Source organism: Aulostomus chinensis, chromosome 5, assembly GCF_037954235.1.
Source record: "Aulostomus chinensis isolate RoL2024-O1b breed Wild chromosome 5, RoL_Achi_v1.0, whole genome shotgun sequence".
Classification (NCBI taxonomy): Eukaryota; Metazoa; Chordata; class Actinopteri; order Syngnathiformes; family Aulostomidae; genus Aulostomus; species Aulostomus chinensis.
The window spans coordinates 19,281,827-19,353,915 of NC_141324.1; the positions used below are offsets into that span (position 1 = coordinate 19,281,827).

A 72,089-nucleotide genomic window follows, 5' to 3' on the forward strand; every position below is an offset into this window, starting at 1 on the left:
GTGTCAGAATCCTGAATGTAGCTGTTCAGACGGTGATATGAAAAGATGTCTCAATGTGGTACCCATATACTCAAACTTTTCTTTTGTTGGATTATTTCACTGTTTCTCAGAAGCTCCAGTATGCTATCGCTGTTTGTTTTCATTCCCTCCATTTGTTTGTTTTATTATGGTTTTGCTCTCCATCATAATGAATCACTTTTTTTTTTTTTTTTTTATCTTGTTCTTATTTATTCTCATGGCTTGAAGGTAGAATGTGGTGGTTGATGAGGGGCTGAAATGAACTGAGCCTTAGCCTTAGCCCGGGGGCTGGCGCATATCTTAGCATAAGTGATGGCCGACCGGAGGGCTAGAGCCTGGCTGAGAGAGCCCCCAGGACAGCAACTCTGACAGATCATGTATTTATAGGTCTGTTGAAAGACCTCTATTGTGTCCCACATAGCCTCAGAGCACGTCTGTCCTCTGTATTATAATAAAGCCAGTGGCCTTACTGCTATGATGGATGGGTGGCCCTCGAATGGCAAACTCCAGAATCATTAGAGCAGTCCGAACATGCAGGTCTACCCATGTGAAAGGCTAACGGTGGGAGGGGTGCTAACGGTGAGCAACACACTACAGTTGAGACCTTTTAATCAAGGCTAGGTATTCCTTATTAATTCTCCGGCAAGCGAGGGAAGGAGGGAGGGAGGGGGGGAGAGAGAGAAAAGAGAAAAGGAGTAAGGGAGGGTTTGCTGATGTTTTTGCCAAAGGATACATTTGCAATTATCTCAGTGGCTTAAAACGCCCTCTAGGCTTTTTCAATACAGGTTAGAGTGAGGCACCTATAGCATTCACAGGCAGCTCCACTGGTCAGATTTCATTGCTGCTGAAAATTTCACCAAAGCCAGCATTCCATCACAGCTCCACTGAGCCATATAGGCTAAAATGTGTGGCCGTGAAGGTACTGTAGCATGGCTGAGAAACTATTAGAAAAAATATATATAAAAAATAAGAATCAGGAACCTGCTCGAATATGCACAAATTCAAGCCAAAAAAAGACAGCTTGACTTCTCTGCGCCTTAAGCCTCACAAGCAGAGTGGTGTTTGAGCTGTTTCCCAACCTCATGTTCTTCTGTTACCTCTGGAGTAGAATATAAATGATACCCTCTCAGTGTACAGTGTATGCCAAGGGGCCTGCAGCGACCATAGTCCGGTCTAAAATTCCTCACTGCGAGCACACCATAACTCAAGGCCTGACTTCTAAATAAACAATGGGAAGCGGGGCGTCTTGAGGAGCATTACCGCAAATCCTGTCATACATTACAGAGCAATCTCCATTAGGTGATGAGTGGATCTGATGAAGCACTTAATCATCAGGCTTTGACTAAGATGCCAAGTCCCGCAGTATGGTGAAGGATATGGATGGAAATGTGTAGACTCAGGATCATTCTTGATTTTTCATATTTGAGAGACATCATGATATATACAGATACTGTAACCAAACATGATCCTGTTTAATGGTAAATGGGCTTCCTTTGTGTAGGGCTTTCTCTACCTTAGTGGTTCTCAAGGCGCTTTACAGGGTTGCCTCATACACCCATTCACTCTCGTGTCCTGATGGCTAAGGCTGCCATGCAAGGTGCCAACCAGCTCATCATGAGCAATTAGGGGTTTCATATTTGTGCTGAAAGTGATGTTTCACCCAAAAAGTGTATTGTGCCTTTCTAGTACTCATAATAGGTGTCTTGACTCACATAGACATTTTCATCTGTATTAGCTCATTGTGACTCCCGAATGCAGACAGAGTCAGCCATGTATTATATATTCAGCGCGACGCCAATATTGCTCCATTGCCACCAACTTTTAACAACAGATAAATGCTCCAGTTGTCCTGTTTGCGAATGCTCAAGTGCATCTTCCAGTACAATCAACATCTCCTTAACACGAGGTAATGATTAAATAGTAAGTAATAAAATTTGCTGTAGTTTTTGGTTATTGGGTGCCATTAGCTTCAAGCTAAACATACATGGCGGGCTCTTTGTGCATTCTGGATTCACAAAGATGTAATGCAGGAGGGGAAAAAAAAAAAAAAAAAAAAAATATATATATATATATATATATATATATATATATATATATATATATATATATATATTCATGTTCCCATTACAATAATACACTTTTTGGGTGAAGCATTAAGACCACTGCAATACATTCTCGCAGAGTCAAGGATTCAGCTGGTAACCCCCCGATTACGAGACGCTCACTTCTGAGATGAGCTGCATGTTTTGTGATTCTCGTTGCCTTGGTGTTTTATTGTAACAGAAATAAATTATACTGTGGTCACTTAATTTGCCCCCAAGTGTGAAATGCAGCCAAAACAGTCGTGTAACATCTGGCAGGTTTTTGTTTGGTTTAAACATATTCATGTGAATAGCATCACTTCACCATCTACAACTCAGGAACGTTGGCAAGTATCCTGCAGTTTTTAAAGCTTGAACATGAACGTGGGACCAAAAGTCAGGCTATCTGGGGTCCTAAAGCATTAGCTTTGTCTATTCTTAAACCAATAATTAATCCCTGGAGCCTTCTTTGAAGATAAATTAGTGTAAATCCATTTTTGTTAGAAAAGGTGAGTGCTCTCATGAGTAGAAAAAACAGAAGATTGTTAGCTTTTCCTCAGTAGCCATCCACCTCTAGTGCTGCTCCACAATCCAAGAAGCAACGGCTGCCAAAGTATCTTGTGAGCTGACAAAACCATGGATGTTACCAAAAGCTTACTGGCTTACAAAAATCTGTTATACATTTAATGTGGTTTATTACAAGTCGCCGTGGGCTCGTACAAAATAGAAAACTTCAAGTACGTTAAGGATTATGCATTAATGTGATACCAGAGAAACAGAAGTGTAGAGTCTCAGTGCGCTCTTGTTTGCGTGTAGACATCTTTTCAAATCACCCATTAAATCATTACAGGTGCAGAACTGCACTTTTTCCTATTTAGACTTCCATTTTACTCTTAAATTCTCTAACTCAAGCAAAGCCACTGTGACATATTATCTGACAAGCGAGTGTCCATTTGAGATATTATTGTCCATCTAAGAACATTTACAGCCCCAAAGACCGTGCAGACATTCATCACACAGATGAACTAATTTTTCCACTAGAAATAATGGCTGGAAATATGTAGCCATTATATCATAATAAAGGTATTTATGAGCCTTCAATCTCACAGCCTCACTATGAGATATCTTTGAAAATTTGAAATCAGCTCCTCAGGCTGTGGCAGGGGGAGGACAGGAGGGAGGGTGAGGAAAAGAGAGAGAGAAAGAGAAGTGGCATGGGAGAGATGTGGGAGTTGTGTTTTGCTTTTTTTTTTTTTTTTTGCCATGGGTTACATTTATAATTATCTTGCTGGCATAAAATTGCCAAGAGGCTTTTTCAATAAAGGTAGGAGGCATCTACTGTGGAGAATATTACCTACAGATCAACACGGAACAAGAGGCAAAGCTGTGGATAGAACAAGGTAAAAAAAAAAAAAAAAAACAACTAAATACTGATCTAAGAAGTGTATTTCGTTGGGACATTCATTAGAGCTGTCATTGCTTGCACTAAGCAGTAGAGCTGAGCCTTATGAGGGCTGATGATTTGAGGACGAGGTGAATGAGTCCATCCACCGACCTTCACTTGTGGTGAGTAAGCAGAGCCTGGGGAGTGAGGGGAAGATGGCCACAGCCACTTTCTCCAGGCCCTACTCTGCCTTTTGATGAGTGGAAATAATCACTAGAGAGAACGCGGGAGAGAGAGACATGATCACAGACGCACCAGAGAAGAGAGGAGGATCTCAAATTACTTTATTCTCCTCAAAACCCCTGTCCTCTAAAGGACTGGAAGTCAGTTTCTTAATACCATTCATCTTTTCTCCAGCAGGCTGTGTCCTGAGAGGAGGATATCTCTAATTCCTTTTCAAGTTAGTGTGAATACAGGAAGTAAGAGGAGATAGGACTGGACGGCGTCTCATTATACTCAGGCTGCCCCACAGGTAATAAACTTAAAAATCACATAGGGTGGACAAAAAGTACCTTTGAATTTTAAGCTAAATGTATTTTCATTCTCTACCTTTCGCCATCCTCATCTATGTGTTTTATTTTAAAAATGTGTCGGTCATTTTTTTTTTTTTTTGTCCATCCATTTAGATTCAAATAGTAAAACCAAAGTTTCTTATGAATTATTATTCATAGAATAAAAAATTGCCAGTGTAGCAAAGAGTAACATTTCAAGTAAAAAAGTCTGCTTTGTTGCCAAGGCTGTTGTGAGTAAATGGATATCTCTCTCTTTTCTGTTTGATAAATATCAAGCTAAAGCTAGCCGCTGGGAAGTTTAGCTTAGCTTGAAGATTAGCTAAGCAGTTGACTCAGAAACAGTATACTCAAAGGTAAAAAAAAAAAAGAAAAAGAAAAAAAAAGGCCTTCTTGCAACTTTAAAACTCAATAACTAACATTTGTTTGGTTCTTTCTAACATCACAATAACCTTTGATTTCATATGGTCTAGATTCCAGGTCCAAAAGTGGTGTAGTTTTTTGATTGGAAGATCATCGACACGCCCATTTGCTTGCTGTGAATTCTCCTTCCAGTTTTTCTATGCATCATCTGATGACATGCTCAGGCTGGGAAGCTAGAATCTGTTCAACTCTGAGACTTGTCCAGAGAATTTGGCAAAATATTTTCATTTTATTGCCTCTCAGTGGAAAATTGTTGACAATTACAATCGGCTCCCAATATTTTTATAAGTAGCTGCCCTGATCATAGCAGCACAGCACAATCCAGAGGTCAAGACACCCTGAACGGAACAAATACGGTCTACGACCTTCTTCACACTGCATCCCCTGTGCATTCACACATGGGTTTGGGAGAAGGTAGGAACTCCAGTCTTGGTCTTGAATACGGGTCCACAAATATTAAAAATAGCCCCAGAGGAATCCTGCTTGTTGATATAGTCATCAGAGTGCGTGTTCTACAGTGGAACTCCAGAACAGGGTTCTGTCGGAGGTTCTGTCATGGTTTTAGGAAGCTGGCAGGCTCAAGATTGTTGAAGATCCCAACTAGCTGTTTTGGAAATTTCTGTTCTCCCCCAGGGAGGCATATCTAGACTCAGTTCAGAGTTCCAGTGTGCACATGTGGAAGAAGAAGCTTTTGTTCAGTCAACAAATTGCTGGACGCGTAACCTCAAGGTGGACCACAAGCTCTAATTTTTGAAGCACTTTATCATTCACAGTTTTGTACTTTTGATTGTGAGCTATGAATTGGTGACGAGCAGATTCTCTTATCCTTGAGAAGACACAAGGCTGGTTTTGTTCTAGATTAATTTTCCAGACGTGAGCAAGATAACAATCTTACATGCCTCCTCCTGAATAGGCCCTCTGTTCACGACTGGAAAATATTCCTGCCAAACCTCTTCATGAAAACGATATGATAAAGAACCTTCTTGGAGCATTTTGTTTTTTTGGAATTCTCCATACTCAAAATTTGTGTTTAATTTGAACCAAAAGAAAAACGCATGAAATGATATTTCTTTTATTTCACAATGTGCTTCCTCGCTGATATATCACCTTAAAAACTCGGCTCTCAATTAATTGAATTCTCGAAACTCGACACGGGCACTGGATTTTTAATTGCACGACTGAAGCAAAGCAATGCTGTGCACCACTCACAGTTGCACCTCTAGCCTATGAGAATAACAGTCAGTCAAAAGGGAATCTAGGGCAAAGAGGCCTGAAAGGGAGACATATAGCATAGACTGTAGATAGCCAAAGAAAGTGGAGATTCTGCCAAAAGCAATGAAGACAACACGACAGGGCTCCATGTGAGATTTCACTTTGGATTTTGGCCCTGCAGGGATATGTGGAAGCACAGCTGACAGGACTTGCGTGGTGAAGTCGACTCTATTCAATATAACTAAGTAAATAATGCCCCATGTAGTCACTGATGCACCAGCATAAATCCTCCAAGGTACTGTATCGCCTTGGTGGAGTTAGCTTCACCTTTCTGGATGTAGAGAACCAAGAACGCGCATAATATTCAAGATTTTGGTCGTAAGACGTAGGAACGCCACGCTGTGAAGACAAAGCAGGCAACACAATGACTCAACGACAACTTCAGCTGAAATTTATTTCACTTTTTTCTGTGCTACATTCCTCTTTTCTCAAATCTAAGGAGCGTAGGTGGGTCAGTCTGCTAAGAAATACTCGATATCCAACTTCTTATCAATATGTGCTACAAATAAAAGTGACTTTTTTTTTTTCAGATTGGTTGGTTGTACAAGTAGCTGTTCAGTCATGTCTCAGGCAACAAATTCATTTTTAAAAAATTCGATGTAAAAAAAACACAAACACAGACAATGCAAAAGATTTACAGGTCATGACTCAAGAGGAATATTATGATCCAATTTTATATTTCTAGCACATTGGGGAGGGGGGGGGGGGCGGGGTCGGTACTTCATCCTCCCCAATGAGGCAAATGGTGCGACATAATAATTTATTAAATTATTTTCTTTACAGCGTATAGGATGGTGCTTAAATTTGATGATTCCAACTATATTTTATGGCATAATCATAAAAAATTCCATTAAAGTACAAAACACTTCATTGGTATCACAATATTCAACATCATGTTAATTGTGAAAAAAGATCGTTGAAACTAAATGTTTATGACAACCGAGACATTCTGTACTGTGAGCGACACATTAATGACCTTTATACAGCGAGGCATCCGAAACAGCCAATTTACCAGTGAGACAACAAAATATTAAGTCACTGGTGACAAGTTACTGTATGCAACGCACTACATCAGCAAATAAAAGCCTTTTTAATTTATGGGGAAAATCATATTCAACCTAATGTAGGCTCCAAGTTTTAAAACAAACTTCATTTGGGGATCCAGCGTATATAAATCTTTTTTTTTTTTCCTCAATCTTTGTTTTAAGGGAGCTAGACAATCACAAATGTCCTTGCAATCTCAAACTTATCAAATGTCTTCTCCTGGCAGAAATCTCCTGTTGCACCTAATTTTTATTCTCTAGATGGTTCTCAAGTTTATGAAAACAAAAACATCAACAAGGAAAACGAAGAAAAACAGAGTCCACAGAGCTCTGCGGTGTCAAGGCTGCCGCAGAAAAGTCCTGCTGCTCAGGAGGTGTCTAGTCCAGCTGCTCTTGCTTTATCCTATTTGAATTGGGTCCTCGCTGACTTGTCCTCCTCAGTTCCCTTCTCAGAACGTACTCGCTGAACTGGGATGAGTCCACGCCTCCCCCGCAGGAGCCAGCGATCTCGAAGCCTCGTTGTTGCAGACGCTCTAGAACCTGGAAAGAGATGACAGTTAGGATTCTGGACGTAATCAGCGACAGAATGACGTTCAATAGTCCTGTACGACTTTGTTTAAACAAAACCTCCATATTGCCATATTCAGAGCACAGAAAGTGCACCAGCTCTAAAAGTTACAGGCCTTAAATCCAAAACAAATAACTGAGATGCTAAAACTCTCAGTAGAGCAGCGTTTGAGGAGGTACGGATCACTGAGGTTTTAGCAGAATTAGATTAAAACTATGTAGCAGACTTTCACCAAAACTGGAGCAGGGATGCAACACAGGCAGAGGAAGACGACATTAAATTTCAGGGTAGATTCATGAAACATACATTTCACGTTTGGGTTTTTGTTTTGGTTGTTGTTTTTTTTTAGATTTGAAAATTTGCCCTCTACTGTAGCAACGAAGCACAATGATCGGAAAAGTTCCCGCTGAGCAAGTTATAAAGAAAACTACAGTGAAACAATTAAGAAAATAGAGAGTAGATGCTTATCTGAGCATTCTGGTGACAGGAAGTGTGTGTGTGTGTGGGCGGGGGGGCTCGTTCATAGAGGTCTTAAAGTCATCAAAAGTTATGATGGTCCTGAAACATTAATGCAGCCTCTCACCTTTTGTTTACTACCGATATGTGGAGAATTCTGTGAAAGTCTGGTGGTTACGAGCTGCCGAGTTAGCGCTGTCTAGCATTGGAAGCAGCTTTGGGAGTAGTAAGAAGTAACATAGAGGCTGTGACGCGAATTTCGATGAGAAAACCAAGAGCCTCTCCTTTTGCCTCATTTTCATTGTTTTCTGTTGAATATTTGTGTTTGTCTGCGCGCATGTGTCTGTGTGTGTGTGTGTTTGTGTGTGCGCAGCTCCTCCTGATCTACCAGCCTTGCAGACATCTACAGACGTGCCCAGGAGGCCTGTAGGATCACATTCCATCGAAGAGGCCCCAGGGAGCCGTGTGGCTTTCTCTCTGCCACTTGGCTCAGTGTGGGCTGCTCAGAAAACCCCACCCCCCCCCCAACAACCCCCAGGCCCAACCCTCCGCCAAAACTACAAAGGTCCCCCTTCTGCTGGCAGCTCTTTCTGCCCCCCTTCCCTTTCTCAAAACCCCCGCCCTGCCTCCATTAGCCGCAGATACAGCATCCACCGCCGGCGTGCTTTAATAACCAAACAGGATTATGGGCCCTGCCTGGGGACAACCTGCCAGGGAGCATGCTCACTCTCTTTGCTCGCTCTCTTCCACTCACACACTTCAGAGACGGGTTTGTTTGTGTGTGTGCGTGTTTTGGTTTTTTTTTTGGAGGGAGATTGGATGTCCTCAGATGAGGACACAGTCCAAATCATTGTGAAATCTCTTCAAATATGCCTCTCGTCTTCCATTTATTGATGAGAATCTAAGAGTTCTACCAAAACCTCAGTGGGGTATCAAAGAGATACAACAATGACTAATTCATGCTGAATATCAACTGAATTGTAACAATTAGATTTTCTCCAGGTTGGCTTGTTCAGGTGTTGCAAGGCTGGTTATAGCTGGAAGGGATTTTGATTAAATCTGTTACATACAATAAAAGGTAGCTGTGCTATATTTATCATGGTTTTGCCACTCCAGAAACCTAAATTTCAACAAAACTCTAAAACGTCCTGGATAGACAAATACAATCACATATACAGTAGTAGATCTGCACCCCCTTAACAATCAATTTTCATAAAACTTCTGATGTAAAATACTGTGGAAACAAGCTGCTCCCCTCAGACGTCTGACTTAAGAGATCTCACGTTCCCAAAGTTCACAGTGAACACCCTCTGTGTTCCGTGTTCAGCAGGTTAACTCCCACACTCACTCCAGAACAAAAAGTGACTCACGGATCATGTGATTCACTCGCAGAAAAGAGGACAAGCAGGTGAGATGTGAAAACCAAGCTCTGAGTTAAGCGAGTGATGCAAATGAGGAATCTGACCGCTCGCGCTACAGAACTAAAATCAATATTCAAGTCAGATCCCAGAAAAGCAAAGAAGGTGGTGTGTAATGATTACTTGTTAAATTGATGCTTTGATGAACACTCAAAAAACACTTTCTCCTGCAAGGCTGTTTTATTATTTGATAAGATTAAATAAGATAAAATTCTGCACTCAAACATCAACAAACCTCTACAGGACTTTATCACGTTCATGTAACATCTGAATGCTGCTCTTCAGGAGGGTGACTGAACGCATCAGAGAAGCCAAATGTTGCTGTTACCTGGACAGAGTTGAGGTGGCAGTACCCATTCAGAGGGAAGCGGATGACATGCGTGGAGTCATGGTTCCACCCGGCATTGACGGAGTTGCACATGACGTCACCGATCTCAGGGAACACGTCTTCTATCAGGGCCTTGTCACCGCTCAGCGTGATCCTCTCACCCAGGTCGGGCGCCACGCGCACCACCAAGCACTCGCAGGGGCGCGACACTCGGCCCAGTTCCTGGTCCTGGCGCCAACGCTCCAGCTCATTAAGCATGGGCTGCAGCTGGAAGTACCGCGCCTCCTCGTACAACAGACTGTAGTCCTACCAGACAAGAGGAAGAGAGTCTAGATTTTAGGATGATGATTCTCATCTAGGAAGAGTCAGGTGTAAGTCATGCTGCCGGGCTTTCCCAGCGGTCCGGACATGTTTACGTCACTCATAACAGAGCTTGAAGATTGATTGTGGTGAAATAAACCAGAGGAAGGGTGCAGAGATGCTGCTAATTTTGTCAACTAAAAGAGAAATGAAACTAATGCTTTTAGCCATGCACCCTGCAAAAAGTGAAAAAAGTGCTTCAAAATTCAAACATGTTCATGTTTAACTTGTTCACGAAGTGATCACGACATCAAATGTAACCACATTTCTAACCCCCACTCTGCTCTTTATTGTCTCTATAGTTCTGAAACACTAGAAATAGCAGAACCAGAGCATCACACTGATGCTGGGTCATCTGTGTGTAAACCAAAGTCATCTTGGTTTGAAGGCAGATCAAACTTCTGTCTTCAGACATCGAACAGCTGGCTCACAAACGTCACTCAAACATTTTCACACCAATAACAAGTTTGTTGAACTGAGTCCTTTCAGAACTGAGTCCTTCCAGAACTGAAATAGTCCTGGTGAGGGATCCCAGCTTAAAAACTGACCCAACTACATGGCCCGAATCAATTTTCCCCTGGCTGGATCTTAATATCCACACTAACTGTCCGCCAGAAGATATTTCTCAACCTTTGTCAATGTTAGTCAAACATTGGGGAGAACGGCAAATATACAAATTTGTATTAAAACAGCAAAACTGATTCCTCAAAGTTGTTAACTGTACGTGTTTGTGTGGAGCGCTAAGCTAACACTCTTGTAAATACTTCACCTTTGTTGTCGAATTGTGTTAAAACCCGCAGTGCAAGACCACGACTGATTACACAACTGCGGCTTTCCCACATTTTTGAGGGATGTTTTATCCTCTCCAAGAACACAGACGTCATAGAAGATTCGCCTTGAGATTTAAAGATCGTCGCAGCATCAGTGTGTGTGGTGATATTGCGACTCTCTCATTTCCACTCTCAACTATAATCTACGTACAGTATGCTGTAATATACAGCTAAGGATCTTACTGAAATCTGTAAAACTATTCCTTGTGTATCGAGTTTCAAAGCCGCTGCCAAAGTGCAGAGGAGATCGAAATAACCAAAACAACACAAATATTTGAGATGCCCTTATTTTTCCAACAACGAAAGAAACTGCAAAAACCAAAACACAATAAAACACTTGACTACATGAACCAACACTAAACCTCAGCAGCTGAAGTAAATAACAAAAACAAAAAAAAACATTAAAAAAAAGACAAAAAAAAGGTCGTGAGTGGAGGAGATGTTGTGTGACATGTAACACAGGGTTACACGGGGTAGAGCAGCAGATCTCTTCCCTGCAGGACTGTGGGGGCCTAATTTGAACTACACTCAACTTTTCTCATGCTCCCCTCGAAATGCGGCCCAAGCCTGAACTTGAGCCTGTCTTTTGTCTTAGCTTATTTTAGCTGACATACTTTCCACTGATTGAGTCACACTTAGGATAGTCTGTCAGATAACATAGTTATTTGTTTTCTTCCAGGGCAAGTTAAGTAATTACTGACTAAATGGCACATAAGAGTAAAATGAAGGGGATTCTAATGGGTCACATTTACTGAAACTCACCCTGGGTGGACATTTGCCACAAGAACACGGGGCGCTGCAGAAATATAGAAGCTGGTATGTGATCGTGGGTGCCAAGTATTCGTTTAGCTGTCTCTGTGCATTATTTTCTTCACATATCTCTAAAAGAATCTTTGTCCTCAGCTAGCTGAAGGGACCAGACATTTGGAAGATCCCTGACATTTAAGGCTCCAGCGTGGGGACCAGCGTGGGGACCAGCGAGGGGACCAGCGAGGGGACCAGCGAGGCAGCCTTCATTGTGTTGAAGGACTGCTGACTGGCTGGTGAGACTTAACAGGTTTTTTTTTTTTTTTTTTTTGTTATTATTATTTTGGGTGGGGTGGGGAGTCACTTACTTTGAAGTCGTCTGGGATGAGCAGTTTGGACGTCCTGAGGAAGTTGAGGATGTAGCGGAACATGTGTCCATCCCTGTCAATGAAGTAGTGCTGCTTCAGGCTGTCCAGGACTATAGGCTCTGTGCCATCAAAGAGGCGACCGATTCTACACACAGAGGAGGAGAGAGGAGGAAGGTTAGAAAAAGAGACAAGGATGGAGAGGACATGAGCAGTCTTATATTTCTTGATCTTTCCATAACTTGCCAGTCACTCATGTACAGAGGGAGAGATGATAAAGCTCTTATGCACGCAAACCAAATACAGAGATTAAAAGCAGAGTTGGTGTGGAGAGGTCAGGCCCAGCTGGTTGTTGAGAGCCTGAGGCAGGGTGCCAGTCACCCTCAGGCTCAGAGCTCGGGGCGACAGCGCAGCCTCCCAGCCTCCAGATGGCCCCGTGCCCTTTGGCCCTTTACTGCTCCTGTGACATCTGTCAAAATAACCAAGTTGCTTTTGTCTCTGCTGCTCTGCATTCTGCACTCAAAGAGCCTCTTTGCCAAAATACCTCTCACACCTGATCCATAACGAATACCACAGATTGTTTAAAAATATTCCGTTTTAAGGGGAATGTTATATACTCACTGTCCCCACCAAGTGTACCCATGAGATATTTGTGTGACATTTGACTGTTTAATGTCACCAGGATGACATTAAACAGTCAAAGAAGATGACATTAAACACTGTGGAAATCTGCATGATGATGATGATGATGATGATGTTAAGCTCAAACCGAATAAACTCCTTCCTTCCTGTTTGTTCAAAAACTTAAAACTTAACAACACTGGCGTGAAGCAGTAAGGTAGACTCACCGGGATTCTGGGAATTTTGTTAAGGTGGCCAGGCTGCTGGTGTACATGTGTCCGCCCACATCGATGTGCACAGGGGCGTTGGACTTGGTGAGCTGTGCTGGTGTGGGGATGCCCTGGTTACTCAGGGGAGACACTGGTGACCGCGTGATCATGGGCCTGGACATGCTGGAGCGATTATCCTGTTAGAGGGGAACATAATATTACCACACAGGTGAGTAAAAACAGATCATATCTATAGTTGCGTAATGTGCAGCTCAAGATTGAAAGTAACACAACAAAAGAAAATATTGAGTTTAAATATTTAAATGAGTAGATGCACTGATTTAAATATTTTTGTACGCCGCACTGAGGCGGTAAGACTTTTCTCTGCAAGTTAGAGCTGCCTGACCTTGACCTGAATGTTGCCACAATCCACAAACATCCATTCCTGTAGGCCATAATCTCCACAAGCAAATTAATTTGGAGGACGAGTCTCACAGTCTTGGAAACGAGGCGTAATGAATCTTCATTTGAATAATGTAATAAGTCTGTGTTAACCTATAAACACCATTAGCAGGCAAATTCTCTTAACAAGAGACACCACTGCCGCCACCACCGAAGAAAAAAGTTTCAGTAAGACATCAGAGTTTCACAAGCAATTCAACAAAGACAGCAACAAACAGGGGATCGTCCGTGCGTAATATTCAAATATCATGCCAGTATGAGCGCACTCTACATTTAAGGACAGCAGGAAGACCGCCTATTCGATAGCCCCTCTGTCTGCTCTCTATTCTCTGTGACACAAGTGACAGCACGACTACACTTCTGCAGTTATTTCTTCGGTTTTCCCCGCAGACACGGATCGGACTTTTTATTTCTTACGCGTTTACCTGCGCCGGCATCACTGTGGTTGGAGAGGAAGTCACCGAGTGATCATTTTGCTTGAGAGATGCTGCGGGGACCGGTTCTCCTCGAACTGCGAACATCAGCGAGCTGTCCCTGCACTCCGCCGCACGGATCGGGAGTCGTTTCAGGGAAGCGTGCACGGACTCATCCACAGAACTGATTGGACGCGGTCGCTTCCTCGCTTTCTGGTGCGTTAAGTCCATGATATCCGTTTCGTCCATTACAGCGCAGACTTTAATGTGACGGGATTGAATTCGTTTGGCTTTTCCCAACAACACACCTGCCAAATGTGAAGAGGCGTTACAAGGGGTTGAGCGCACACCGGGGGTAGAGCGGCGCCGTGGCTGTCGCACGGAGCAGCAGCTTCTTTGCAATGGCTGGGAGAAGTCAAAGCCCCCGACAACATTAGCATTGTAGCGCCCGGGGCTCTTTTGGGCTGTCGCTGTTTCAGTGGCAGGTATGTGTGTCGCATTTTCAGAATAAAACAAGTCCTGCTTTACAGGGAGGTGCCTGCTTTTATTCTAACTCGGGTCAACACGCACATGTGGGCTCCCCACAGCTGGCCTTTGCCCTTTTTGGAGCAGTGTTTCCTCCCCCTCTCGTCCTCCTCTTCCTCATGTTGCTGCAGCATCAGCACCACCTCCTTCAACATGTCAGTCCACTTTACTTGGACTAAAAAAAGAAAAACCAAAAACCAAAACAACCCTGCACAATATTCACCAAAAACACGCCCACAAATCACTCATAAGGGATTTCCAATCACACAAAAGTAGACCTGTTAGCCAAGAACTGTTTCCATTAAGTGTAAATAATGTTAACAGGAAAACAGGAGCCCCTTAAGAGCACAAGCTCAAGTAGATCACACCCCTCTAAATCAGCGGGTATCAAATATTCATCAGTTTTTTTTTTCTTGTCTTCATCATGCCTGACAGACGTGTGTGGCTGCAGTCACCAGTGGCGGTTCTAGGGGGGGTTGGTTGGGGCCAGTTGTTTTGTTCTGTCAGGCAGGCACATCAGAAGCGATACAGATTTTTTTTTCCGTATATAGTCATAAATAACCCTAATAAAATATTCATATTTCAGTATCAGTATTAGTTTATTAGCTGTATTACGGTAATTTGATATTCAGTGATTCTGATTGGAGTACACTTCCTGAGTTGGAGATGTTGTACTTGGTCTTGTCTTTAAGACAAGGAGGGGAGGTGGTTACATAAGGGTCCAAGTTCAGTGTTACACCCCCCCACATCTCACACACACACACACACACACACACACACACACACACACACACACACACACACACACACACACACACACACACACTCTCACACTGCCTCTGACTGTCACAATCCAATGACCACAAATCCACCACAATAAAGAGATGAGAATAAAACCAGACCACAACATTGCTGTTAAAAAGTATAAAAAGTACTGCCATAGCAACTCCTGACTGTTTCATAGAAAATGCAGGGAATCCACAAATTTTAATAACATTCAGATTAAAATTAATTAGTTCAACCACTGGCCTTAAAACATCCACACTCCTGCGTCTTATTGGCAGTGTGAGTTTCACACCTAGATACCCAATTAGCAATTAAGCTTGCCTTTGAGTGTAGGCCTCCAATGCGGTGTGTGATCCTGGTCTGATTTGCATGCCGTTTGTGCACGCGCTGATAAGCACAGGCAGCAGCCATACACAGTTTTAAAATTCAACTCCAGAATCCCTCGCAGAAGGCAAAGGGACCTGCAGGGCAAAAGAGAGAGAAATCACATGGCTGCTCTTCAAAAGGGGACCTGTGTAAGGCAGCCGGCAAAGTGCGTGGGATCACACTCAGAATGCAGGTAATTTGTTCCCTGACTAATTTGTGGAGATGGTGATGTGTGTGTGTGTGTGTGTGTGAGAGAGAGAGAGAGAGAGAGAGAGAGAGAGAGGAAGTGTGTGCCTGTGGAGAGTAAGTTCTGAAAACAGCTTGGTGGAATTGGATTTCCTCAAAGCCTTGTCATCGCAAAGGTGGATTGAGTGTAAAATCTGAAAGGCATTATGGAAAATAGCAGTGAAGAGTGCAGAGTGAAAGAGAACGGGAGGTTGGGTGGGTAGGTGGCTGCTGGAAGGTGGTAGCGAGTAGTGGGGAAAGTGCTCTAAGATCACAATATTATTTTGAGTTGGTGGAAGTCAAGAAACGTGTTCTGGACCAGTGGCGGCTGGTGGAAAATATTCCAAGTATGGCTGCGCCGCATCCAATCAATTTCAGCAAACATCCCAAGACGATTCAATGCCAAAAAATGAAGTTATCAAAAACACATTACTACTTTGAACTTAACAATATTCCAACATGAAACAACCCCTTACTGACACACAGCAGGACATCTTGGATTGTCACTCACACATGCAAATTCTGTATAATCAAATCTAATCTAATCTAATCTACGCAACCCCTTGCTTTGTCGGGTAAAAGCGGTAACAATTATTATACTCTAAAAAACAAAACACAAAACAAGTGCGATAAGGAATAAGGATGTGAAAGGAATACTTGACCTGAAATGTGTTTTTTGCCACAGAGGGGTCTTAAGGTCACAAAAACATTTTTCCATCCATGCATGACTTCTTGTTGACTTGAGAAAACACCAGCCACATATTTTTAGCTTGAAGCTAATGGAGATCGACCACTAACAGCTGCAAAACTGCCCCAAAAAATGTCTGTTTACAAACTCTCAAGTGCATTATGTGGAACAGAGTTTGTGAACAGACTTTTTTTGTTGTTGTTTTGCTTTTGTTTTTTTTGCTGTCGCTCTTGTTAGCACAAGTCGGTATTAGCTTCAAGCTAAATATACGTGGCTGGATCTTTCTACATTCTGGAGTCAAAAAGAAGTGATGAAGGAGAGGAAAAACAACTTTTGGAGCTTTATTTGTGAGTACCTCAAAGGCAAAATACACTTTTTGGGTGAAGTATTGAATGAAGCAGAGGTTGGAGTGAGTCTCAAGTCTTTATCTTCACGTCTCAAGCAAGTTTTAGAGAATCAGAGTTTCCGAATTCCCGAGTCCCTGCTGTAAGTCAAGCAAGACAAAGAGTCATTAGTCAGGTCAAGGAAGTCTCAAGTCTGAAGAAATTCTGAAAATCAACTTTAGTTTCCTAATTAAATTAGATGAAATACATGAAAATGTCAGTTTAATTTTCAATTGAACTGTTTTTGAACTCAATAAATATTGCACCAGAGCCACATACTGGACAGCTGTTTAGAGTATAAGATATTAAAAAAAGAACAAGTGTGCAAAATTAAAAATCCTGCTTGAACCAATCGCTGCATAACTTCCTCTTTACATCTATAAGCAATGCCAATAAAGTCCAAGTCAAAATGTCAAATCTATGTCATGTTGTGTCTTTCGCCATGTTGGCCGAACAAGTTTGGAGCCGAGTCATGTGTGGGCAGAAGCATGCGAGTCAGGTGCTCTGATGTGCAGAGATATTAGAACTGCAGTGAAACAAACAATAGTGTTCTCCTGAAGAGTATGCAAAGTTAAATCTTTGTTTCACAGTATTTCCACAGCCAGTTGTTGACAAACTGAAGTTCTTGTCGAATGATGTATTTGAAGTTAACTCCCAGCTCCGCTTAAATTCGCCCCTGGACAGTTTTAGGCATGAGCACGTGTTGCAGCCAGAAACTAAAGCTGACATTGGGTTGTCGAAGAGACTTGAAGTTTCTTTATTTTACAAACTTCACAAACGCTGAAGCCATTTATGTAGTTGAGTCCATCAGGACATTTGCTCCTCTGCTAAAACTTTGTATGGAGGAAGTTACTCTTCTACAACTTCTGCTTCAAAACTCTACATTCTGCTCGAGGTGATCAAACAATTGACCTTTTCAGATTAGATTTAAGGGCTGATTGGCCACAGTTGATGTCATATGTTCACGTCTTGAATCAGCAATTGGCCAAACTGCTACTCAAACCAGCCTCTGCTGGACGACTTTTGCCCGAGAGCTTTTCAGACGTGCAGACATGGAGACCACATGCAAGACGAGCATATTGTCCAGATTATTTCGGATAATTTGCAGATTTCACTTGGACTCCATATTTCACACACAGATAGTGATAATTTGTGTAATTTAACCTTATTATTTGTTGCTCAAGGGTTTGCAGCACCCTCTACTGGTCAGCAGCCTCACATCCACCCACCCATCCATCCATCCATCCATCCATCCATCCATTTTCTACTGCTTATCCTGTTAAGGGTTGCGTGGGGGCTGGAGCCTATCCCAGCAGCCTTTGGGGGAGAGGCAGGGTTCACCCTGGACAGGTCACCAGTAGCCTCACATTTCTGCACTTTTACACTAACATGTCAAAGTTAATTTAGAGGTATGCAAGATGTGCACAGTTAGGCTTCCATATCGACACTTTCCTACTCGTTGTGGTATATTATCAGCCCGGTAAGTCTCCCGTGAGAGAATGTGTGTACATTCCAAAAGTTTCCACACTTTTTGTTAACATTAAAAGCTGAAACATACACGTATGAGGAATTTACTTGTTTATCCAGTTTGCGTAATTTTGTGCACAAACAAATCTAAAACAGGCGCAGAGCATCAAAGCCTGGCGTAGTTTTTGGCTGCTCCGGTTGTTTTCCACCACTGGTCTGAAGTTGCTCAGTGACAGGCCTTTAACGTATTCCTTTACATCTCAGGGAACAAACACTATTCCTCCGGTTAAATCTTTAGTAAGCTATTGCGAGCTTTTACCCCTATTAATGCTAAAAAAAAAAAAAAAAAACTTTGCAGGCGAGTATACCTGTCTGCTGCTGCAAGAATCAAAGGGCGTGTGGGATCAACATCAGCAGCTTTCAGTTTTCCATCCCACAATGCAGTTCTTCTGTGTTTCAACATATCGCACAAGACATAATTAGCATTTCAGATCACAGCATTAACATTCAGTTGGAGCCAGGCAGACTGGTATTTACATAATCTGGATGGGTTGTCTCTGCTTGGTTGCCCACGGCCATTTGTTTCAAATGTCCACACACACACACACACACACACACACACAGCTACAGACATAACTTCAGACATAACCTGGGCCAGTACTGTAGGCTGATGTGTGTGTTACTTTGGAGTTTACAGAGACATATTTTAGGCAGTTGTAGGCTGCTAATATTAAACCGCTACCCATAAAACTTGGGTTTGTCCTCTCTCCCTCTCCCCCTCTCTCTCGCCCTCTCTTTATCAATCATTATTTCCCATTTGTGTTCAAATTTTCATCAGTATATTAAAGGCAACTTCAAGCAGATTGCATCTCTTAAACACAGTTTAGGGTAAAGTCATGGTGGCAATTCATGCAGAAACGTGTCAAGAGTATGAAAAAGTTTCCAGGACAGAGGAGAATCAGCTTGATGAGCTAAATCTTAGTGGAGGGACAAACTACTTATTAAACTCTGGAAAGCAAATCAGGCGAACAAAGTCAGTAATAAGTTACAGTGCTGCATCAGCGCGAGTTTGAACTGTGTATAAAAATCCACGTAATGAACAACAACAACAACAACAAAACTACAGAAACTTGTACAGAGTTTCTTCATGACAGAGCAGACTGACAGGTCAGTGGTACTGTATTTATCCAACTTATGACATCACAGTTAAGGAAGTTCGATCAGTTAAAAAGTACACCATCGGTGTTCACTCAACTACGACTCCACTACCTTGAAACTGATGATACATTCTGACTAATGTGAAGTTGCCTTTTTGAAAATTCTCCCCTTTTCACATTATCAGAGGGAGCTTGTTTGTTTTACTGAAAAGCAAATGCGCCGAAGCCATGTGGCTTTGTTACAGCGCCATCAAGTGATGGATGCTGACATCCCAACATCCTGCTGTTAATTCATCTGCCTTCCTAAACTGATGACACCGACATCAGGCTTTTAAACAGGTGACCCTTTGCTCGTAATGTTTTGTTTGATATTATTTTTTAAATTAGTTTAATTTGCTGTCAAACTTCCCATGTAATGGGTGACTAAACGCGCAATTTAATCCGCACGTCAGGTTGTACTGCACACGTTTAACCTGTCAAATTTATGAGCAGAAAATGTTAATTCACATTACAAATGATGAGAGGCGGAACAGGTCCAGACTAGGACTTGGTAAACTATATTTGCAGCGATCGGAGTCTTTACGCGCAGCACAGTTGGCTAGCAGCTGTGAGAGAAGAGAAGAGGACAAGATTTATCCTATATATATATATGTATGTATGTATATATTTATATACATTCATATATATATATATATATATACACACACCCCCCCCCACCTCCATTTGCATTCTCTGAACACAGGCACGATGATACACAGATTCTGCATTGACGTGTATAGAAGGTACAGAGCGAGCAAAACGCCTCCGGCTAAATTACTCCACAATGGCGTCTTTTATGGGAAGATCTGGGGCAGCCAGGAAATAGAATTGGTTTTCCGACAAAACTGACTTCAACGAACCTTTTTTAACGAAAAAGGACCAAAACCGCGCTCCGGGTAAGTTACGAGCAAGTTAAAAACAGCAACAGCGACGCTGAGACGCCGATGTGTGTTGGGAAGTGGTACGCGCCAGGAGCGAATTCACACGAAGGTTAACTGGAGTGTTTGCTCGACAGGATCTCGGTCTAATCCGGTGCTCGTTTGAACCAGATCTACCAAAGACTCGCATATTACTGTCATACATTCGCATAGTTAAGGAACAATAGCCAGGAAGTGGTTAAATATTTTTTTAAGAACTGTACCGCTCGAATCGCTTTGGCACATGCGTAAAAGCTGCTGCGCCTCAATGTCCCAGTCCACCCAGCCACGGAAATAATAGCAAACCAAATAAATCCCCGCTTACCTGAAACATAGAGAGGCATAAAGTATCTTTTTATGCACCTTTTCCCTCCGATTTGGCCCACGACCTGCTTCTCTTCCTACGCCAGTGAGAAATGCAATAGCTTGGCTAAGGTAGACAGAACAGAATACAGAGAATACTTGCTCCGGGGCTCCGAAACCCCTCAAGGCAAAGATCAGGATACAATTAGCTCATGCCTCTGCCCCAGTCTTAACCAATCCGCAGAATAAAACTCCGAGCAAAGAAAGAGATCAGAGCAGCGGCTTCTTCAGTCTTTGTAGAGTTTATGTTTTTATAAAATCAAATAAAGAAACCCCTCTTTTTTTTTTTGCACGAATTTTAAAACACCCTCACTCCTCCTGCCTCCAACATGCCCATCGCCTCCCTCTCCCAGAGAAGCTGATTTTAATCGTTCTGATTAGTTTTGATGTAACGTTCCCTCGGGCCATTGCTACAAATGGATGGAGTGTTTCTTTGCCAGGGAGGAAAAGCAGCAGATGATGATAATTATATAGATTGTTGGTCCTTTGATTTTCACCAACCCCCCCCCAAAACACACACACACACACACACACACACCTCCAAAATCTACCTCTGTCACTCTCTATCTCTCTTATGTGCAACTTGTTGAACAACGTAGAATAAACTTATTAAATCATAGGAATGCGGTTAATGAAATTCTTACTCTGAAGTTTCTCATCTGTAATCTTTTTCCCGTCTCTTTCCTCCCTTTGGACAACCTCCAAATGACGTCGTTGTATAAATAAGCACTTGCAGCTTGCCTTGCCCCAATCAAGTCTGAATCAGTGCCCGAGGGGGATGTGCGAGCTCATTTCAAATGTTCAACCATGCATGGTTTCAGGAAGATTGAGGCACTTGTGAGGCTTTCACATTTACAAGGGGAATGCAGACAGTAAATGGATTACATGTTACAAGTCTTTTCCTTTTGTGGCGGGTGGGGGAGAGGGGGGTCCAATCCCTTCATGTGAACAGTCATAATTATTGTGTCTGAGTGCTGTTTAGTGATCATCTGGACATAGCATTGACACAGTTGTATTCTTGACACAGTTATCCTCGTTGGAATGAGAAATATACCTCTTTCGCCCCCTACTGGTGAGAGTATCAACTTTTAGGGACAGCAACAGTAGGTTACTGAAGTAGCACAAGGGGAGCACAAACGTGTTCCCACGGAGGAGGCATTAAGAGCAAACTTTTACATATATATTTACATGAATGAATTTCAAATGTATTTTTTTAATATGCTGCATTCGAGGAACCTTTTCAAGAGTGTGTACATCTGTCTGAAATAATCAGAATGTATAGTTATAGGTGGTAAAGATAACAATTAGGGGTGTAACACATGTAAAGAGCATTTGTGCCTTAACAAAGAGAAAGAAAATAGCATTAACAAGAATTTTTGGTATAATTTTAAGTTACTTTTTATTGTTTTTTTTTTTCTTATAAGCAGGACTGCTCCTTTTTAAAAAAAAATCTTTATGAATTACCACCAGCAGGCAAGAGCGAACCCTGAGTCCTCCCCCCCAGTACTACTTCCTGTCCAACTACTTGTGTAGTTTTGTTTATCTCAACCATACTTCTTTGTCCAAATTTTTTTTCTAAAATAAAATTTTACAGTTCAAGTGTCCCCATAGTCCTGCTTCGGGGGGGGGGGGGGGGGGGGCTTAAATCTTGTAATAAGGTGTTTTTTGTGTGTTTGTATTCAAGGTGGAAACTTCATAACTGGAACACGACAGGAAACTGTTAATGGGAGTGAGCAGGATGTGGTGTATATTATGCATATGATTTGTCACTACTGTATATTACATAATGCAGAATTATGAGTCCGCCCCTGTAATGTCACGCTTATTTCTTGTGCTTCTCTAACCAGCAGATCACCTGATTTAGATTTAGTGATCGTAGCATTCGTTTTAGCTGATAGTGAGCTTATGCTGAATACTGTACATACATTCAGTATCTGGGTAAATTAAATCTTTGGAATTATAAACGGACTTATTTGTGTTGTAGTTAAATACTGCCTTTTTCATTCTTTTCTTTTGGAACACTTTTGCAGTCCTCCAGTTTTTCGGGTATGAGGTATACACAGTGGAAGCAATGTAACTGACCTTGCCTGGCGTTAGAGGCAGGAAACATTAGAAAAGTATGTGTGGAACATTTACAATCAAGTTTGTTCAAAAGTAGAACCAACAGTGGAAAGAATGCCGCGTCAAGGAACCAGTGACTGATGGATGTTTTTGGAACTACAAAATAAAAAAAGGCATTTTCCAATTCGCTTCATCAAATGAGTTCCTTTGCAGAACCTCTCGATTGTTCTTGAGGAGACGCCAGCTCTCCCCTCCCATCCAGTCCAACCTCACACATTTTGACCGGCATGTCCCTCAGGAAAAGAGACACATGGAATAAAGTGTTACAATGAAGTTATTTGCCCCAGAGCTTCCCGGCTGGCATGATTCACCAGGCCTTAAGTATTGAAGCTACACACGCACATATACACACATTTTTTATGCCATTAGGCTGACAAACTATAGTGAACAGAAAGCACCCCAGGCCTTAAAAACTCATACGTTATCCATTTTCCACACAAATGGAGCCCATTCATAATGGAATCCTTGCACTTCAGTATTCAAGCTATGCATCAGATGTTGAAATGCTTGAGATTTTTGCAGATGTGTGGTTCTTCCCACACAAAAAACAACAACAACAAAAAAACCAAACCAAAATACAAAACCATTGTTCTAACGCAGCTGTGGAGGGGAAAATCTTTTCTTTGGACCTTGAACAAACTGCTATGGCAGCAACAGCAAGCCAGTGAGCGCCATATTTTGGTGAACAAATTATCCAGATTGGTTGCAGATGTGTGTTCGCTCCAAACAGAGAGTGCCCAGCCTGAATGACATCATTCAGTTATAAATATATTCACAGGAGAAAAGAGAGAGAGGGAGAGAGAGGAACCCTGGAAACCGTACTCCACTCTCAATTTAGAGGAACTGATTGCAGGCATTTTACTCAAAAATGTTTTTCTCCTTAAATCAATCTGCAAGTTTAGAAGAAAAAAATAACAAATTTTTGTCCTCTTACAAAGGAAAACTCTCAAAACACCACTTTGATTTGAGTGTCTGATTCAGATTTTCTGATTCTTCTTTCCTTCTGTTGCAGGTTATGTTTGCATTTAAAGCTACAGTGCGTGACATTACCACAGAGCCTCTGCTGTATGCTACTTTGTTGTTACTGTTGGTTGTTAAAAACAGTAATACCAAGAAAAGAACTCATGTCACTGTCAGAATTTGAACCATTTTAACTCATACAAAGTTTCTAAGCGTTACGCAATTAAATTATTCACATTTAAGTTAGCGGAGGGCTAACTGGAGGAGCTAGCTGTGTCACCTCTTGGCCAGAGATCGATGATGATGAGAACCATGATCAAGGGCTTGAATCTTCATTTTTGGGAAATATGATACATTATAACATCATCTGGAAATGCTGGTTAGCAACAGAGCATTCAGACACTGAAAGAAAGAAAGCTGTTCCTGCCAGGAGAATTAGTAATCCACATATTTACACATTCATAATTTCCTCCTTTAATTACATGCGGAATCTGCCTCGCTGTAGTTACATGTGTTCACCTCGGTGCAGCAGTTTCTGTATACTGATTGGTTATAACTCAATCACATGACAGTGAGAACAGGGAAGTGTTGTTGTTGTTGTTATTGTTGGTTAGAATTAGATCAGGGGACACACCTCTGAGTAAGATATCCATCTAGTTCTTGAACCTTGTGTTTCATTGATTTTGTCAGAGTGGAGAGGTTTTAGACAATTGCATTTTTTTATTTTTATTTTTTTTTTACCATAAACGACTCCTGTGCACGGCAGCGCGGTGGTGCAGTGGTCAGCACTGTCGCCTCACAGCAAGAAGGTTCCGACTTCGAGTCCTGGCTCGGGCACGGAATCTTTCTGTGTGGAGTCTCCATGTTCTCCCTGTTCCTGTGTGGGTTCTCTCTGGTACTCCAGCTTCCTCCCACAGTCCAAAGACATCAAGAGGGGACGAGGCTGATTGATACTCTAAATTGACTGTAGGTGTGACTGTGAGTGTGAATGGTTGTCTGTCTTTGTATGTTGGCCCTGTGATGGACTGGTGACCTGTCCAGGGTGAACCCCGCCTCTCGCCCGTAGCCGCTGGGATAGGCTCCAGCCCCCCCGCGACCCTTAATAGGAACAAGCGGAAGAAAATGGATGGACGGATGGACTCCTGTGCACCGTGATAGATCTAAAACAAACAAACAAACAAACAAACAAAACCTCACCCAAAACGAATACAAGTTTACACGATTGAGGAACTGATTGGGCCGCTTCAGTCAAAAGAAGACGCCTGAAGATTTAATAACTGTTGAAGCTCAATATTTCAGCATGATTTGAAATGTTTGGTTTCGAAAAAGCAGATACAGATGTTTTATAATCTTTTTAAGCAGGTTAATTCTATTTCTGACAATTAGGAGCGAAGTTACCACACCAAACATCTTTTACTCTTATTTTTTTCTATTTTTTTTACAATATTTAAGTGGCTCAATAAGCTGGTGATTAGTGATGACTAACCACGCATTCTATTGAACCTCCAACCACACCACCTACTCAGCCAATATGAGCTGCTGAAACACTCACCACACCCCTCTAATGGCCTGTGGTTATGTAAGGGAGTGGGCTGCATGAGGGAGAGTGGTGAAGCTGCTTCAGAGTCTGACTCAGTCTTCCCTGCAGGGTTGCACAGTTTTTAGCCGGAATTGTTCATCAAATATTAGTTTTGGCACATTGAAATATAGCTTTGGAGAATTTTCCCGTTGCTAAAATGTGGTCACACCATTAGGTGCTTCGACTAAAAAGTGAAACATTTATGGTAGAAGTTTTTTTTGTGTGTGTGTTTTTTAAAATTTGGTCACAGTGTAGACAAAGCCAACAAGCCTGCACACTTGTGTCTTTGTTCTGCCCATGCGTGTCTCGGTCTAAACATAAGGGATTATTTTAAGAGAAACTATGGCACACATTAGAGTCTAGTTTGCTTCCAAAGGCATGTGCAACTGAGCGGCTAGATTACAGTCAATGCTTTTTTTTTTGGACGTTTCCCGTGATGTGACCGACTTTTCTTACATGCACTTCATATTCCCATTATTCCAGTTTTTAACCATATTCCACAAATGGCGATATTCCAACTCAGCTGTTTACATTGGTAAGGAAAATGAACATTCTGGTAATAATCCGGACACGTAGCTGTGCCAAGTCTGACTAGTGAGGCTTGTCAGACAAAGAGTGGAACGAGAGTGCATCAGAGTGTAATTAGTTCTTCTACGTTTGCGTACTTTGTGGTGACTTGAAGTTTGACAAGAGTTATATCGCTTGTTAGCTGTATACATGCTAACATGAAGCTAGCACATTTCGGAAATGTTTCCCCAATCTAGAATCTGTGATAAAGGGTTAAAAATGGCAGTTAAAAAAAAAAAAACCTGACTTAACACACATATTCCAAACATGCTACACGTCGAAGAAATGCTGCTAAAAACCTGACTAACATCTGCATGTCCCTCATCTAATTAAATCCTGCAAAAGGACCAAATTCCAATAATCCAATCAGAAAATGACATTTACACAGCCCTCATAAGATTCTGTACATTTTCATTTTTGGAAAAGTACTGGAATATGAGTGTGCATGTTAATGTACGAAGTGATTCACTCGATAACACGTTCACTGTGCGAGTTGAAGATTTTAAACTTTTGGGGCGAAGCCACTTGATGCTATCAGGAAAGCCGATCAGTGATCAATATTCCCCTACGTTTCTGATGTTCTGCTGACATTAAAATTATGTTCTTGAACAAATGTTTGATTGTAGAGGACAAGCTGATTGTTACCGATCTGAGCAGCCAGAGTTGACTTTGGCAAGAACTGATTATCAACTATGTTCAAAAACGATTCCGGTGTATCTTGTGTTTGCAGGGACATGTGAGCTGGTGCAGTGGGTGTGAGAATAGCCTTTATGAGAAATAAACCACAAAAAAAACCCAACTTTAGCCTCACCTTATTTATACCTTATTAGTTAAAACGGTTACTTTATACATAATTGTTCCCCCGGATTATACACTTGGTATTAATCTTGCTATTCTGTTTTGCGCCAGTAGGCGTCGCTGCAATAGCAGGTTTTGTAACAGACGCTTGAAGCGATGCCCCTGTTGGTCACTGCAGCGGCACGTCACCTTTTAAATCCTGCCTGTCGCTACTTCTCCACAGGTATGTCAAATGTCCTCTGTCAATAGTTTGTCACACAAGGTACCAGATTAACTTTTGACGTATTTTTTGTTGTTGTTGTTGTTTTTTTTAGATTTTTTAGCGTCCACAGTCCGGATTTGCACGTTTTTTGTGTCGGTTTTTGTTACGCTAGCGCAAGTTGTTTTGTTGCCTAGCTACGCTGAGGAAGGAGGAAAGACTCTTGACTGTTAAGGCCTGCAATCTGAAATGAAAAACTACTTTTGCTTACATGAGGGGAAGAATTTACTTTTGACTTTTACAAGACACACAGGAAACTGACGAATCTCTGTAATTATTATTATGACTGTTAGCAGTTGTTGGCTTATGTCAGCAAAAAGGGGCGTTTCCATGGTCATTTGTAAAATTGTTGATTTAAGTTCATGTTTTTGATATTGCAGTTATTAATTCATCTAATCAGTTTGTTTAAAATGTTTTCATGCCTTTTTAAATGCTAAAATGGTTTTGTACATACATTTTAATGCATTGATAGCATTTCTTACAATGGAGTACTAGGGGTCAGTCAGTAATTACAGTAAAAAACATTCTTTAGGGGTAAAAGTATTGAGATGTACATTATTGACTGAAAATATCATTTAAACTGCAGAAGTAACAGAAAAACAAAGTTAAAGTTGGGGGAATGTATGTCGGAGTTTTAGAAATACATTCAAATATACGTTGTGAATATGTGAGGATTTATATGGAATATACTTGACATGGACTGTGATTTTTGTCAAGGCAGAATCATGTGATGCTTGGGTTGATATCACCGCTTGTGTCTGATCCAGGACTGTGCAAGCCCACCGGTAACACCGGCTGCAAATTTGGGAATTCTTTGATGACTCGGGGCTGTTGTAACCAAGGCACTATGCCCGCTACCATCGCCATCTCGCCACGCTAACGCTGACAGGGACAGCCCCGTGATTGGTGACTGTGATCGGGCTGTTAGTTATGATCTTCCCTGCTGAGAACAGCCTTCAGTCTGTGAATCATGTTGAGGTTTGCTGCTAGCTCGTTTGTCTCTGCACTTCTTCAACACGACATGTTCCTGGAGATGTTGAGGTCCTGGCTGCTAGCCATGACAGCTAGGACGCAAGCAGAGCTGACATGTGTAATGTCGACCGCTATAGACATCCAAGCTAGCGTCTACCTGCTGTAGTTGAAGATGGGATGCTGTCCATCGCCCAAAGTCAGCATCCTGTTATCCTCATGTTTGCTGCTCAGCATGATAGCCATTCCTGCTCGTGATGAAATCTAGCTGGCCCTCTCATCTCTTGACATTCTCCTGGCTAATGTTTACAGAGAATTTTTTTCGTTGAAACAAACTCTGATTTTAGATATAAAAACCTACATTCCTGCCAAATATCTAAATGAATGTTAAACGCTGTAGTTCAACAAAAACAACAGCAGTGTGAGAATACTTGAGGGGCTGATAAACACAAACGACCCTGTGCTGTTTGGTGTGAACATGCCTTACAGGTTGACTGTTTGATGAAAGGGAAGGGCGACTTCAGGACTTTATGGTATGAAGGTACAAGGAGAACATTTGTATACGGGTAGATTTTTTTTTTTTTTTTAATGTGCCCTCAAAGGCCCATTGTTGCCTCAAAAGCACAATATTGGTCTTTTAGAGGTCAGAAGCTCACCTTTTGATAACAGAAAGGCAGCAAAGAAAACTGAAGAATACACAATTGTCAAAAGAGTCCCCCCCTCCACCCCCAAAAAAATACCCCCCCAAAACAAAACAAGATTTTGTACCCTTTTAGGTACACACTGCTACCTCTCCTTGTGAGTGTGCACTTGTTGGCTTCCTTTCCATTCCAAACCCACTCACAGTGGACAGCAGAGTTGGTGACACCACAATGAAAGGAAGAGAGACAAGGGGAGGGGGCTGCTTGGGTAATGCTAGGAGGCTCTAATAAAATGTAATCCTATTATATGGTTCCCACTAGAGGGCAACAATAATAAAGGTTTCCCTAATAACACGAGAAGACCAAACCCAAATGGAAAACAGCTCCTCCGGTCAAGTCCCACACTTGTACATATATCCTCTCATTAACCCAATTGCTGTTGGGCCACATTACACCGAAAGGCCTTCGAGATTTAGCCGCGATGGCGAGGCAAGTGTTAAGTCAAACAAATGTGTTTCATCAAACTGCAGTTTGGGCTGCTCTGCATAAAGGAATTGGAAAGGGGGAAGAGGAGGAGGAGGAGTGAGGGAATGTGTGCGGGTGGGAAGTTGGGAGCAGAGCCCCGAGGAAACCAATCAGAACTTCTCCACCCTCCCTTCCTGCGTCAAAGCCACCGGGGTCTCAGGTGTGTCTTCCATGAGCTAATGCCTCCTAAACTTGATTGTTTGTGTTCAGCTAATCAGAATTTTGTAAACTTTGGAAATGATAGTCCAATCAATGGAATCTGTAGAGGAACACCCTAACCTAGAAATCCAATAAGAAGACTTGATAGTCGTGCCAACATCCAAAGGAACATGAAGCATAATTCCCGTTAAGCTGAATGAAATACAGTATATTCTTCATGCAAGTGATGCTATTTGACTCAAAGATGAGAAAGTGTTCGGGGGGCCCCTCATATTTATATGTTTTGATAACATAATGAATGAGTTATTACACTTGCAAGCTCAAATATTCATCATAAGTGACAAGGTGAGTTAGAGTATCAGTCATATTCTTAAGACAGCTTGAGTTATTAAGTGAACCAATGTAACACTATTACAACACCCAAGCATTATTTATCTCCTCGTGCGTGTGTGCGCGCGCGTGTATGTTTATGTGTCTGACAGCATCAGACAGACAGAGCGAGAGTGTCGCATGCCTTCCTGTTCCTGTACCACCCTCCAACCCCTGAGCTGCACACTCAAGGCGGTTTCCAGAATCAAACAATTTCACGCAGCTACTGGAGGAGGAAATGAACTGAGCCCAGAGCAATAATAAAATTATACAAATGTTATTACAGACTCGCCTGCTACTGTCCTACTTTAATTCAAATTTGGGCACTCCAGGCAGCGCTGGTGGCAGAGACCTTCCTGAATAAATCAACATTAGCTTACGTCTAAATTATTAAGGAAGTGGGAGACTTTCTTGTTTATAGTATGAATTATTAAACAAGTGTTTAATGCTGTTTTTCTTCATGAATCCCCAAATATTAATTGCTAATGATCTTTAAGGTGTGGGTTTTATCTTATCCCCCTTCTGTTGCAAATCTAAGTTGAAAGAAGTCTGTCTTTCCTCATCTAGATAAGCACTTTGAGATGTAGTTTCTATATCTGCAGAACAGTTTCCCAGCAAATAGCCATTGTTGGTGTTTGGAATGAATATAAATGAATGAATTATGGAAGCAGTCATTGTGAAGGCTGTCTGTGCTTTATCAGGTTTCTGCTCAACATGCTGATAAGCCATCTAAGATGTGATAACAGACAAGTGTTGATCTAGAATTTGTCTTCTTTTTTTTCTTAATTGATGCGCTTGTAGCATTGAAAACACACAGCAAAGACATTTTTTAAAATGAAATCTCAGTATTTGATGCCGCTTTATGTTAGAATTAAAATGTATATGTATGTGTCCACGTGACTTCTTAACATTTATGCGCAACAAGCGTATTGTAATGCAGCTCTCCTGTCCTCTGTTAAATCTTCAGATGAGCGAGGATTGATAAATCAAATCAATGCGAGCTCACTCCCGCTCGCTTGTCCCAAGAGGAAACAGTCACTGCATGAAATGTCAGATTTATGTACTCATTTATTTGGGCAGTAAAGATGATTAAGGGGAGCTGAGAGGGTGTTGGCCTCCAGCCACAAGAGTGTATGTGTGTGTGTGTGTGTGTGTGTGTGGGGGGGGGGGGGGCAGGGGGGAGGCATGCCTGCAGGTAAACGATAGTGCAACAGAGATTCACTGCTGCTCATTTTCCCCCTCCAGGCCTTGAAGAGCCATTGATTAACATCAACAGTAGAAGTTGGTAGAAGTGAAATCAAAGTCGTCATTCACACCCACAATGACATTTGAGCAGCACCTCTTCAATGTTTTAATTAAAATAAAGTAAGTTTTTGTGTGTGTGTGTGTGTGTGTGTGTGTGTGTGTGTGTGTGTGTGTGTGTGTGTGTGTATATATATATATATAATGGAGACTGATGGCTAATGGCTTACAACAGTAAGGTAGTTCTTTTTTGGCAATGTTGAGTCACAAAGAAGTGAATTTGACTCTGGTTTTTCCATTACTCTTAAAATATTTACACAGAATAGACACCTTGACAGCTAAAACAAGGACTACAGGCTAGACAAAGGTAAACAAACAAGGACAAAGTGCAGTGAGCACCAAAATGAGAATAATCATGTTCTTAATAATTATTCACTGGTGGACCATCGCCTTGTGATATGGAACATTAAATGTAGCATGATTGTCAGTTTGGAGGTTTAGTGTTTGTTTATCTGTGAAACTAATAGAAAAGAAGTATTTAGAAATGAAGTTTGAGTGAAATCATGAAAATGATTTCTTTTAATATGATTGATTAGGCTTCAGTTGAAATACTGCATTCAAGGTTGAGAAGTTGCTCCCTGTTAGGGATGCAACCCTTAATCCTCCTACGTCGCGTGAATTAATGGTCTGGACTAAATTCAACTGAAACATGGCTCAGACTGTTGAATAGATGTGTGTCTTCCAATTCTGCAGTGTAACCTGTATATCCTCGGCTCGTGGCTGCCCTCCCCTGGAGAGATCCACGTAGAGGTGTTGGAGCTCAGCACGCAATGACCACTGTGACCACTAGGTGATGCTGTGGTCACATATGAAAGTCACACTGTGAGAAAAGGTGAAATAGAAGCATAATGGGGTAAAACAATAGTAATTTAGTTTCAGAATTAAAGTGAAATTCCTGCCTTGTTAATCCAGTAGAACCTCGTCTTGTCGGGATGATCATCATCTCCACTACAAGAAACGCTGGAATCCTATCTGTACTTTCAGCAGAGGAAATCAAACCATTTCCTGTGCTGTGTGATGATGGAATGAGATTACATGAAGCTATTCTCAGAGACATAACTCACAAGGAACACACGTGGTGGACATTTATCTGGCCATAGTGAGACATAATATAAACGCAGACGAACGCTCCTGACTCCTGCTAACAGAAACTAGTCACTCAGGAGAACAGCCTGCAGTTACACTCACTACATGTCAATAAATGTGAAACTATCCTGTTTGGATGTCCAATCTATCATGAATGCCTCATTAAACTCAAAAGCTAAGATAAATTATGGAGTTAAGGAGAGGCCATTTAGTGAAATAATATATTTTGTGGCCATAGAGAGAATACGTTCATTGAATTGCCAAAAGATTACCTGTTTGCCCTAATTTGATTCATTCATGGCAGCATGATTTCACTTCCTAGTCTAACTTGTTCCCTCAATGGATATAATTTATGGTGAAACATAACTTGTCCCCTCAATTTTATTACTTTTCTGGTAAGATATAACTTGATGCACCAAGTTCCCTAGATTTAATTTGTGGCTTTGATTAATTTGTGAAAACAAGTTATATCTCGAGATCACAAAATGATGTTTTCCCCCCTCCATGGCTGCTGCAAGCCTCTGTAATTAAAAAAAAAAACGTCACCAAGTATTTGAAAAAAATCTTTATTATCACAGCTTTATACAGGAATACAGATTGTTCCATCTACAGTTTGTTTACAGAAGAAAGAAAATGAGAATATTTGAGTACAAAAGTTAATCAACACAGATCGGCCCTCTTTTAAGCAATAAATTACAAACTGTAGTATGAATCTATAACTCAGTGAAACAAGAAATAACAAGAACCAAATCAACTTATTGTAAAGGATCGTTTCTCATCATGTCAAATACCCCCCCCCCCAAAAAAAAATCTTTAAAGACGTACGAATACAGAAAAGTAGTTTGACAGTCATTCCATTGAAAATAACGTCTTCCTGACCGATGCACTGAAAATGGAGTGTAACACGGCACTGACGAATCCTGTCAGCGCGGTTTTATATGCTGCAGTGGTGCTTAATGATCACACCAGAAATATCATCGCATACACTGTACATGGACCAAATGTGACACTAATCCAAAAATAACAAGGCTGCATTTTCTTCCCCACTTCTCCAATTCAGCGTGATGATCCTACATAATTGGATGACCCTACACATATTTCCTCCACTCGACGTATCTGCAGCTTCTTATTCTGCAGAGCACTTTTTTCTGAATCCTTCAGAGCTTTCGGAATAGTCATGATACACTCTAGATGTTAGATTAGCTTTATGACAATCAGTTAAATTAAAAAAAAAGTTGCGGTGGGAAATTACATTCTTCTTTGTGGAGATTTTAGGGGGTTCAAGGTGGATTTACAAACATTTGATTGTCATTCTGCTCTACAGATTGGTCTCCATTTCCAGTGCACGTGATAGTCATACAGATGGCAGCGATGCCACGATCGAGTCGCGGAAGGGATCTACTTTCTCCACATTAGTGGTGTGGCTGGACCCCGGCTTGATAGTACGACCCTCAGTCTCTACCTCTATGTATTTCCCTGATGGATCCCTCTGGAAAACCTGCTTCATCCTCTTCTTTATCTCTGGGTCGGGGCAGTAGAGGTACTCATATAGACCTGCAGCCAGAATGGCCCCCAAAATAGGTCCCACCCAGTAGACCTGTTGTAAACAAACACCTTCATTAGTCAGCTGGATAATCAAGGCCGGTGGGAGATGTTTTTATTGCCATCAGCACAATGTAGCATGGGCACACCACTCTGGAGTACTGCTGAATTAGACTACAGCTCATCTCAGAGTGTGAGGCATCAGGTATTTCTCACAAAGACCCCCCCAGCACCCAAATATGACACCAGACACCAGTATTATCACACACTCTCACTCTCCTTCTTTCCTTCCTTTTTTTGGCTATAATTTCAAGGATCATGCCCAGTAAACCACCTGAGTGCTTCATATTTATTGATATCAGTAAAAAAAAAGAAGAAGAAACTGTTGTCTTGTTCTTTTTGACATGAGGTCACACCTGTCTTGACTGTTCTGGCACCAGTGTTGAAACTCTGACCTTACTGGGTTTCAACATGCCATACTGGCCTAGTGTTAGAGCTACAGAGTCTGCAGGGCTCTTAAATCAAGATCATTTGTATGTTTTGCATGGCCACACGCGTTATGTTTGAGCTAGTGCACTGATTTATTATACAGTGTAACAGAAGTGCAATGCAAACTGCAGAACTAAAACTTATTCTTCTTATAATTTCTTACCCAGTGGCTCTCAAAGTTAAGCGTGATCATTGCAGGCCCAAAGGTACGAGCAGGGTTCATGCTTGCTCCCGTGTAAGGAATCTGAAAGACACATAAAAATAAAAATAAATAACTTATACTTTTATTCTGCATCATAATACTAGTAATGGTAAAATACTGCTGCAATTAAATTTGCAGGGTATGTCTGCAGAGTCTAATAATTGCAAGTGGTAATGTACACTGGAAGGAATCGGTTGAGCAGTGTGAGAGATAACATCTATTTCTCTGTGTGTTCATTTGCTCTGCTGGGTTCAGAAAGCCCCCGGAGATTGGTTGCCATGCGATGACAGCCTCCAATAAAGATGTGCATGTGGGTGTGAATCAGTGAGAAGCCTGCAATATCACACGTCGAAGAATAGATGCCCTGCTCTACCTGCTGGTTCTCAGGAAACCTCGGTGTTCAAGTTTTTTTCAGTGCATGTTGAAGAGTCTGGTGCTTCTGCAATCAGGTTCATTTTACAATCTTGAAAAGCAGCGATGAATTTGATGTGATTCTGAGCTGAATCTTTAGAACTGTTGAGCTGATGTGAACATTCGTGAGGCTGTGTATGGGTTTAATTGAAACAACTATGTTCCTCCATGAAAAAAAAAGTTTGAGGGGTCTGAGATGACAGTCAGATGAATGGACCTTTTTTTTTTTTCTTTACATCATCCACTTTGAACTTCATGATTGTGCTAACACAATCTAAAAGTCAGGATTTGCTAAACATGCTCACCGCAAACAAGTGCCCAATAACAACAGATATTCCAATGGCCAGTCCAGCAGAGCCGCCCAGGTCCGTGCGTTTGGTATCACAGGTGGCAAACACAGTGAAGACAAGTTGAAATGTTATGAGCAGCTCCACAAGGAGGCCATGTCCCGCTGATATGTCGGAGTTCACCTTGGAAGATTTTAAAAGATTTTCATTTACTATATAATGTAGATACAGCCACTTGGGTGTGTAGATATGAAGATCCTCACCGTGGTGACACCAAGGGAGCCTCTGACAGCAGCAGGCGTCACCAGGTAGAGGATCCCAGCTCCTGTAACAGCTCCCAGGCACTGAGCCACCACATAGAACACAGCTTTTGCAAGGCTCAGTTTTTTAGTTACAACCATAGCTGCTGTGACAGCTGGGTTAATATGTCCACCGCTAATGTGCCCAAAACATTGCACCATGGTAGCAATGCTGAGGCCAAAGCACAGGGAGATAAGGACTAGGTCAGCTGGAGGAGGCTTCTCCGCGCCTGCAGCCCAGTTGATGGTGGAGCCCAGACTGACAAGGACAAAGATGAGAGTAGCCAGGTATTCTGCAGACACAGCCCTCCAGAAGTCCTTGGTCCAGATCCCTTTAAAGGCCACCATTATGCTCTGACAGTTACACCAGGACAGGAACCTCCTGGCAAAAAAGAGTAATGAGTAAAATGATTAGCCTACTTATACATTCTGGATGTGTGCATGTGGCTGGTAATGCACTGAACACAGGATAGCTGCCTATAGGCACGACATTTATAACTCCACCAAGGATTTAAGCCAGTGACTTTCCATCACAAAACACCATACAACATTCTTTAAATAATCACACAGTCCAAGCATTAATACGCTGTCACTGGGACAGATTAAAAAAAACAAAACAAAACAAGTGAAAGAGAAGACAATGTACTAAAATCTTTACATTTTTTGTTAAACAAACTTCCAGAGCTACAGTGAACACCCATGTCATTCCTCTCCCTGCATCACAAGACTTACCAGAAACTCTGTCTGCGCTGTGTGTTTTCATTCATTTGTCCCGGTGAGACATCACAGCTAAAAGTTGAAACGGCTCCGAACTGCAGTACTTACAGGAAAGCAGCAGGTTGTGTGAGCGCAGCAGTGGAGCAGATAGCAGGTCTGTCAAACGAACATGATCCACACATTGTGCCCTGGGATTGCACCCAGCAGCTTTATTAAGTTACTAACTGGGCATCACCTCACAGGAATTATACAGCCAGCACAGTGGGAGGAGCCAGGAGGTTTGCTCACTCTGCAAATGGGAGCAGTGTTGTACAAAGAGTGACACTCAGTCTCAGCATCTCAGTCACAGCAGAGCTCTGAAAACATGCTGCAGTAAGCTGTTTAAATGTTTGGACTGAAGAGAAAGCTTCAATAGATTATGAATTATTGATCATTTTTACTATACTCAGAAGTAAAAGTTCTTAAATATGTCGGGTTGTGTTAGATTGCTATGTGTAGAATAGAGTAATAGAGTCGCATAGAAAATGCATGGATATACATGACCTGAAAAAATATGCATTGAATTCCAAATAAGTGAACCAGTTCCAATAATCTGTCAAGCTAGTTTTCTATACATTTCTGCAATTTTATTGTAAATGTCTCAAATGATGAATGTTGACTTTGATAAATGAGGTTAAAAACTTGGTGGCAATGATGTTTTTTCCAAAGAACCTTTCAGAAATGGGATTCAGGACACTTGGATGCATTTAGAAAAGCAGTAACAAGGCATTTTATGCTTTTATTAAATTTGAAAATTGGCCTCCATTCACTTCAGTTGTTTGAGAGATTACTGAGACGCGAGGAGGGTGGAAAAAACTGTTCAGTGGTGTTCTAAAAAGATCCAGCATGAAAATATATACCGAAGCTATTTAGAATGAAAGGAAATATCATCATGGATTTGTCTGTTTGTTTTGGAGTAAAGCTAGACGCACCGATCAACACACACGAGCGCCAGCAAACATTACAATCTGAGGATTAACAGCAACAAGTTATTGGCAAACATCAGCTAGAAAACTATAAACTCTACTGTAACCTCAAAGAAAGAAGAAAATACAATTCCACTACTGTATTTTTATCTACATCAGGGAACTTAAGTGTTTGCACATTTGCAAGCACACTCCACACACACACTCTCTGTCCCTCTCTCTCACACACACACACACACAAACACACACATGCTCGCATTTCCTCATCAAGGAAGCCTTTCCCAGGCTGCACGGTGGTGCAGTGGTCAGCACTGTGGCCTCACAGCAAGAAGGTTCTGGGTTTGAGTCCCGGCTCCATCACAGGATCTTTCTGTGGAGTCTGCATGTTCTCCCTGTTCCTGTGTGGGTTCTCTCTGGTACTCCAGCTTCCTCCCACAGTCCAAAGACATCAAGAGGGGATGAGGCTGATTGATACTCTAAATTGACCGTAGGTGTGAATGTGAGTATGAATGGTTGTCTGTCTCTATGTTGGCCCTGCGATGGACTGGCGACCTGTCCAGGGTGAACCCCGCCTCTCGCCTGTTGATGCTGGGATAGACTCCAGCCCCCCCGCGACCCTTACTAGTAAGGAATAAGCGGAAGACGACGATGGATGGATGGAAGCCTATCCCAGCAGCCTTCAGGCAAGACGTGGGGTTTGGACGGATGGACGGGTCACCAGTCCATCGCAGGACCAACACATACAGACAGACAACCATTCACACTCACAGCCACACCTACTGTCAATTTAGAGTATCAGCTAACCTAGGTGTGGGGTTGTTAAGGGCAATTAGTGGTGACATCAAGAGCCTGGCAGATGCATTTTGGTGGAAAACAAAAAGCAACTTGAAAAAAGATGAATTCAAAATGCTTGATGAGTTGTAATGTGTACTGATTATGAGGATGCAGACTCAACACCACCTGGAATAACAAACAACGTGCTGGACATACTAGAAGTGTACTTGTTCTGGTTTTGTTCCTCCGTCGTGGTAAAAGTCAGGACACAAGTGTTATCAGCAGAATTTTTGCTGAGTTGAATGGGACGTTAGAGCAGACAGAGGAAACATGACTCATGTAAGTTCTCTGGCTTTTAGTATTGAAGAATCTTTTAAAACCACCCAAGGTTCAAATTGTTTTTTTAAACTCTACTTGCAGATCATATTTTTGGGATATACTCCTTGAGAGCCAAACAACCAGATAGCTAGTTACTCCTCTGTGTGTATATTAGGTAACTGAGACCAACAGAGACAAGCTACCTGCTGGTTAGCTTAGCGTAATGAATGGGTGAGCAGGTTAGCATAGCTCCATCTAAAGTGGTCAAATTACTCTTACAGTAAATGGTCATTCCTGGCATAAGTAGAACTAGGGCTGGGCATGGACTAATTTTTTGTTTTGAAATAAAAAGCAAAAATCATGGGATATTGTTATTTAAATTCAGTCACATAGCCGGAACAAATTTGCTGACTTGATAGTGTGACCACTTTTCTGCTTTGATTTCACACTGCAGAAGCACTGCCGACCAGACCAAGTGTTTGTTAGCATCTGCAGGAGCGACTGCCACTACTGCTCATGATTCTGTCAAGAGGGGATGAGGAGGATTCATTTTGGACAAACCAAGGTCAGTGTTTGGAAGCTAAGCAGGCAAGATGGAGGTGTGCTAACCTGTTCATCCACTTTATTAAGCTATTTATCAAGAAATTAACGAGCAATCAGCCAGGGTCTGATTCATTAAGCTCCTTAATGCACATGATGGCACTTACATGTATTTTCAAATATTCTTAATCTTCATCCCAGAACATCTTGAACAATACAGTTACAGATTTATCAAAGCAAAACTTGAGTGAAGGTCCTCAATCCAGTTAAAAAAACAAACAAACTATAAAAGTTAAGGAATAAATACCACTCCACTTTAAACTTTCAAGAGAGATTAAAAACCGAACCAGTCGTACTCTGGTCTCATTTGTACTGTATTATGGATGCAAGATTGGGCTGTGAAAATACATCGAAAGTCAATAGTCAATGAACCAGACTGAACATGTGCAATGATCCGCAGAACTTAATGATGCATTCACTGACTGTGTAAACGACCTTACTCCGATAGGACATTCCCTTGGGTTTTCCATGTTGTTTCCATGTGTCTGGGCCACATTTAACAATTACTACTACTACTACTACTTCTACTACAACACCTACTTCTGCTTTTGACATGGAAAATGAACCTCAGGTAAGTATAAAACCACAGTTGTTGGTTCCCTTTAAAAGTACGAGAAAAACCGGTGAAAAAACTCCAAACTGGCTCTCATCGCTTTGTATTTATCCGACGAAAAACCCAAGGCTCAGAGTGAGGGAAAGGCTAAATTCAGAAGACAAAATGGCATCAGTAATGTGTACTCACAACCAAATTCTGAGGGTAAAGTCTTTGAAATGCCACAGCAAGACCAAAGACTCCTGACTGGCCATTTTGGCTCGGACACATGTTAATGTTTGTTTAAAGGCGTCACGCTCTTATCCTCACCAGAAAGCAACGGGAAGGTCAAAAAGGAACGTGAAGGTGAGTTAAGATGCGGAGATAAAATAAAGATAACTTGGACTGAAAACATGTTTTAACAACACTTCTAATCTTCAAAATTATTGTCTTCCTTTCCCTATTTGCCTTTCACTCTTTCTTTCCATGTCTTATCATAATTTGACATTGAGGTAGCAGCTCTGATGACGTGAATAAATTACGGTGACCTACATATCCTCTCCGTGGGAGTACAAAAATATTACAGCCACAATTTTCTTTTTTAGAAAATAAATATAACTGCATTGCTGTGATGTCAGTAACCTTTGCTCTCCATATTTCACCTGTGTTCTTCTTGGGTGGCCCATGATGGTGGTGGATGCTAACTTCTAGAATTTCAACAGGATACCATGAATGCATACCGCAAACAACTGAAGAACATGACCCACTCTTGATTCCATAAATTACATGACTGAAATACTTTTGCCACAGTCTCAAATTGGGTGTTAAGACACTGTGGAAGAGGAAGAAGATATATGATTGTCAGTCTTCACATTTGCCAACTCCGATCCTCGCCACAGCTCTTTCCTCATCTAGACGGATAACATCAGTTTGTCACAATAAAAAAAGAAGCACTTAAAGCAGCATTTCATCCAAAATGTGTAATTTGCTTTTAAATTCTAACAAATGGGTTTCTTTGAGCTCTCAGAGCAGTACTCTCACATTACTCCTTTGTGAAAAGCATTGCATATTTAGCTTGACACTAATGGTGACTGACAGCAAACAACAGCGAAACTGTTGAAAAAGATCTGCTTCCAAACCCTCAGTCTCATCACGCAGTATAATCCATGTCTTTTCTCTTCAGCCGCCCGCTCAGTAATCCACAAACACTTCAATTTAAATGGAAACAAACAACTTCTTGTCCTAAGCTTGTTCACGGTAGCGCCATGCATGACCAACTGCTGTATTCATTTTAACGAAAATGCTCACCCTCATCTGCATTTGTTTTTGATATTTTGTGGATTAATGAGCTAAAGAAGATGTGAATTACAGCAGTGAAGGTACTTGAGAGCTAGAAAAAGTATGTCTGTGGACAGTTTTGTTGTTTAGTTGCTGCTGTTAGCCGTAAGGCACTATTAGCCTCAAGTTAAACTTGGTTAGCTGCACTCTGGAGTCACAACAAAGTAACACAGGAGAATCTTTGTAAGCTCCAGACACCTATTTGTGAGTACTTGAAAGGAAAAATACAGATTTTGGGTGCGTGTCATTTTAACGATGCACGGGATTGAAACATAATTGTCTGGCTATAAAAACCAGACAAGAAAAGAAAAACATGGATATGAAAAAGTGAACATTCCTTGTTACATTCAATATACAGTAAAACAACTTAAGTATATCATTCTGCAATTATGCATGCAGTTTTATTGACAATGATAAATATGGCCACTAGGCTTGCGTCTTTTACATTGCAATGTAAGTCTGCTAGAATATTAAAAAGCTACATAAATCATTATAAAACAGTTTTTCTACAGCACCTCCAGGCGTCTCACACACACATCCGAGCAGTTCCTTCTTTACTAATTAATATCTTGCCTTAATTCTACAGATTTGCATGTGTTTAAGCTGTAGTTTAGTCAATTAATGTTTGTTGATATAGTGTGCCCTCTGTTTAATTAGGGACCTCTCCTCCAGAGTTTAGTTTCCAGTGAAGTCATTTGTTAAAAGGGAATTCTAAATGCGCTGAAAAGGAATGTGTTAATGTGGCCCTAAATGACCTTTTTAGATGAATTTGTGGATTTTATCAGGATAACTGGTCACGAGGATGTGGATAAGAAAATGTTTTCATGGAAATGCTGGCAGTTTTTACTGATCTCTATCTTTAAAAGGCTACTGTTTGGCAACTTCTATTTGTATATATGCTAACATGCAATTAAATTGTAGAGAAAAAGGTAAATTATAGATTTGAGTGGGTCACTGGTACAAACACGCAATAAAATGATCACAATAACAAGCTTCAAGGCTCCAACTGTATCCAGTTCACACACTGTTTCTGCGAACAAACATGTTTTCCTTGCTGAGTAATAAAGCCACGCTTCATTAGACAAGAGCTGCTGCCTTTGTTAGGGCGGCACCACGCCAAGTTTTCTACATGTCAGCGAGGTGAAGCCCAACGCGCTTATATAATCTATAGACTTGACAAGAAGCCAAATCGGAGGCCTCCTTTTGAAAGACGAGTTGTGTGAAGTGATCAGTTCACATGGAAATAAACGAAGCACGGGAATAAGCTGCTTGTGAAAGCTTGGACACAAAAAAATCATCTGTTTATTGTAGAATCTGGTAGTCATACAATCATGCATGACACAGCCGGAGTGCACATCATGAGAACGCTTCCGATGATAACAATGCAACAAGGACAAGATTGTTAGCGTCCGTTCCTCCATCACATTCTCTTATGTTGAGCACGTTTGCCCGCAAGATTAGCTTCGTTTAATTAAAAAATAAAGGTTTATAAATCCAAACACAGTGTACATCCAAGCAGTAGATGTCTATGTTGGTTTAAGTCAGAGGGAAAATGTCATATTCCATGTTTTGACTCATTTTTAAGATGCAGTCATTGTATCAGAGGGTTAGATTTACAAAGGGAATTGGCAGGAAATGAATACATTAAATTATTTTCACATTTTATGTACGTGTGAGCGTTTTCTTTTTAATAGAAACATGAAAACAAAGTAGTATTAAAGAAATCGGAGCACAACTTGTTTGCCCCTCCAAGCAAAATTCTAACTCCAAAAAATGCATCACACACAACTCATCTGACTACAGCACACACTCATGATAAAATGTACTTCAGCTGCCGATGCTGCTGCTACTTTTTCATTTCCAGCTGTATTGATTACTGCAGGCATCACTCTATCACCGCCGCTGCTGCTGCGCCTGCACTAAAGTAACCACCTCCAGGCTCTGACTTTCCCTGTGGACGTAGATTTTGTCAAGGCCGCGACAAGTATCCCTGATGTATGCTGCAGGCTTCGATGACGTCAGAGCCTGAAGGCTGCACATTAACGATGCAAAGTTTTTAATATATCAGTAAAACTTGAGCCAGCTAACCAAACGGTAAGTAGTTCCAGTAACTGTGCAAATGCTTCGCCCTGATACACACACACACACACACACACACATTCTCTTTCTTTCACCCCCTCACTGTCGGTCTCTTAAAGGCACTCAAGACCTTGAGATTATAGTGCTGCTGGACAAAAACAACTTGACAAGATCCCAATGTTTTCTGCTGTGAGGAGAGAGCACATTCCATGTAAGCCTCATTACTTCTATTCAATCTTCCAGGGGGTATACACACATTTTCTACTTGGGCTAACTCCAGCAAAATGCTGCTGTTGTAGAAATGAAGAGTTAAAACAAGTACAACTTACAACAATCCAGTCTTGTTTTTGTTTTTGTTTTTAGCTTTAAAGAACAAACAAACAAAAAACCTGGTACAGTTTTCGGAAGACTTGGCAAGAAGGTGATCAAGTCATAGAATATAGGAGTAAAAATATTCAGCCCTGAGTATGAAATAGCATTTATTGTAATGTAATAGTGAACGTAGTATCAAAATCCGTTCATAAATAATGTTTCCATCCGCTTATAGATAGGTCTGACAGATCCAGAACATGATCCATACCATCTCTGGAAATAAATGACCTCTGACAGTTTCATCCAAATATACTCACATTTCTCAATATCGACCGTTATACCAAAAGTTGCTATTAAATACCATCATGATTATGATTGGAAGTTGTAAACGTACTTTAAACCTCATTCACATGGACTCAAGGAATTTGATCTGACATGTTCCAAAAAAATTAAAATATCCTGCTAATATCCTACAAATGGCTGAGAGCAGAGGTCTGCGGAGGACAGAGTGTAGGGATCAGGGGTCCTAAGAGCGTTTGTTTCCTCAAAAAACACCGGTTTTCACATATTTTAAAAGATATTTTGTAACTGAGGTAATTTTTTTGCATCGTTACGTGTATTTATTTCATTATTAAAAGGCCATATGGAACCTTATGATGGACCTCACTTTGGGCCCTGGTCTCCGGGATCAAATGAGATAATACTTATTTTATAGGAATCCAGGAACTAAACTAAGTCATCTGGATCTGTGATAGACTATCATAACCCTTTCCTTAATTATCTGTCTGTCAAAAATACACCCGGCTTTTTTTTGGAAAGTCTGTAAACAAAACAACAAACAGTCACCTGCTGCCCATCACATGATATGACACGCAATGATGCGGGCAGTCACAAGAAATGAAGCAACCGAAATCAACAAATCAGGCCAAAATAAACAAAAGAGCAATAAATACATATGTAATCCAAAGGTGCACATACATAGGTAACAATAATGATACTGGAAGTTAAATCTATAAGAAATAATCACAGACATCAAGTGAAATATCTCCCACTGAGACCCGGGTCTTAGGAACCTTTCTGCTGCATTAAGGAATCCAACACTAATGTGGTCTCCGTCTGACAGATCACAAAAACTCTCTGACAGTCATGTGACCAAGCCTTCTGAGGGGCCTTCCAGGGTAAATCGCATCATCTTCAGCATAACTCATTATCATCATCACCTGCTGGGGATTTCATTTGAAGCGTTTCTCTTTCTTCTCTGTCTCAATCTCTCCTGCTAGCTTCAAAGAGATTTAATGATTTGATAACAATTTCCACAGCTAATACCGTGATAAAGAAACAGAAAAACATTTGAAATGTAGACTTACACGTAGACTTAACAAACGGAGAGGGGCTTGCAACAGGAGTAAATCATCAGCAGAACACGTTGAGTTTCACCCCCCGTGTTGCATATTTAACAAGATGTGACAAACATCCAGAGATTTTTACACCCTGTCAGACAGACAGTCATTTTAAACTGTCTATCTCAGGATGTGGCGTCTACATTCCAGCTGACCTATGAACTGATGAGAGCGCCATCTGACTTGCTGGAAATGTCACTCTCGCCGAGCATGTCCCTGTTTTCCTCAGATCAGGTTGTGATCTACAGCACGGATCATAAATAGCTAGCCTTCCCCGCAACGAAGCACTTTACAGCGTTTTTGTTTGTGTGTGTGTGTGTGTGTGTGTGTGTGTGTACCTTTCAGTTTTTGATCTCAGCAGAGGTCGAGTACATTTGAGGGGAAAAAATTGTTCTGTTTTGAGGGAGAGGGTAAGTGGGAATAAACACTGACGCTGTAGTTCCCAGGGCCATTAGATGGTCTCATGTCGTTGGTTACATTGCAACTTCTAGCTTGACAAGAAATGACAATTTCAAACATCCGCACTTGTTAAGTCATTTTGAGTACTTGAACTTTAAATATATAATAACTCCAGTATGAACTCATTTGTCCTTACCAACTCCACTTGTCACAACAGGATTTGGACACAGAACTGAAGTTTGTAAGTCTTTGAAACTAAATTTAAATATGTGAGGAGAAAAAAAAGGATCCCCTCCTCTGTGCTGCTTTAAGGCGCTGAGACCCAGAGACCAGCTAGTTAGCGTAGCACAATGAATGGTAGTGAATGGGTAGTGTTATCGTGCATCCATCAAATGTCACTGAATACACTTTTACCCAAAACAGTCCTTGCCAGCATTCATATAACTAGGATTGTGCACAAGATTAGCAATGAAATAAAGATTTAAAATGAGAAGATATTGTAATTTTAGAATCAGAAAAGTGGTTGCAACTACTTTTTTGACGGGGCGCAGCGACTTGACACAGCGCCTGAAAACTTCAGGTGACAATCAAAATGTTGGTTTTTTTGGTGACTACAATAGCAACTGCAGCTACTAATCTGCAGGTACCTCCAGGTACTCCAGCTTCCTCCCACAGTCCAAAGACATCAAGAGGTGACGAGGTTAATCAGATACTCTAAATTGACCGTAGGTGTGACTGTGAGTGTGACCCCCCCCCCCCCCGCGACCCTTAACAGGATAAGCAGTAGAACATGGATGGATGGATGGTAATAACTTGAGATTTAACGTTTTCTACATGGACACGGAAAGTCACAATGGATGTCTGGGACGACGTAATGCTGGGATGTGGAATGATAAAATCACTCGTAGGTCAGTTCAGGTTCATCGAGGTTAGGCATCGTCAGTCGACAACAACCTGACCTCTTGGAGACTGCTGAGAAGATTTTTTGCTGCCTGTCGGGCCAAGCAGGGACACACAGCAGAGTGAGCACTGCTACACAGTCTCAGCCTTTATTGAAATGCAGCCTCAAGGCCATGCACATCTTGAAATCCATGTGAAGTTCAGAGAAAATAAAAGAGGCTTCTATGTTGCTACTTTCATTTTATTAATTTATTTTTGGACCATCAGGTTTTAAATTACTTATTATAACATTTTAGATGTGTGTGTGTGTGTGGGGGGGTGACATGTAAAAGAACAGAAAAACAACACGTGAACACGAGATTGGTGGTCTTGTCCCTTCACAACAGAAGTAGCACAGAATCCTAGGTTTCAACGGATATAGTTTTTTGAGGGTCATAATCAGACGACATACGAAATACAATGAAATCACATTGTAAAAGATTTTGGTGACCCTTCACCTAAAAAAAAGACAACTTTTCAAAAGCTTTGACAAAAAAAATGGCTGAACGGAATTGTGGCGCATACGCTAACGTAGCATCTGAATTTGAGGGGCTGCTCATCCAAGAGAGCACGTACATAAAAACAAAAACGGTCTTTGACTCTGAGGTTCTCTGCTGAATTTTCTGCCACAAGCAGAACGTATTTGTATCAAGTTTACTTTACTGTCACATTCACCTTTCAGCATCTAAGTCCAACTGACAGCCTGTAAACATCCTATGAATACTCGCTCAGTGTGATAAACAAACCTCCTGCCTGACAGAAATTTGTTGAATGAAACTCTGCTGTGCTACCAGCGTAAACACAACCACTGAGTTCATTTTCATCTGAGCTATGTCTGTCCTTTTTTATTATATTTATTTTATTTTGCATACAAATACTTCATGAAAGCAGTAGAGAACTTCCACCCAGCTCTCTGGTTAACCTTGGCTCTGCTACTAACTTTTATTCAAGAGACCATAACTTCTCAACACCGGATTACATCAGGGTTGTGTAAAATGTGCGAAGAATTATATGGTGGGACCACACAAACAATTCCGTGGGTTAACGATGTCATAGATGGCAATATGATGGCAGTTTGAGTATGATTCAAGTCCTTCATACAGAACTGTGAGTCACAATATTAATCCAACCCTTGAATTTCTGACCTTAAAGTGATGCGTTCTTTGCCTTTCAAGTGCTCACAAATAGTTCTGGCTCACAAAGACGTAGTCGTCCTTCTGGCATTTCTTCTTTCTACCTCCAGAAGTCAGAAATTGCTCATCGTGTACTGCACGTTTAGCTTGAAGCGAATGGGGTCCAACCACTAATAACAGCTAATTTGCCCAAAAATGATCCAGTGTAGCCTGAGTCGTCTCTCTCTGACCGTACGCTCAGCCATCTTCAAACGTGAGACGTGAGCTGAGAACGCATGATAACATTTAGACAGCTGCTGTGAACCAGTGGAAACAGAAGTGTTACTGGTTGCTTAGAGCTCATAACAGCGTATAACGTGACTAGATCATGAAGATGTGGATCATACTGGACAACGTGCTTTAGACTTTGGAACTGGACATTTTTGGATGTTTGTTAGCTTTTATATATATATATATATATATATATATATATATAATTCTGGAGAAGTTATGCGTGAGGTTTAAAGGTAATAAAGTTATGCGTGAGGTTTAAAGGTAAATCATCTATTAGTGAGAAAAGACAAAATTCGAAATAACACAACTAACTAACTAACTAACAAACTAACTAGCAGGTTTCCTGGTTATGACACGTTATTTTAACAGATTTGCCACACCTATGAGAGCCCTTTAACGTATGTCTCTCAGGTCTGGTTGATGAAGCCACAACTTTACTTATTCAGCTGAAATTCAGCACTCTCATCCTCTTCTATTTCCAGTTCCTGACACCAGCTAGTGGAGCATGTCACAGCTACAGAGACATATTTTCCTCGGGGGGGGGTGGTCAGAGCTAAAAGTGGGGTGAATATTAATGTTTCACTCAGCAGGTAGGTATCCCAGACAGCAGTAACATTTGGGCCTCATCTGGGCTCCGTTTGGAACTTCTGGCTCTTCTTCTGTGGGCCACATTTAGGCCAGTATTTTTTTTTATTTTTATCTGAGCTTCAAATAAATGCTAAAGATGTCTGATGGATGAACAAATAACTGGTTGGTAAAATGTTCACCAGATCTTATTCCTCTCTCTCTTTTTTTGTTGTTGTTGTTGTTGTGACAGCATTACTGGTCATTCTTAACCAAGGAGCAGTCTTGCCACCACAGCGGCACCAGCACAGTAAAGTAAAGTAAGTAACAGCCCATGTAGATGGAACACGATGTCTCAAGCGCAGTGCCGACACCTCCAAAAGCAGCCCATCGCACCTTCAAACCCAGAACAAAGACGGTGCAGCTAAATGCCTGAATGTTGTTGCTTGTTACTTGTGTTTGGTTGCCATACTTGTCAACCAATGCTAAAAGGAAAACCACAGTGTACACAAGCTCCACAAACAACTGTGTATGTGTCGTTCTGACATATGTAGACAGAATGAACACAGTCTTTCTCATTACCAAGCCTTCATGGAGACAAGCTGTCAGGCTGCAACCCACAGGAGCCCACTGCAGATGCTGCAAACCATCAGCCTCAACTCCCTCAGCGAAGGAAATAGGATGTCTGCTAGCATCAGCGTTCGGAGGAAAAGAAAATATTTACAGGGGAAAAAAAACATTCAAACTGAATTTTTGATTATAAACCAACTCCTCCACAAGGTGCTAGTCCACTGGGTTCAGTTTGAGTTTACAATCTGCTGTCAGTGCTGCCAGTAGTGAGAGTGGACTATCACTAATATAGCTGAACACGTAGCGAGATATCTTGATGTCTTAATAGCAGGCGTATCCGTTTGCATTGAACTATCCATCAATGACAAGGAATAAACAACTTTGTGAGAGAAAAATCCACAGAGAATTTCTCTTTCAACACCATATTGAGCGAAAAGATCAATATATTGTTATCTTTTTTTAGCTGTAGAGCTTACATCATGAATATTGATCCATATGTCAAGACGCTCTCGGCTAATCTAAAGTCAGCACAATTTGGAAGTAAGAATTGCAATAAGATATGTGCAGATTTGATTTTAAGTAAAGAATATTAATAAGAATACTTCAGTATTTCATGGTATTTCCCACACACTTAAGCTGACTATGGTTTTGTGCTTTGATGCGTTACTAACGATGATTTAAAAAAAAAAAGCAATTTAGTTCCAGTTATTTTTTTCATTTGATTATTTTTAATGATGACAAAATCCATTCCTGTCTGGACCAGGTCCAGGTAAAGTTGCAGACGCGTAGTTATGGACTGGGTTGCGGTTTTGCACCTTGTTTTCTTGTGTTACTTCTCAGTTCTTGTTTTATTTTGAAATGTACTTCCTTTCCCTTGTGTGTACTCCTGTGTTACTTCCTGTCTCTTTCACCTGTGTTTCATGGGTTCATCAGTCGTTGTCAGCCACGGCTGTGCTCCCAGTGTTTCTTGTGTCATCAGCTCCTTCCCTGCCCTCGTGTTCTCCTGCCTGTTTCTTGTTGTGTCATTTGTAGCATTTGTAAGTTCAGTTCGTCACGTCCGTCTGTGTCATCCTGCTGGTTTACCTCACTGTGTTTTCGAATTTATGTGTTTAGTTTTGAGGCGTCTCCACAACAGCGGTTGCTAGCAAGTGGCTAAAAAAGACGACAGCTTGTCTTACATGTGAAGCACGTGCGGCGATGCAGAAGTCATGTTTGCAGTGTTGTTGGTTCATAGCCTAACACTAGATTTCTTTTAGCGACTTGCATTTGTGCTTCTAAAACGATAACGGTGGTTTCTTGCAATGAGCGGCTTGCCGTTTGTGCTTGGGTTTCCCCAGTGCTCATGAGAGGTTCAGCTCAAGATCAGGGCACCCGAAGGACCCTCCTGAGACCAATTTCCCAATTTATCCTTCTGTTTCCGGGAGAGGACAAAAGTGATGGTTACATTTGTAGTAGGAACTTTTCTTTGCACTGTCCTCATTTGCGCCCTCTGCAGTCGTTTGGTTTATTTACTCAATCTTCTTAAACAGGAAGTAGGAAGTGCTAAGTACATATAGGCCTTCGCAGCCATTTCGCAGCCATTTCTCAGCCATCGCAGATTGCTGAAAGATTATGTGATGCCATACTTGGCAAACGTTGCCTTTTCACTCCGTGTGCACGTCAACTTGAGTCTACATTAAATCACTGGGGCTTGAAGGCTTATGTCCTGACTCACGTGTCTTCTGTGAATGGAGTTTGGCTAGCTGTCAAATTGAAGTTGTTTGACCTCAAGGAGGACAGTATGTGTTCATTTGTCAAGATTATTTTGCAGGAACAAAACGTAAATTTCAATTGGTGTTTACCACAGAGCTGATTTTTCTGCAATGTTCCAAAATTGGATGTGAAAACCCCATCGGCTTTTGGCTGAGGGACGCCGTGGTGACGCTAACGTCAAGGTTAGCTGAATAAATGTGTCATCTCAGTGGAACTGCACGGATTTATGCAGGTTTCATAATTGGCGTAGGATTTCTTTCTTTTTTTTTTTTTTAAGTGTCATAAGGAGTCGCTTCATAAGAGTAAAACTGAATGAATGATGGTAGGTGGAAATGTGTGGTTCAAGAAATGAATGAGGGAGCAATCAGACGTGCTGCAAGGAGGCCAAACCCTTCTCTTACTCCTCTGACTTCAGACTCTAAGTATGAAATGTCACACTAGCTCTCGTGTTACTGAGGCCAGGAGACAGAGGAAACGCCAAACACCCTTTGGTGCCGGCTCTGTCTGCAGTGATCACTGGAGCAAAGAGACCCCCTGTAGAAATAATCAACCTCTTAACTGAACCGACACAGTAAAATGAGACAAGACTGAGCACAGAGACAGTACAACAGGGGCTGAAGGATGCTCCTGGTGTGGAAAACAGAAGCTGATGCTGGAAAAAAAGCTGATACAGAAAAGCTTTGAACCTGCATTGCTTCTAATAGCCAGCAGGGGGAGACTCTACTGGTTTGATCATTTCTTCTTGCAGAATGAAGAGAGCGAGTGTGATATCACAGATAAGTTTATGGACTAATGTTCTTGTGTTGTGACCGTCGCTGGGTTGATGCTTTGCAGGTAGAGGTTGTCATATTTGAGTAAGATGAAGGGTGGATGCGATGCTGTAGAAGCTGAGGACACAGCACAACCCCAACTTCAGCATCCTGACCGCTCCTGGCCCCCATGCACTGCTAGCAGAGGTAGCTTTACATATAAGAGGAGTTAGTCATCTTACTCCACTGTTGCAACTGTGTGGAGATTGACTTCAAACTGCGTAACAATTGGGATAAAACTTGGTTTTAAAATAATTTTGGCAAATCTACGGCTACATCAGCATTACTTATCCTGACGTGTGTTCCCAGAGGAAAATTTTACTGCTCAGAGCTTAGCAGTGAAGTGACAGTGAAACAATGAAAAAACAGAAAAACTGGGTCTGCACTGGTGGTCGAGGACATCAGATGTCCTCATCTCAATCACATCAAGGGAAGACGAAGTGCAAAGCTTTATTCTGGTGTTTTTGAAGTCATATGTTTGCGGTTTAGTTAATTCAAACCCTAATAATAGCTTTTTACTTCAAGCTAATGCTTCAAAAATGATTCAAGTGCAGGACTGTGCTAAATACTTTCAACTTTTTTTTATGATCCCAGAGCTTGCTTTCTGCAAAAAGCCAAAAGATAAATATTTTTAAAATTGTTTGGCTTTTAGTTGAGGGATCCAAGGTTGATGCTAGCTTCCATGCTAGTCTACAAAAATACTTCATCCCTGACTGTTTTCATATACAAACTATTAGCTGTGACATAATTTCATGACGCTTAGCATTCATGAACAACAGTAGGTCGCTAACATTAATGTCTCCGATCAGCGCTTCAGAAGTGAGTCATGGTTCGTGCCTACTGCTATTTGATGTGAAACATACAGCAGGTTTTTTTGGTTTGTCACCCAAATTAATGGAGTAATGCTTTGATAGATATCTGGAGTCAGTTTAGTCAGCTGTGTCTTTTTGTCTTAGGTCTACTGTCAGAATACATTGTATTTTCCATCCAGCCGCGGTCTGAACCCCTGGAGATGTCTTCAGCTACACGCAACACCTCAACCTGTCCACACGTGAAGATCTCTGACCCCACCTGGAGAGGAAGGCTGCCAGAGGTCAATCCAGAGGTGATGGACAAGACTCACAGGTTTATGAGGATTGTTGTGGCTACGTGTTCTCTGCTGCAGCTGTGTACATCGCCCTCACATAAGGTTTGACACGCCTGGGCAGTTTCCTCACCTGGAGAAATTAAATATTTTCAGTTTTGTTGAGCCCATAAAAGGAAACTTCAGGAACAGTGAAATGTTTATGACTGACAGTTGGTTCAATTTTGTTTGTTTTGTTCTTTAAACACTTCCTGTTCAGTTTTATCAGCTGTGCTCTTCCTCATTCCCTGCACCATCTCCGTCAAGGGCCAAGGAAGAACTTATTACAGTTTGTTGCAAATTAGCTGTAGCGCCGTCTGATGGTAACAGGAAATGTTGTTTTCACACTTTGATGTCCTCCTCCTGGCGGGTCCACCAGATTCATCTGAGATTTAGCAAGAAACCCCTTCAGAGCTTTCTGGTGGGTTAGCAGCAGATATATCTGTTTGAAGACTGGGAGTTTCTGTTAAATGGTGTTGCCATGGTGATGTGGCTGATAGTGATATTTCAGCATCGACCAGGCGGCTGTTGTGACTGGGCTCCTCACCATGGGTCTTCTCCAGACATCACACATTTGCTGAGAGTCCCAACCTAAGGAAACTCACAAGCTGAATGTATTTCATAGCGCCACCTACAGGGATAAGCCTGATGTAACAACTGATATGCATCGGAGTGACGTGCTGTCTTTACCTGATGTACTGCAACGTAACACCTGTGTTTTCTAGTGGCCCCTAGTGGATGCAGGAACTGATATTCGCACCATAGTCCAGCCTTGGTTCGCTCCTTTACGCAAAATCAAAATATTATGAAGTTTCTCCTCCATCTCCTTCTGTGGAACACTCCAACGTGTATGTGTGTGTGGGGGGTGGGGTGGCTTTAATTAGGTGCCGAATACAGGAGCCAGAAGTTCACCTAAACAGAGGTATAATCTCTCTCTTAATGTTTTGGGAATTCTTTTTATTTTCAGACATATTTCTCTGTTAGATTCAATATGATGTGCTGATGTGTTCCATCACATGTTCTTATTGATGGACGCATGCTTTGAACTCTACTTCCTGAATGCGATGTCTGTAAGTTATGCCTGATTTTCTAATATCTAGTGAATTGATAACTGATATATATCAATACCCCCTTCATATAATAATGGTTCAATACGTTTTTCAGGTTACACTGAAAGTGTTAAACACCATCGTTTGCAGTAGAGCGTGTGCTCTCAATGAGGGGGGGGGCGCAGCATTTTTATTTTGTGTCTTCTGCTTTGAATTTCCTTCCCCATGTTTTCTAAAACCATTTTAGAAACACTCAGAAACAATTTAATTAAATATTTCGATTCACTCTGCATATCATTCATGATTCAACCCTTTGTCAGTGTTCCTCCATTAACAAATTAGCCTCTGGGGGAGCCGTTGTCCTTGGCGTTGTGCTTCTGTTAGATTCGGAGCCAAGCACTTCCCGTTCATTGCATTATGTTCACCCATTCACTCTTAAATGGACACTTATTCACCAGTGAGGTTGGTAACATTTGATTTTTTTTTTTTCATTTCCAAAAATAGAGTCACGTTGGAGGCGCGGGGTCCAGATAAAGACACATCACATGCAGTTCTCACTGTAGAGGGGCGTGGCCTGAAAGAGCAGCTGGGAAAGAGACAGATTTCAGGACTTTTATGGACTTTGCTATGGTGTCCCAAATACAGACGAGATTTAAAAGAGCAAGAAACCAAATACACATGAATTCTCCTATCGATATGAGACCTAGATTTAGTTAGTTGACTCATACTTTAACAAAAATAAAAATATCTGCAGCATCAGTTTTGACTATTTGTCTTTTCCCCTGACAAGTTCATCTTTATGGAAGTACAGAACTAGCTAGAATATATTCGACTCAAGAGCTTTTGGGAATCCATCTCTCATCTCAGTCTTGATTTTGCCACCCAAGCATATCACACTCTGCAGCACACTCCCATTCTCACATGTTCTTTTTGAATATCTTCAGGTTTGGAAATGGAGCATGCAGCATTTGTATGCATAGCCATCTTCAGGTCGCGATATAGAAGCCCAACCTCAGGAAAAATATACAAATCCTTAAACTTACGCCTGTAAAATTGGTTATTTTATACGACTGTTTGATTGGTTGATATCATTTGCATTAGTGAAACACCCCGGAACATATACTGTAATCAAAGGGCGAATAAATCCGACTTTGAAGTAATTTATTCTACTCATCACCACTGCAAACTTCTTTCTTTTAGTTTTTATATAAGAAGTTAAGTTTATTTTCACACACACGCACACGCACACACACACACACACACACACACACACACACACACACACACACACAGTGGTAGCACCAGTGGTGCAGCGGTAGTAACAGGTTTTTTTCTCGCTCTCTCTCTCTGTCTCTTTTACACTGTAAGAAGCCTGCAGAATGACCCTGCTGGTCCTTTTTGAAAATGATGTTGGTGCATAGGGAAGCCTCAGGATGGAGCCAGTGTGCTTTGAAAGATAAAGAGCTTTAACACAAATGACACACTTAACAACCTGAGTGATGGCGCTAGTGGCATATTAATATAACTGGCAATATTACCATAAGGGTGGAAATACCGTCACGGCATGAAATCACTTTCTAAAGCTGTTCTAACAGTCATAGCTCTCCATTCGCTGGATAATGGCTCAGTAAGGAAGCACTATTGCACGATGTGTAATTACTACAGGCTTTGCTCACATCTCAGACAACCTCTCTCTGTGCAAACACAATGGTTTAATGCCTGAAATGTACTTGTGTAATCTAGGGTATGGATCCGCGTGCAGGGACAGTATTGAACAGGCTTTGATCCAGAGTGCACCAAACCCTGCATGCTATAGTTGTAAAAATTTAGCAGGGTGTTCATCTAATAAGCTGCCGGTCAAAGACATTTTTCAGGAAGCCAACTAGGAAGCTTTGGAGTTTTATCTTTATTTTTAGCCATCATGTAGCTAAATCTTTCTTCTTCACCTCATAAAGATGCCACTTTGGGAGCGGCATCACGATGTTACACCATCACCTATGATTATTATGGGCTCTCCTGACAACGAGCCTAGCTTAGCACAAAGACAAGGAATAGCTAGCCAGGCTCTGTCAGATTATAATAAGATCCCTGCAAGTCAGTGAGGCGTTACTGGCTTTTTCTTAACCAAGAAACCATGAAAATAATATAGCAAAAACAAAAAAAAAGATACAAAATGGGTTTGCTATTAATAGAAAAGGTTTCAATTCAAGTAGAATTCATTTGTGATGAAAAACATAATGATTAAAATGTAAAGATCCATTTTTTTTAAACTTTCAAAATTTGATTTATTCTTTATTCTCAAAAAAACATTTGGTTTGGTGTAGATCGAAGTGAAGTAAAATCTGGTCAACTGAACGTAAGTTGGTTTGGTGTAGAACAGTCGCTCTGTCTCCTGAGTGGGCGTGTCTATCGACTATGGTCTCGAGGCAATATGTCTCTGGGATCAGCACATGCCAGAAAAAGACTTTTCCTCAATCTTTCAGAGACTCAGTTTGAGAGCATGCAAAAAAAAAAAATCTTCCATTTGCAAAGATAATGATTTAGTTTGGGAGCTAAAGTTTTGCATTTACAAAAAAGGAAATATTAAATTTGCGACGGCAGTGCTGATCGTTTTCTATTCGAACCGATGTTTTTATTGCAAACCTTTTCTGTGTGATGGCGCCATGGAGACACAAAGTAACCTCATAGAGAGATGAATTGTTTCCTTTGGACCAAGGCAGTCTGTTTTCCCCCCTTTTTCTGGCTGAATGAAATAATAGAGATACTATCAGGTCCCAGAAAACAATAATCAAACCAGCATGACACTGGCAGTAATGGCATTGCTTTTAATCCACTTTATCATCGGCAGAGTCATCGCACATGACCCGAGGAGGTGCAGTGCAGCAGGCAGGAGCTCACTGGAACGTCTTACTGTATATATTTTCCTAATATATTGTTCTTGCATTTAAACGTATAGTATATGGGTGCAATAACTCACACGCCGATGCCTCTTTTGTTCTTTATGCCTCAGTTCAACCTGCATAATTGGTAGCTTACAGTGAGTGTGCATAGGAGGATTTCCCTACGGTGACAAATAGTTGATGTAGAACAAAAATGACATTTTCCTCCCCACATGGGTCAATTGTTGAGTACAAAACGGTGAGAGTAATTTTCCTCGCTGAGTTAGATCTTACAGTGAGAGCCTCGACACAAAACGGGCTGCACATATTGAAGGCTGCAGCTTGTTTGTTTATGGTCAAAAGCGGTGGCACCCGTCTGGGTCAGTTATTTTTCAGCAAATCTCAATACCCCACAATGAACTTTACAGAGTATTGATAGGCTGTTGGAGATATTTGTGTGTGCTCAATAGGCTTTATGTGTCTGAAAGAATAGTGAATCTGAAACAAAGACACTGTAAAAGTGGTATGTTTTTGTGAAGAAAGGTGAAGGTAGATGTGTTTAAAGAAAATGGGGGGACAGAGGAATCGTTCCCTTGTGTAAGTGGATGTGACAGCTTCTCACCCAGGAGAGCGCTTGTTCTGAGCACGCACTAGAGGCCAGCAGGGCCACCTGTCACACAGATCTGTGACTAAAGAACTCTATTAGCGAACAAGCACCCCGGGGTAACACACGCATGCACGCACACACACACGCACACACACATACAAAATCAATATGCGAATGAACAAAAGGAGCCATAAATGTTGAGCGATTAAGTAGGTAGACAATAGATATGGCAGCAGATAAAGCGATTGACAGCTCTGTTTAACGGTTATTCACAGTTTAATGATCCCATTCTCCAACTTCTTGCCACTATCATCCGTAACATCGTTTTGAAAAAGAGAATATTTTCACTTTACATGATTTACAGTATAGGCCGAGGATGGAAATGCTAACAAAATAACATTTTCTGCTCTGTAAGTGGTGCGTGACCACGTTTCAGTCTGTGCACACGCGGCTCGGCATATGACAATTATTAAGATGGATTTGTACCAAACTGCACACATTGGCACGAATGTAGAGACTATTTGAAGAGGTAAGTGGGACTTACTGGTGAAATAAAAATGATCTATATTTCAAATTGTGTCAATTTGTGTGAAACAGACACTCTTAGCACTGGTATGCACGCAACTTTTTCCATTTTATTGCCTAAACTAATTACCTGTCAGACATTGTTTATACATTGTTTGTACATAATATAGGTTACTTAATGTGCAGAGATACCCTTCTGGAATGAAATAGCTGGAGGAATTTTCCACACTGTCACTCTGTTGTGGTCAGGAAAAATAATCATGTTTGACACGACAAGTTGGGCTGTCAGGGCTCTTTTGCTTGATTCTTGTCCTTGAAGCCCGTTGTCATTTTTCAACTCCCTCTCCGCCCCTCCCCTCCCCAGAGAGGATTGTGGGGATGTTTGATTTTTAAATGGCTGCTGGAATAATACCCATGAAGTGATGATCATCGCTGTCTCTCAAAGCACTACCTCCCCATTACCTCCCCAATAGCAAGCTCTCACGTGACGCTGTCTCGCTGATCCAAGGAGAGAAATTCATTGGAACAGGTGGAGCTGTGGACCATATCCCATTAGTGAGGCTGCCAAAGGCCGGTTCCTGTAGGAGTAAATCCTGCTCTTCATGCACCATAGGCACCGGCTACTGTATATAGACTCAAATATATGGGCTAAAACCTGCTTCCCTGGCAAAAATAGGGAGGGGATGATGAGCATATAGATCACGGCTTTCATTACTTTTAATACAATCTGTAAAATACATGACTTAAAGCCCCATTTCTGGGAGGAATGTACTTGCCTGGAAACATTCACAGAACAGTCATTTGCAATGAAAGTCAGTGGCTGTAAATGTACTGTAGGCTTGTTGATGTGTGTGTTGTGGGTGCATGAGAAAGGCGGACATGGCTTTGACTTTGGCCCTGGCTGGCTCGGCTCTTTGCCCGTGGCGCCATGACTCTACCCACGTAGCAACACATTACGGCAACGCTCTCAATACAATACATAGTGCGAGAAATCATGTCCATACCATTGAGAATCATAATGCTCAGGGATCTGATGTCCCACTTTTCGAATTTGCAAGTAAATGGTAGGGAACACACTTCACACCAGAGACGAAGGTGTTAGAGATAGTCATGATGAGCCTGGTTCTGGAGGAACAGGGAGTTTCTTGGTTAATTACAAGAAAGTTGTATTTTTTTTGTTTCTGAACCTTTGCTAGCTCCAGCTAGCTTTCATCACAATTGCTTATGTCAGCAGCTCACAGCAAAATACTGCACCCTATGATCTCTGTATTGAACTTTAATAATTGCCATCAAGTTGATTCTGCAGGAAATCAGCAAAAGAGCTAATTGCTAAATGGCTTAGTTTTTTTTGGGGGGGGGGGGGTTCTAGGTCAAACTAGTATGAGAAATATCAAACACTCACCTCACACAAGCTAGAAATTTTGCTAAACTGCTATTTATTGCAGTTCGATGTGAAGGAATAAAAACAAGCCACCTTAAATACAGTAACACAGTACTAAAATACATGCAAAACAGACCAGAATTCCTCAGGGCAGGAGCGGTTTTCTAAAACAACCAGGAAGAACTGAGCAGGAGGAGGAGGTGGGTGTTTTTTAGCATGAGCTTACAGAGCCAAATGAACACCAAATACTAACTGTTTACTTCCTGGATTTATACGCAGAGGTTTTACTGGATGTTACTGCATAAAATAGGCCACATTAATCATCATCGCATTATAAAAAATGTAAAATCTGAGTTACTATTATTATTATTATTATTATTGATGATGATGATGATGATGATAATAATAATAATAATAATAGTGTTGTAAAAAATCATGGATTTATTTAGACTGATTAATAATGGAAGTAATAAGATGTTAAAAAATGCATGTAAGTGATCCCATCCTTGCTCCTGAACTCCATGTGTTGAGTTAGCTTTTAATTGAGGTGCCAGTAGAGGGCAGCAATACGCCTCGGCTTCGTCCAGTCCATCCAAAATTAAAAGAAGAAGAATTCAGACATTTTAGATGCTTGTCAGTGCCACAATAACTGTAGGCTACGCGAATACTTCAGATGAATTAATTACAGAAATATATTTTTAGAATTATCTATTGACATCCCAAAATAATAAGAATAAGAATAAATGTGGTTGTGGTTAGATTTTCTGACTTTTGTCCTGGTGGTGTTTCCTCCAGTGACTGCTGCTGCTCGGCCTGTGGGTCTGTGGGGTCCCACAGGCCCCTACATTATGATGGACTGTCATTGAGTGTTGAAGATTAATAAATCGCCGGTCCTCCCTCTCTGGGACCGATCACTCCTGGATGTCTTCATTATACGGCATCCACATCGTGCCTTGCAGTATACACCTGGGGACGTTCAGAGGTTGTATAGCAGCACTAGACAGCGTATTTTGAGCTAAGTTATCGTGATTGTTCTTCTTTTCACTCCGCAGCCGCATCTTGTAGCTCAACGGTAGCGCTGCTGTTATTCAACAGTTTGTTGAGACAGCTTGTCGTGAAAGGTTGTAACAAAGAGAGATATGTTGCCACGGCGTGTATTCTGCTCGCCGTCTGGGTTGTGATGCTCTTTATTTGGGCAAGCTAAGTATCCTGTTTCTGTTACATCAACTTCCTCGCGGCTGAATAGTGTTGAAGGGTTATGAAAAATGTATTGTAGCTGTTCTATTCACAAGTAAGTGGGATAAAGTGTCCTTGAGCTACACGAGTGTACGGAAAAGTCTAGCATGACTCTCAAGAGCAGTGGTGACTAAAATTGGTTCATGACTCTGAACATAACAGGGAATGTCAGTTTTATAATAAGAAAATTCCGTCTCGTTCGTCTTGACCTTTTGGTTGAATACTCCCTCTGAGTATGTACTTTATAGCAAAATCAATATGTGCATCATGATACTCTTTGTTCGTCTTGCACAATGATAGCCAGTGGCAACAAATTGGGCTCAGCACATTACGAGCAACATTTCAATAATACCTAAAGGTGATAATATACATTCATGTGGTGTTTTAATCACATAAAATCTAAGGTTTTCCTTCAGGCTGTGACATGAATCAATAAGTCTTGTAAATGTTCGGCAGCAAAACCAGACCTGCTGCTTATTTATTTTCTTAAATGGATGTGAGATAACTGTGCTCCGATTTATTTTAAAGCATAAACGTCTTTGTGTTTAATCAGAGGCTGGCAGATAAGCAGCTGCCATTGAATTACAGAGAGACGTGGGTTTTCGGACTGTCACAGTAAATAAACATTGCATCAAAGTTGGAGCCTTTAGTGCTAATTATAGGAGGTGGAAAGGAACAAAATGTAATGACTTAGTCACTCTTCTGAAGCAGAGTTTGCAGGTACCTGAACTTTTCTTTAATATACATATCATTGTGACAACTTGTTACTTTGAACTTAAACATTTAAACACAAGTTTCGGATCTTTATGCTGTACTGTTTAAGTTTTTCTTTGCCAACACTGAAAAACTGATTTTTACATTACAATAAAGTTAATGTTCAGTACTTTCACACATATTTTCATCAAAATGGTTTTTATGGCCTTTGAATGTTAAATTGAATTATATTATATTATTATTATATTATATTTTTTTTATTATTTTTATGTGAAGGTTCAATTATCTTTGAAAAAAAGCACTTGCTGTAATTCAGAGCTACATTTCACTTTTACACCGTCGAGGTTGTCGAAGCAGTACTTAATCAGCTGATTATTCCATCCATCTATCCATCCATTTTCTACCGCTTATCCTGTTAAGGGTCATGGGGGGGTGGAGTCTATCCCAGCAGCCTTCAGGCTGAGAGGCGGGGTTCACCCTGGACAGGTCACCAGTCCATCATAGGACCAACACATAGAGACAGACAACCATTCACACTCACAGTCACACCTACGGTCAATTTAGAGTATCAATCAGCCTCGTCCTCTCTTGATGTCTTTGGACTGTGGGAGGAAGCTGGAGTACCAGAGAGAACCCACACAGGAACAGGGAGAACATGGAGACTCCACACAGAAAGATCCTGTGATGGAGCCGGGACTTGAACCCGGAACCTTCTTGCTGTGAGGGGACAGCGCTGACCACTGCACCACCGTGCCGCCTGCTGATCATTCCAATCACTGAAATATTTAAATATTCTGTACTTTTGCCATAACTGGTCCTTTAATGCTGTCTTGGTTTTTCCGTGTCTAAAGGTGTTTTTAGAGCTATAATTCTCCACGTGAATTTTTGGGAGACTGGCTGCCGCTCTTCCTGTGAACCATGACACTGATCCATCACACTCATCACGCCTAAAGGGACCAAGCGCAAGCCAATCAGAGGCATAGGAAGTTTTAGGGCGGGGCCTCTGGGGATGCACACACATTGGGTCTGTGTCCAAAAATAAGGCCCTTTAGCAGCCTGATGTCATACCAGAAATATATGAGTGGCCTGTCAGTCTCTGAGTACATTTCAGCTAAAGATTGAGTCCTTAATATTGCAGTAGCATGTCTGACAGAGCTAGCCTAGCCATGCTAGCTTAGCCTCTGGTGATGCTAGCAGTGCTCAGCAGGCAGGGGACTGTTCCTGGGAGAACAGGTCTTAAACATGTCTGGGAACCAGTGGTTTGGAGCATGGATCTCAGAGAAATTGGAAGTGAGATTTTCAGGGTACGGAGCTTTAATTTCCGATATTTCCACAGCGAACACAACATGCACCTACAATGTGTTGCATTCCCTGTTGTGTTTCGGTCAAATTAAGCTCATAGAGGAGTTTGCAACACACACAGTTGCACATTCAAGCGCTGAGTTACTCAACATGGTCCTGTCTTGAGACTCTGTCCCTCTGTAAATCTGATAGTCAGCTCCCTCTTGATGATAACTGACATCAAGAAAAGCTCACACTGTATAAACTCCCAAAACTACTCGCCGTTATTGCTTCTGTTTTTCAACTTAAATTTGGTCGTAGCTCCCTTACCATCTGATGGAATGTTTGGTTTTGTTTTCTTTTACTGTCCTACACTCCTGTGAGCTCACTGACATGACATAATCCATGTTAACCCCAGACAGTTGCATCTAAATTCCCCATAGACTGCGATGTTTTCAAGATACAACCTTTCTTTCTGCATTATTTCTTTGTCTGATTAAAATTTAACATACCCTTCTCTCAGAAGTGTATTTTTGGCTCGCGTCTCTCATGCTCATGTTTTTTACTTTACAGCAACTATATCCATGCGCACACTCAAACATACACACACACACACTCTCAAACATACACACACACAGACACGCACACACGCACACACACCTCCACAGCAGTGATTCAAACATCATTAGTGTACATTTTGCAAAACCACGTCTGCAGTTGTGTGAATCTCTGATGTTTTTGTTGTGAAGCTTTTACTTCAGTTTTGAAACATAAATGAAGATTATACAGTAAATGTGGAGCTGCTGGTAATGAGACAGGTGTGCATATACGGGCGTGTATACGGACCAAAGTACTTCAAAGTATGCGTGCTGCAGGCTTCCTGTAAGGTACAGTAGAAACATTTACCGCTTTCCAGGATTCAGTACCTTGGCATGCAGTTGTCTTAAAAGAGCAGAGTGAACCGGGAAACTAAAAGAATTAAAATCCCTTGAGACGACATGTAAAGTGACATCAAATCAAATACTGCATGTGCTGCGTTGTGTATAAGAAAGAGGAAATTTGTTTAAAGCTACATAGTTGAATAATAAGTTATACGATGAGATGATTCCATTAAAGCCTTCTAGATTTTTTTCATTTTCCCTCCATACATTACATTTCTGCTTACACTTGTCCTTTTTTTTTTTTTTTTTTTACTGTCCATCTGCCCAGCTATTACCTACTTTTACTGCTTGGTGGAAAATTAATTGAATCACTATGTTTTAAGACTTTGCCCATCCGGTGGTTGTGGATCCAAAGAATCTCCCCCAATTGATAGGAATGAAATCAAAGACATCATCTCAGCAGGCCTTGAGAAACTGCATTTGCCTTATCTGCTTTAACTGACCTATTTCTTCAAAGGGCGGATGATTTGGAACACAGCGAGGAAGAAGTTGAGGAGCTTTATTTGATTTGATTTTTAAAATTCCCATTATATAAGAAGATCCAGTAATTTGAAAGTGATTGAATACAGTTTAGACAGTCAAATATACGACGTTGATTCGATTTGTCTGAATATACAACCCACATCCCTCATCAACATAGAGAACACTTTTTTTGACTTGAAGACTGATAAAAAAAAAAAAATATATATATATATATACATACATATATATTTATATATATTGTCAAATTTAGGCAAAAAAATACTTTAAAATAAGAAAAACAATTAACTCCAAGAAGGTTTCCTACACATTAAAAAGATGCAAAAACAAATTAGAGGTGCCTGTCACAGTGCATCCCTTTGAAAGCGGCGCTGCGGTGGGTTCTATCAGTATGGCTGCGAGTAAGATAAAATGGAATAAACATCAAATGATGTGAGATGGTGAATTTGGGAGCCTTGCTGTCTTTGGATTTGTTATTAGAGATTCACTAATTTGGAATTCTCAAGTAAAAACTTCATGTTTTTGCAGGTCGATGTTTTAACTTTAATCACAGGGGCACAAATAGAATAGAAAAGTAATAATGAAGTAATGAGGGAGAACTTTGAAACTGTTCAGTGTGACGAAAAACTTTTCTTGAATGTGCACCTGAGAGAAACAATTTTTTTAAGCGTTTGATCATATTGGGTTGTGTAGCAGTTGCATGTGTCTGTGTCGTGTAACAAAGTAAGCAATGAAGTCTTATACTGGCGTCCACAACACAACACATTAATTTGAATTAATTATTTATAGGCAAAAATAAAGTTGCTGGATAATGTGTCCCTGAGCAGCACTTGAGAACCTTAAGTCCAGCATTACTCTCTAGAGAGCAGTGGTGACTAAAATTAGCTCCTAACTCTGAACAGAATGGGAAATGTCAGTTTTAGAGGAAAAATGTGCAGTCGTTTCATTTAGAAATAAAACAAACAAAATGAATCGTGCCGTTGCCCCTTGACACCGCGCGCTCGCTCGCTCGTAACTGAAGAGTTTTGAGCCGCCAGTGGAGGGCAGCAGTACGCCTCGGCTACATTTAGTCAGTCGGAAATTCAAAGAAGAAGATGGTGCCTTCATGCATAACTGAACGTGCTCAGCGGTTTTGTAAAACAATCATGGAAGCAAAACATTGCTGGGCGCTGCTGTTACCTCCTGCTGGTTTAACTGCGGCCTCATATTTCAATGAACGCTTGGAAAATAAAAAGATTTCAACCTCTTTAGTTTATCTTTGTATTTACTTCCTCCTGTACTGAATTGCAAGCAATATTTACAAGCCCATGATGTACAAGTATGAAATACCTGTGCAATTGTGAACACCTCATACATTTATACACTGAAAAATGTAAATATTGTATTTATCTATCTGGTTTTTATTTTTCTTTTACCAATGTTTTTTATCCATTATATTGCTTTTCATAATTTATTTATTACTGTGTATTACTTTATGTTTCAAACGTGACGATTCGCTTTTGCTGCCGCCAGCCTCAGAACAAATAAATAAATCTTATCTTGTCTTATCTTAGTTTCGCTAAGCTAAGTTTAGTTTAGCTTAATTTAGCTTAGCTTACCCTAATTTAAATCTAATTTGTACTAGAATAGCGGTGACCTCATATGCATCCACAGAGTTTCCTGTCCCCGACAGCATTTTTGATTACATTTGTTTTACATTTTGCTTTTTATTATTGTTTTTATCTTAAAACCAAAAAACTAAAGTAAATACACATGTTTACCAAAATCTGTTTGAACTGAAATATCTTAGATGCTTGTCATCGTCAAAACTGATGTACGCGATTCAACTTGAGACCTAAGGGTTTGTCACGGCTACACGCACCAAACATGGAAATTCACCCTCTGCTTATGCAAATTACCAAAAAAATCTTTAACAAGTGAAGACGCAGAATCTTCTTTAATGTTCCTATATGTTCTATGCATAATAGATTGAACGGTTCCCTAAATGCTGTGGACATCAGTCACAGTGAATCTGACGTGCTGCTCGTCAGGGAGTGGCTCTACTTTTCACTTTCATGAGACGTCAGAGCATCAAGGTTTAAGATGGACTGGTTACGTTTATTGGGGACGACAAGTGATGTTCACTTTAATTTTCCCCCGCCTTTGTCAAGACGCCATGGTATGTTCAAAAGATTCATTTTCTTTTCTTTTTGTTTTTTTTCCCCCTCCTCCTTCTCCCCCTGAATCCAGAGAACAATCTATTTGGGCCTTTTCAGGAAATCTGTTTGTCAACATGTGATTCAAAGGAAGAAAGTCATCGCAGAGATTGATGTCTGTCACATGTGACGAAAAAAATGTCGGGATTTTCCACATTTCCTGTGACAATAAGCCCACACTGTCATTATCGTATTCATGGAATAACCCCCTGGTGGGATGGGAATAGCGGATTGATATACTTTCTGAATTTTTATACGGTGGACGTGCCACACATGATCAACTTGACTTTAAATCACAATAGGAATCATGTGGAATACGTGAGTGGATGAACTGCCGCCGTGGCTTTTTGGTTGATAAATCCTGAAGCAAATTGGTCATAAACAGCTATTTCATAACCATATAATCATATGTTAGTGTAATTATGGCCTCTTAATGGTTTCCCTTCGTCGCCATCAATATCTCTTGTTGTGAATGCACGTAGCATGGTAACATGGTTAGCTTAGTGGTGCTACATCGGCTTTCATCACATCTTCATCTGTGCTTGGCACTCCTTGATGATCTCTGGGATTTTCAATTTGGTTTGAAAAGACAAACAATTTTGTGGAATATTCATGCTATAATCATGATGTTTCACCCCATGCCAGAGGTGGTTTATTGGGTTGCGGTCTGGGGACTGAGCTGGCAGTGTTGGGATGTTTCTGGATCTGCTGTAAGATGATATGAGGTATTATCCTTGCTGGAAGAATGTGGACCTGGAAGGAAGTGTTTTGCCAGGATTGTTTAGGTGCTGTGATGCTCGGTCACACGAAGGGCACCAAGGAAAAAACATCCTGCTATAGCAGCCTGCACAGTCTGAGTGCAGGATGGACTCGTGCGTTCATGCTTTTTCTGCCAACTTGTCACTCTGCCACGACTATGATGCAACACTCCCACTGGACCGGGCGAAGCTTTCCTCTGCTGTTCATTGGTGATGACAAGCTAACCGTGCTTTTCTCTGTTCTGTTTTGAGCTAACAGAATGTAACCTGTTTCCTGTTGTAGTTTATCCATTTCGAGATCTCTGTACTTGTCAGATTTAAGGAGCCCCCCTGCATCTACCGCGGCCATGCTGAGCTGTTTCATGTATTTTCTTGAGCCATCTGTCATCATGAACAAATCTTGCCACTCTACTGCGACCTCTCCCACCAACAAGATGCTTTTTGCCCTCAAAACTGTCACTTGCTGGACATTTATTTGTATGTTTTTCCACATATTTCCTTGCCTGTGGCACTGTTGTGAATAAACCGAAGTAGATATTGCTTCCCGGAGTTGTGTGCATGTTTAGTCACTGCAGTTGGTACAAGTAAGAACATCAAACATCACTTTACATTTAAAGTTTCTTACATCACCCTGCGCCCATTATCAAGGCCAGACCTTCCCAGAAGAATGAGCAGATAAATTGGGGTCTTTATGAACACAGGAAAGTAAAGCAGTCAAATGACAAGAGGTGGCGGGAGTCGTGGCTACTCGTGCTGGAGGCCACAGAGTGAAGAAAGTTGGATACCGTGCAGCTTCAGTGGGAGCTTGCTGTTGATTTTGTGTTTGTTTGCTTCCTGTTCTGCCACAAAATAGTGCTAGTTTGAACCCAGAAACCATCTTTTCCAAACCCTAACTGAGAGTTTTATCTGAGCGTGATGTCATCTCATTACATTTACCCCTGCTGTTATGTGTCTCCAGGAGCTGCACTGAGATCTAAAAGCTCTCATCACCAACATTGCGCTGCTGAAAGCTGCATATAAAAAAAAAATAACTTGCACTATCCAAAGTAGTCACACACTTGCACTCAGCCATATTTCCACCCACGTATGCAGTTACTGTATGTGGACTGAAGATGCATATGGATTTACTCTAGACTTCAGCATGGTCACATTACATCCATGACTACCTTCAGAGGTTTTTTATCCGATCACAATCCATCCTCAGTGTGTCCCTGGTGCATTTACACATGTACTATCATGTGCTCAAGTGCTACACAAGTGTAATCCGATCACCCAAAGTGCATGTTAATGGCATGTGTAAAATCTTAGGCAACATCACTATCATCATTTATTTATTTTTATTTATTTATACTCTATCTGTGCTCGAGAGTTATCGAGAGAGACCCTGTGGTGAGCCAGAAGGCTACTGTAGCTACACAGGAGCTAGCTGGCTACAGCACGTTGACCTGCGCTAATAAAGAGTAGAAAATTAACACTAAAAATACTTTTTTCGGCTTGGGGCAAGTATATCTGTCATCTTTCATTACAGCCACTCTCATGTTGACTGAGATCAAACCCTCCTCTCCGAGTTTTCAAAAACTTCCCAATTTCCCGGCGAGATAATCTGACAGACGTTCCGCGTGTTCTCCCGCCTCAAAGTTGGAACTTCCTAATTGCTGATGAACACACTATTAGTCAGGATTCATTCCTGGAGATCATCACAGCTGACAAGTTGCCAGCGTTGTTCCCTTGTAGTGTGACATCAAAGACTTTGCATTGGTTGCATCACTGCGTAACCATTTTTAATCCTGTTTAAATTTTTTACGACATTCTGCATGTTAACAATGCAAAACATCATCACTGATTTCACGTCATTTTATGTTATACATGAACGTTCCTTTCCAGTTTTTTTTCTTGAATCGTCTCATTGATTTCAGTCCTGATCAAAAACCCTGACAGTATCGCGAATATTTTTTATAGTTCAGAATGTGAAAAAATTGATATATTTTCAATATATCGAAAGCTAAGTGCGGTGTTTCTAAATTCCGACAGTCTGAGGTGTGTCATCGATTCACAGCAACGTTCATTTTGACAGACTTTCTTCACATTAAGGAGGAGGAACGATTTGACCACACAGATGCAGGTAGTTTTCTAAGAGGCTTCAGTAAATGTGGTGGTCAGCTTAAATTGGTTTGACATTCAAGAAAAAGACCAACTCCTTTCGTGGTGTCTGTTTCCTGATGTCAGTCGCCGGGGCTTGAAACAGAGGCGCTCTGACTCGCCCAATGATCCCGCTGAATGCTGACATCAAAACAAACAGACAGAGGAAATAAGCTGTGGCATTGAATCAACAAACAGCTGTCAACCATCCCTTCGTTACATGACGGGCCCCGGCCACGGTGAGAACAAACAACAGAGCGTAAATGGGAAGGGACAGATGGACATGCTCTGTTTGGGTGACAGACTGCACCGCCCCGGGAAAGGTGTGGGACAGACAGCTTTTATCAAGAAATATGTCTGACACTGTAGAAGCTTGTTGGAAAAATCAGATCAGTTTGCCTGAGGAGACAATCTGACTCTGGCTGTTGGCAATAAAATATCAAAGTGCTCAAAAACATTTAAAAGCTGTGGAAATATGCATCAGAGATCTTTTATCTGCATGACATGGGAATGTGATGATCTCATTAGGCTTAATGATCAAAGCCTCAATCAACCCTTATTCATATTTTAATCTCCTCATCATCTTTCATTTCCACATAATAGATGCATTCCACGTGCATTCTGAATGCGCACAATTACAATGAGAGCGTTTCGTTTTTTTTCTCTCTCTCTGTGAATTGAAAGTAATCAAACAGAATTGCACTGGTGAGGCTGTCACAAAAGATGCATGCCAGCAGTCCCCTGATACTGTAGCCGTGTGATTGCGTCTTATCTCTCTAATGATAACGCTGCAATCTCCTGGCATCCTCCAGTGTACTCTGCATCAGTTGCATGTCTGGTAATTCAAATATTGTCACACAGAGACACTGCAATTCATCAAGTGTTTGTTTTCAGCTCAAAGTTTTTTTGCACTGAAAACTCTGTGATCGTAAAGGAAGATATTTGAAATAGTGATCTTTGACACTTTTATCACAAAGGCTGTTAAAAGAATATCTTGACAATGTACTGTAGCTTTGCATATTCTGTCAAGCTGTGAGGCCAACCCGGGACACAGATTACCTCCTCCCTTACGTCTTCTGGGAATAGCTAGATGTGTTCTCTGTCTCCATCAACACCATAGATCTTCTTGAATTTGACAACTCCACTCAATTGCCCTTGTCTAATGGCTTGTATGCTGAAATGCAGAACAATATTCAACTGCCTCTAGGGAGGCACTTGCACACTGTCTAAGCAGGAACATTATTTTAAATGAAATTACATATTGTTTTAATGGCGTTGCCACTCACGTCTGTGATAAGAGTGATCTGGGATGAACTTTGATTTCAGAACTGTCAGAAGCCGTGGGAAACATCTGTGTTGCTAGAAGTTTTTTTTTACTCGTTTTTTTTTTTTATAAACAACTTCGGGCCGTAGTCTGGCAGAATTATTTGATGTTCCTTGTCACATTGGAGGAGAAAGACACACTGAGCAGGCAAACATCTAAAAAACTACAAAGATACTGACATATTTTATATATATATATATATATATATATATATATATATATATATATATATATATATATATATATATGCACACACACACTGTACAATCTAGATGTCTTTATTGCCGTGGTTATGTGAGATTACAGGCAGTGTTACGGCGGGTAATGTTTAAATTCCATGTGGGTACGTACAAAGGTAGAAACCGAAAGGATCACACAGCTGTTCAGGTGAGACTGAAGGATTATAAAAGCGAATGTGTCAGACATTCATGGAAACAGAAGAATTCTATAGCGTGTCCCCGGTGAGCTGAAGCTTTTCAGGAAAGCTTCTTTTGTTTTTTAGCAGACATACACTTGTCAGTTTATTAGGTCCGTGTAGAGAAGAGTAATCCATCAGCCCCGCTCGAGATCTTCCCTCCATTAGAATTAAAATGTTTTGTTTGTGTTGAATCTATCAGAGAGTTGTTGATGAATTCCAAAAGTCATTGTGCAGGCTATCATTTATCATCCTGTTGAACTGTGGGTTTAAAGTGATACTTCAACCAAAAAGTGTTGTTTGTTCATCAATTACTCACCGTTAAATGTTTTCAATTTTGTTTTTTTTCCAACCCCTGCTTGATTTCCTCTTGAATCCAAATTTCAGAAAACTCTTGTCATATATTTGCAGCTGCCCGTCTGCACTTTGACTCCAGGAATGATGTGATATTTTTCTTTTTTGCCTTTTGTTTTTCCACTCATCCAACAGAATCCCATCCCTGCTCGGGGAATTACAATACCTCAATGGGGTTTCTTATTTTGAGACCCAGAATACTTGGGTAACAACAAAATATTCATCTACGAACACTTTCTTTCATTCAAAATACTTCACAGTTGCTTTTATTTTAATGTCAGATGTCAGTCATGCATTGGCTGGAAGTCACGCTGCCTGATGGAAACATCCAGCAGTGGAGTCCTGGTCAGTGAGTGAGCTGGAAGGTGCGATTTCATCTGAATGTGCAGCATAAGACCTTCATCATACAAGACAACATCTCCAGTTTAGTGAGAAAACGTTCTTTCCATCCATCGTCATCTTCCGCTTATTCCTGTTAAGGGTCGCGGGGGGGCTGGAGCCTATCCCAGCGTCAACGGGCGAGAGGCGGGGTTCACCCTGGACAGGTCGCCAGTCCATCGCAGGGCCGACATAGAGAGACAGACAACCATTCACACTCACAGTCACACCTACGGTCAATTTAGAGTATCAATCAGCCTCGTCCTCAATTGCATGGTTTGGGATGGTGGGAAGAAGCTGGAGTACCAGAGAGAACCCCGCACCACCGTGCAGCCAAAACTTTCTTTAATTTCTTTTATTAAAAGAAAAACTTTCTTTAATTCAGTGCAGCGGTGGTGAGTAATCGGTGAGCTAATGCCATGTTTTGTGTGAAGTATCACTTAAGCATTCACTGTCGACACTAATCTGTCCCATGTGCTGTTGGTGCTTGATAGACAGAAATACAGCACATTTGGATGGCAGTTGAAATAAGCGTATACCTCACGTATTTGGTGGGGATCTGTGGTAGATTGCAGTGAGTGTGAGTCTTCATTTGAGTGCAGGATCAGTGACATTGAGGCCCATGACTTTGATCGTGGAGAGAGTCGCCAGATATAAACGGGTGCTACTGTAGCTTGAGATGGATTCTGATCAATGTCTGCTTTCCAGAAAACCGATTTTCATGGATTTGTCCTGTGATGCTCAACAGCACTAATTAATGTGCCACTCGGCTGGCAGGGTCACAGTGTTGACCTGATCCTGCTTACAGAGCCACGTTTTATTTGACTGTGTCTGCAGAACTGAAATATTTTCCACATAGTTTTGCTTACAAGGAGGATTGGCAGACACGGTCGATCGTTTTTGGGTGTTATTTACTCCACACTGAAATCGCAGCCTGTGTCATCATTTCCTCGCACATGTGATATAAGACAGAAACCCCTAATATTTAAGGATCCCTGGTTCCTTGCATAAACTTTCAGTCCATAAAAGCAAATACATGAAGGTCTTTAGATGAAACATCTCAACTGCCACACGTTTCCATTTCACAGCAGCTCATAACTTAATTATTTTTGCCCATACCTACGCATTTAAAGTTTTCAGTAACAGTTTCACATGCTGTACCCCCATTACTCGCTCGTAATTCTTAACTAGGCCTAAGTATTCTTTGGAGTTTCAGATGGTCCCTGATTGCCCAGTCTTTCTAAATGATCTATTTTATGAATTTAAATGTCTTCCTTATCAGTTGAGCCCTCAAACGGCTTGCCTTCTCTGCAACATTAAGCACTGTTCTCTTTTTAAAGCACTGTCAGTGGTGCTATACTGATAAAGTTAAATCTTTAAATTTTATATATATCCAGGATATCCTTGTCTGACTTAGCTTCTCAATTTTTTTCCCCCCCAAAATCTATATTGTGGGTAATGTTTTTCTACACTACACTAAATTGCTTATTTAATCCACCTTGTGTCCATCACTTTTAGCTGAAGAGTAGACATTTGTTTCCCCTCCCGTTCCCAGGATATTGGCGGAGATCTGCTGATAATAATGCTGTTCATGTGCCGGATGGTAATGTAGACAAATGCAGAATATAGTGAGATGATTAAAACAAAGGCAGCTCTGGCATATAAATGATCCATCACCATGACCTTTCATAATTTTCACCGTATGATTTCAGTCACCCAATCTAATTCATCCTTCCTTACCTTAGTTGCCATGACCACAATTTCTCCTCACCTACCTAATCTTACTCC

The 72,089-nt window shown here is 41.2% G+C and overlaps 2 protein-coding genes and 2 long non-coding RNA genes across 13 annotated transcripts in view; 1 reads left to right on the top strand and 3 right to left on the bottom strand.

Moving 5' to 3' along the window:
- The window catches only part of LOC147261619 (uncharacterized), a 6,583-nt gene extending 4,992 nt beyond the window's left edge, over window positions 1–1,591 (bottom strand). The window contains exon 1 of one of the 3 annotated variants that reach the window (XR_015115811.1): window positions 1,532–1,591. This is a non-coding gene — a long non-coding RNA (uncharacterized LOC147261619). Of the gene's footprint in view, window positions 463–488; window positions 842–1,531 lie in introns of those variants that run through there. The other 2 variants (XR_015115812.1, XR_015115813.1) reach the window with 2 other exon arrangements.
- Window positions 1,592–6,127: 4,536 nt separating this feature from the next.
- kctd1 (potassium channel tetramerization domain containing 1) lies at window positions 6,128–21,226 on the bottom strand. 5 transcript variants are annotated; one of them, XM_086203736.1, is made up of 6 exons: window positions 20,446–20,818; window positions 15,200–15,339; window positions 12,711–12,889; window positions 11,866–12,010; window positions 9,561–9,866; window positions 6,128–7,330 (listed from the first exon to the last, which is right to left on the bottom strand). In XM_086203736.1, the coding sequence occupies exons 2-6, from the start codon at window positions 15,287–15,289 to the stop codon at window positions 7,169–7,171; spliced, it is 882 nt and encodes a 293-aa protein (XP_086059862.1). In that variant the 5' UTR covers window positions 15,290–15,339; window positions 20,446–20,818; the 3' UTR covers window positions 6,128–7,168. The 5 variants fall into 5 exon arrangements, with proteins under 5 accessions (XP_086059862.1, XP_086059863.1, XP_086059866.1 ...); XM_086203737.1 differs by lacking the exons at window positions 15,200–15,339; window positions 20,446–20,818 and adding an exon at window positions 21,128–21,226; XM_086203740.1 differs by lacking the exon at window positions 15,200–15,339 and having other exon boundaries at window positions 20,484–20,818.
- Window positions 21,227–26,635: 5,409 nt separating this feature from the next.
- On the top strand, window positions 26,636–53,748 carry LOC147261621 (uncharacterized). 3 transcript variants are annotated; one of them, XR_015115816.1, is made up of 6 exons: window positions 26,661–26,731; window positions 30,676–30,795; window positions 38,277–38,387; window positions 47,645–47,711; window positions 51,479–51,627; window positions 53,199–53,748. It is a non-coding gene; the product is annotated as an uncharacterized LOC147261621 (long non-coding RNA). The 3 variants fall into 3 exon arrangements; XR_015115815.1 differs by lacking the exon at window positions 30,676–30,795 and having other exon boundaries at window positions 26,636–26,731; window positions 51,479–51,647; XR_015115814.1 differs by lacking the exon at window positions 30,676–30,795 and having other exon boundaries at window positions 26,636–26,731; window positions 53,199–53,743.
- Window positions 32,614–36,001, bottom strand: LOC147261622 (aquaporin-4-like). Of its 2 annotated transcripts, none has more exons than XM_086203741.1 (5): window positions 35,874–36,001; window positions 35,013–35,430; window positions 34,768–34,932; window positions 34,013–34,093; window positions 32,614–33,415 (listed from the first exon to the last, which is right to left on the bottom strand). In XM_086203741.1, exons 1-5 carry the CDS (start codon window positions 35,945–35,947, stop codon window positions 33,173–33,175), a joined length of 981 nt encoding a protein of 326 aa, XP_086059867.1. In that variant the 5' UTR covers window positions 35,948–36,001; the 3' UTR covers window positions 32,614–33,172. The 2 variants fall into 2 exon arrangements, with proteins under 2 accessions (XP_086059867.1, XP_086059868.1); XM_086203742.1 differs by having other exon boundaries at window positions 35,781–35,966.
- Window positions 53,749–72,089: the final 18,341 nt, after the last annotated feature.

Coding starts and splice junctions, on each gene's coding strand:
- LOC147261622 (XM_086203741.1), bottom strand. CDS start 35,947: ATGTGTGGATCATGTTCGTTTGACAGACCTGCTATCTGCTCCACTGCT. Junction 34,933..35,012: donor GCTCCCTTGGTGTCACCACG/GTGAGGATCTTC, acceptor AAATCTTCCAAG/GTGAACTCCGACATATCAGC. Junction 34,094..34,767: donor TTATTGGGCACTTGTTTGCG/GTGAGCATGTTT, acceptor TGTGTCTTTCAG/ATTCCTTACACGGGAGCAAG.
- kctd1 (XM_086203735.1), bottom strand. CDS start 13,816: ATGGACGAAACGGATATCATGGACTTAACGCACCAGAAAGCGAGGAAG. Junction 12,890..13,579: donor CCACAGTGATGCCGGCGCAG/GTAAACGCGTAA, acceptor CCCCTCTAACAG/GATAATCGCTCCAGCATGTC. Junction 7,331..9,560: donor GCCACCTCAACTCTGTCCAG/GTAACAGCAACA, acceptor ATCTCTTTCCAG/GTTCTAGAGCGTCTGCAACA.